At 40.1% G+C, this 72,089-nt stretch overlaps 1 protein-coding gene across 1 annotated transcript; it reads left to right on the top strand.

Annotated features, from left to right (window-relative positions):
* Positions 1–39,660: 39,660 nt before the first annotated feature.
* On the top strand, positions 39,661–63,947 carry LOC134001954 (cadherin-20-like). The gene is made up of 11 exons (XM_062441160.1): positions 39,661–39,879; positions 43,612–43,906; positions 44,307–44,426; positions 48,102–48,269; positions 49,685–49,872; positions 50,253–50,506; positions 56,059–56,195; positions 58,618–58,739; positions 59,825–59,942; positions 61,509–61,760; positions 63,430–63,947. Exons 1-11 carry the CDS (start codon positions 39,661–39,663, stop codon positions 63,945–63,947), a joined length of 2,391 nt encoding a protein of 796 aa, XP_062297144.1.
* The last annotated feature ends 8,142 nt before the right edge of the window (positions 63,948–72,089 follow it).

Below are 72,089 nucleotides of genomic sequence, written 5' to 3'. Positions count from 1 at the left end.
CCAAGCTGAAATGAGCAAAAACATGTCACAACACTGATGTCGTGTGAGTAAGAAAGAGAACGCAAGACAGAGACAGACGCATGTAAACAAAGCAAGCAGCGAAAAAAGCGGAGTGGGAGCCTGCTGAGTGTTGGACTGTGGATTTGTCTCCTCTGCTGCTGGCTAAGTCTGTCATCTGTTCAGTGGTTGAATCAACATCTGGTGAAACCCACATAAACACAGCTCTCTGAGCCGCCAATAGAGTCAGTAAGGGAGAGGGAGAAGCTTATACACTCGACTGGGTGTCACAGTTGTAGTACACCTATGGAGAAAAACACACAGAGTGAAGCAGCAGCCAGTACACAATGATACAGCATTTTCAGCACAATGAGTCTATTATGTTGGAAGTAATGCATTATACAGCAGGCGCCCTATTGTAATCACATTACTGTTTCCTGTAAGAGAATAATGTTGGATATTACAGTTCTACTTTTAGTCGTCATATTACATTTACTGATCCTATCAACAGGTCATGACTCACATTACATATGCAGTTTTATAAATAATTCTGAAATATTACACTCATTTAAGATTTATGTGTTTAGTATTAAGCCCATTCTCTACACTTACAACAAACGAGGGAGCACAGACATAGAGGATGCATGCAAGATGCAACGAGAAGAGAAAGAGATTAGGCATGGCAGCGGAATGGAGGAAACTCCTGGTATAGAATATAGAATAATAGATTTCACTTTGCTCTTTGGCATCTTGCAGAGCAGGCACGTGCATCAACCTTTATCCTGCATTTTGACCCAAATTTTAGGCAATTTTCATATTGGGTTTGCTTTTTTGAGGCTGAAAATTAGTTTTATTTCCTAATCTCTCTCTAACATTGTTACAGTTACTGTTATTGTTTTGACAATGCCTTTGGTTTGTGTAATGCTTACCCTACTGGAGTGCAGTTTGTTACCACCATTACTAGGATTGCATTCTGTTACTCTGTACTGCAGGTGGACTGGAACTGCTGACAGACCACCTCGTTCAAGTGGACTTTCCCGAGAAAGCTTCACATTACCAAAGGTTTAAGTGAACTTGTTCCATATTTGGTCTAAACTGTCAGTGTGAGTGCATCTTTCAGTGGTCAGAATGCTTCAAACTAAGTTGTTGGATTTTTGAACAGCACCTGTAACTCTATCCTATATCCTCCTTTTTGTTGTCCAAATTGAGGGGACTGTGATCAATAAATGTCATAACTTTCCAAAATAGACAATCTCATAAAACCTTTTTTTTTCTCTTGTTTTCAATTATCAACTCAATTATTTTTGAACATCTACTTCTTGTTCCATTTACAGTGCTTCTCTAGATTGTTGTGTATGAAGTTCAACGACATGACAGCTCGCAAAGTGAAGCCAAAATATATCTAGCTACGATAGAGATGGCTGGTTGCAGTATAGGCCATAGGTCCACAAGCCTCCCTGATGTCACAAGCAAGATGGCACCCGGAAACGAGATATTCTGGCTTCATTTTTGCAACAAGCTAGCTAGGCTCTGTAAATGGAACGGCATTCCCATGCATCCACAGTGTGTCTGCTGAGCACATAACCACTGCAGATTAAAAGCATGATTGTCTTTTGAGCCATTTGTAGACAAACTAACATGACCAAACTCTTCATGATTGCCCAGTGCAGCGGTATGGCTCATGGACATGTTTTTAATAGTTTTTGGAGAGCAATAGAAGTCTATGGCACAGAGGAATAAGATAAATCAGGAATTGGATGCACACACAATACTTGTTAGTAGATCAATTCATTGTTGGTTTGACTGACAGGTTGGTCACAGGAGGTGATGAATTAGTATTTGACATTTATGACAGCATACAAGTGCATAGTGAGCAAGGACAGTGATATCCAGCAAAGATGATAAGGCAAAAAAGAGCACTATAAAAAATGTATTCAGAACTTTAGAGAATAAATATGGCAGAAGCACAACGATGATGGCAACATTTCGCCAAAGATGGCTCCAGAGTTAAATAAAACAATTCACAGATTACCTCTTTAGATGAGTATGCAGACATTGTTTAAGTCAGCCATCACGGGCCATCCTCAATGCATCAGGCTGTCGTTCTATTTCTGGGTAGTGGGAGAGAGACGTCCTATATCAGTGCCTGTTCAGGCTCCCTTTATGGGAGACCTCCTCCTCTTGCAGTTCAAGTCAATTGTCAACATGATTTATGGAGATGTGAGCTATCTCTAGACTGGCTCCTCAATCTTCCCCTGACGAATTGGTACCATCGGCCCTTGTAACCGTCGTTTGTTTTCCTCACCGGCCAGTTTTCATCCGAGCTGACAAATTAAATCTGCCATGTTTTGAGGAAGCTATTTTTTCCTCCTTCCTCTCCTATATATGAACTGCTTGATAATTACCAGAGATGCAGGATTGACACCAAGGAATGAACTTCACAGAACAGTTTGGCACCTGTCTTTTTTTCCCCCTTACAAGGCTCTGATATGAGTAATATCCAGACTTAATGGAGCTATAGTGTCATAACGTTTAATGGTTGGGAAGTTGGTTTGGATGACACGTTTTGAGCCTCGCATCTCTCAAAGACATGCACCACTTACTGTCCCAATCATATAGCTCACTAACACATATACAACTTGATTAATGTGACTGGCTTTTATGATCAGGATAAAAGGCTCTGCATATTACTGAGGCAATTATAATAACCCAGGAAACTCTTCTAAAAACTATGGAAAGCTCATGCAATCAACATCAACACCAACATCAAGTGGTGGTAACTTTTTAAAGTTTGGCTATTTAAGTTTATAATTGACTCCTCTCCACCACTACTAAAATGAAATGAGGGTCTAGTGAGCATCAGCCGTATCTTTATCCAGGAACTGTGTTGCTTTGCCCTGGCCTGTCTGCAGATTAAGGGAAATTAACTGCTGGTGGCAAGGTTGCTGAAAGGTTGGTGAAAACTAAAAAGGCTTTAGCTCTAACCCCTCTATCTGTAACCGGTGAGGTACTGTGCCTGAGTGTCATCAGCCTCTCCTATCACCAATAGTTAAAATCACTAAGCCACTATGCAGTATTTATTTTGAGGCCTCCTGTCCAGAAGTTTAAATTATGGTGGAGGAAATGGAAATTCATACAAATAGCCAATACAGTTGATTTACAACGGCAGATGAAAACCTCAATCTCAAAGCTCATCTCAAATTTAATGTTGGAGAAAAGTAGGTGTGAAATCTGCAGCAATGTTTTATCATAGAGAGTATCGTGAGGTTGAAATAGTGTGAAAGAAAGAGAAACTTTAAAGGTGCAATATAAAGAAAACTTTTGCAACAAATAGTCATATTTATCTTTTCACTTTAACTTTCTGTTTCCCTCAGTGGAATCCTGCAGTGGTTGAAATGCAAAATCACATCAACAACTTGTCAGTCTTTCTATATTCAGTACGTTAAAGTAGGTGGTTGCGGATACATACAAAATGATTAAACATTAAAATGACCTTAATATTTTGATGTTAAGAACATATTAGAAGTGAAATTAATAATAAACATGCATGAATATGTTTGAAATGGGATCTTAAAAAGATAAAATATAGATACAACTTACTTTATCAAAAATACTGTTAAACTTTAACCTCCTACTACTATTTGTTAAATTACATTATGAACTTGAAGTAATGGAGTGTTACCTGAGCTTAACTGTTGCAAAGAGTATATATAATGTGATTTCATGAAAGGGTCTTATGAAAGGGTTTTATGTTTTAGTGAGTAAAAAAATCCTTAACAATGAACAAATATATAGAAGTTTGAGTTTTCAGGTTATCAAATAACATCATATAAACTGTCCAAATGCTCATTTTCATGCAAAACACAAACTATCAGATTGACATCCTTTGATGTGTTTGAACAAAACCAGTGGCAGATTCTACAAACAGATGTATTGATGAAAATGTGACTGATAGTAATGAAAAGTAATAACACTGTTTATGATTCTGAAGTTACTATGAGTTTAACTTCTCCCAGATCCTGCTGATCCACCAATAAACATCATCAAACCAAAAACAAGAGGTTAGTTTTCAAATTTCACGGATATTAATGATGCACCTGTGTACTGTTGCTCAGTCACGCCTACAGAAGGTTCAAGTAGAGATTAAATAAGCCGTGGAGCAGTGAGAGAAAAGTAATTGGGCTAAAAACAGCAGCGATGGTGATTCATGGGAGCTGTTGATTTCAGGAGACAGGAAGCAAAGCTTAAGGCTTTTAAGACTCTTTATCACCCCTCCTTTTTCTTTCCACTTCCACACAACACAAAACAACACAAATGCACACAAATGTGCGCACATCTGCGCACAATCACACTCCGAAGTATCACCACCTATAGTGCCAGCTGAGAAAGATGGATGGGGCGGCAGTGGTTTCTGATTTAGTCTGCACAATGTAGCTGAGTGATTTTCTCTGTGGAGCATGTCTTGCCTCTCTGTGAGGGGGGAACTCGTCCTCCCCTACCAACCCCTTGCTCTCCCCCCTACCGTCCTTGTTGCTCAGAAGATTGCCTCCCTTTTTCTTGGTGTGATTGGGGTGATAACCACTAATGGATTCGGAGCCCTGGGTGCATTTAGGAGAAGAAATGTTGGTGAATCTTGCTTTAATTCCATAATAAGCAGGAAATGCTGAAAAAAACCATGTTAACTCAGTGCTGTATGGTCTGCATCAGGAGAACAAATGCATGTTTCCCCTTCCATTCATATTTAAAGTGTAAATGTCATTATTTTAGTGACTTTCTGTTACTTTTTTTACTGTTATAATGTTGGATGTCGCTATTCATCACGGTCAAAAGTCCAAAATTTGAGGTAAATGATTGTAACAATGTTCCCTGCATTTCAAAAACCAGGGCTTCAAGCTACTCTGAACACTTCATTTCTAAAGTTACCTCTACTTCCTCACCATGACAACATCACATATGTCCACAAATGGCCGTCGGTTCTGTAGTGTTAGTTATTAAGGTTGTTCCATGTGCTGTATGTGTTGTCCACTCACATATTTTGAATTGGACTTGGGCTCAAACATGTATTGATGTATCTGAGAAGTTGACATTTCAAGTAAAGAACAAGAAAAAGAAGTGAACCTACTTGCTTAATTGTTTATGCAGCCTCCGGAGCTGGTAGATGCTTCCTGACACTTGCCAATCAAGGACTCTACAAAGGGCCACTATAAGATAAATAAGGAAGAGATATTCCATTAGAGGGTCAGAATATAATTATATAGACCTAAACATGTTTCTATAGCAATCACTTGAGTGAGCAGGATAAACAATAGCTAAGCAAAGGAAAAAACATAAAGATATATAATTTTGAATTCATATACACAAACACTGTGTGCACAAACACTGGTGCGCTGCACAGCGTGATCTCTGTACAAGCGACTTTTAGCTTGCCTGGGGGTGGGGAACTCTCATTGTCATGTTGAGCAAATGTGCCGTCAAAGCTGCACTTTAAAGATGGGACGTGTCACAGGGGCCATGTGAGAAGCCCACTCGCCTGGAGGCAACACGGCCGAACAGGAGGAAGGGGGGAGGAAGTAAACACAACAGGCGGCAGTGACAATCCTTGACATTTTGCTACAAGCACTCGTCTTAACTGCTGCTGAATACATCATCCGAGCAAAGGAATGATAAATAACCTGAGTGGTGGGGAGGGAGAGTTGTGGGCAGACCTCCAGAGGGAAGAGTTATTGGGTTTCAGGTGAAGAGGCTGAAACACACAGGGAGTCCTTCTGACTTTTGTCCAAACAGAGCCAAGTCAGATAATTTCTTTGTGCTCTGGGGCACTGGTCATCAACACTGAGTGAAACTTCTTTAAAGATACATTCAGTTGTTATAGATGTATTTTTCCAAACAAAATCTGGGAATCCCTCTGTGTTAGAACGATATGTGAACATTTTGAATTACTTCTTGAAGTCTCACCTTGAAGTCCCTCAAACTGAATCTCAAAGTATTATTTTTTATTTTTTTGATTGCCTTTAAACCGACTTATAAGAGCCTATTCTCATCTGGTAGAAAGATCTTGGTTTAGGTTAAAAAAGACTTAAGGATCAGTTGTGGTAGTTGTTAAAAGAAAACAACTTTGACTGGTGAGAGGAAGAGTATCGTTAAAGTCCATCCATCCACAGAAACCTCTTTCCTGAAGGTGTTTTCAGACTGAACACAAAGCTAAATTTGTCCTTTCATTATTTGACATCTGGACTTTTTGTGCAGTCTTTGTTTATTTGTACTAAACGGTGAATGTACTGATTTCAGGAATCATCATGGACTCCTCCGACGTCTCCTTTTACCTGTAGGCTTGATTCATGAAGCCCCAGGATAAACAAGAACATTTTTACTGTGACATTGTCCACTCACTTGTATTAAATCTTGCATCTTTCCATTGAGTTTGCATGAAAACGTACCACTGTTGAAATTGCCATTATATTCTGTCAGAACACACCTTGAAGGGAACATACCATGCTTTTTGTTATTTTTGTTATTTTTATATTGTTATAAAATGTGAACATCTGTAAAATCCTCCATTTGCAAAGTAACCTCTACTTACTACTCCTGATGACATCAGATCATTTGCAAATGCCCTTTTAGGTGTTTTTAAAAATATGTTTTCAGTGGTTGTCCACTCATATAATTCAGATCATATTCGGGCTCAAACTTGTACATATACATTTTAAAAGATGAAGTGAAATTATACTACTATAGTTTGTTTACATAAGCTCCAGAGCCAGTTGAAGTCTGACACAAAACAGCTTTAGAGAGCTAACCAATCAGAACAGAGTGGGATTAAAGCGACAGGAGCTAAAACAGCCAGTTTCAGAAAGAGTCTGAACTGAGGGACTGCATAAAAGACCACTATAAGATAAATAAGGAACTTTTTGAATTATAAATCATGCAAAGATATTCCAGTAAAGCCCAAGAATATGAATATAGATGTGGAAATGTGCATGTTATTTTTGTATTTAAGTATTTTTTGAAAATGTTGCCTTTGGTCATTTGTTTTACTTTTCAAGCTTCCCACAGACACTTTGAGGGTCAATTTGTGAAAACAGACAGCAAAGACTGTATCACTTCAAAATGAGTAAAACAATCTGTCAGCGGTTTGAGAATGTTTTAAAATGTAGTTGTAGTTGTTTATTTGAAACAAGAGACATTATCTCTCTGTGGCAGATCCTTCCGCTGGCATCTAGACTGCATCATCTGATTCTCCTCAAACAAGAAAATTGTGATTTTATCTCATCCTACTGTACCAGCTGAATATTTCACTTGTTTTAAGAAAGGCGGGAAGATTCAGCTGCCGGATTGAACTGTTTGTTGAGAAGTTTATTTATTTTTTCCCCCTGGTTTGCTTCTGTTCGATTCCTCCTGTTATCCTATTTGTATGCCCCTTTCGCACCTCGCTTTATTCTGTCTGTCTAACATGATGCCTCAGAGGGCTTTCATGCTTCAGTAGGTGTACATGCACCTAGATAGAGCTTCGTAAATGGGCAGATAGGTCAAACACTAACAGAAGCAGGAGTGTAGTCAATGCAGGGTTTAGAACTGGACGTACAGGCAGTGTGGCCAATTATTTTTCCCTATGCTCCATGTCTGTCTCTTTTTCCTTTTTTCTGTACATGTACAAACACAGATGAGTCTTCCGTCAAAGTGAAAACTATCCTTCTCTTGTTAAAGCTTTTAAACATGTTGGACGGAGCAGGAATGTGTGTTAGCAAGCTGGAAAGGTGTGGGTGGACAGCTTTTTGTGTCTTCTTATCAGTTTTATCCATTCTGACAAGTTTCCTGGCGATTATGTCAAATGCTTTGGCATCGGAGGAGGAAACCACCCTGTACTGGCCCCAGTAAAAACATGTGAAAATCAATGATGTTCAGATAAGCTTGCTGTCAATGCTGACATCTGCTCTGCCTCCCCTTCATCTCTTTCCTCTACGGAGAACAACAACAAGAAAAACAAGCCTTCGAAACATTGTGCTTTGTGTGCGCGCGTGCACACATCGGATCTGAGTGTGTTGGGGCGAGAGGAGGGTAGTCTGTGTACAAAGGGAAGCTAAATATTGGAGAAGTTTGTGGGTAAGGTTGCAGGCAGGGGAACACTCACTGTACATTATGTTAATTTCTCTTAAATCCGCCGCCTCACACCAGCAGTGGTGGTGAGAAGCGGTCGAGATCTGAGACACTCAAAGTTCAGCCCTGAAAGTTTGCAGATCCTGCTGTGAAAGCATGGAAATATTCACACACATATAAACACACACACACACACACACACACACACACACACACACACACACACACACTCACACACACACACACACACACACACACACACACACACACACACACACACACACACACACACACACACACACACACACACACACACACACACACATAGATATATATACCATATATTCAAAGTCCATGTAAAAGACAGAGATTTCTTTGTAAACACATCATACATGTTAGAAAAATAATTGCAGAAAGAACTAGAGAGTACATACTACCATTTTTACAGCGGGTAGTTTTACAAACTGCCAGACTACTATGATTGACTTCAGATTATCTACTGTTACTGGTTAATGGGGCAAACTCAGAGTACATATTTATTATTGCTTTACATGGACTTTAATGTATTTTAAGATTTTATTTTTTATTTAATTAGTAATGTTAATTACAGTATGATACAAGTGGCATCAGTTGAACCATGTACTCTGCCTCTTTCTGACTGACACCACAGACAAGTCACGTCTACTAGTTGTAAAACTCGGTGAACCATGATCAGAGATGTGATCGCTGCATTTTGGTCCTGGCTGTCCTTTATTCATTTGCTTTCTCTCCAGCATTACTCTATTTCAGACGTGCTGAGAGGGGATTGACACCCAATATTCTCTCACCCAACCTTCCCACCCCTCTTTCCTCTTCTTACACAGGCTAACATGAGACATGACAGGAGGTAGAAGATGGAAGATTCAGCTCCTCTGTAGCAGAGTAGGCCTCAAATTACCAGATAGATTAGAACCAACATTGGAGGGGCACAACAGGTCTCTCAGGGATCACAAAGACCTGGTGTGAAGAAGTGCAGTTTAACATTAGAGGATATCCCAGAGCCATAGCTCTATATGGACCCTGTCACCAGTAGCAGATGGCATGTGGAATTACACATAATGAGAAATGAGAAATGTTTGGTGTTTGGTGCAGTCTGGATGATAGGATGAGGGTTCAGGTGAAGGAGCGCAACCAGAGTGCAACACAGTGTACTCATGTCTAATTCAGAGCTCAGTGAAACACAGCGAAGTCTCTGGACGGGAGATGGTGTCCTGTTGCTTTCAACAAAGTGAATGCAGTTATTACATGGGTGAGTGGAACGGGAGGGCAGACAGAGGACTAAATGAGGAGTGAAATAATCATGGTTGGGCAGCAGTGGAGGATCTGAAGAGGCACATTGAACTATTACAGTAATTTAGTTTCATTTTTTGAGGTGTTTAGTTACAGATTGTTAGTTTAACAGCCTTTTTTAGAGGCAGAGCTGCTTATGGGAACAGTAAGAACTTTTTGTCTTTCACTCGGTCAAGTTAATAGGCAGTAGCTGCATGATGAGCAGGAACACCAGAGGTTGTCAGGAAGTTGCTGTATGTCCAGAAGCGTCTCGAAGATGAGCTTAGCTACTGCCTGATTGGTTGCAGCAGCCTCACATTATATGAACAAGCTTCTCAAGTGTTTTTGTAGCTCTAAAGGAAGAGCAGTGCTGCATTTAATACATTGCCCCAATCATGTTCTTACAACCTCTGTTGTTCTGCTGGTCCATTTTTGACACAAAATTTGAGAAAATCAAATATAATCTATCGACAAAAGGATCCAATGGCCTTAAGAGGGCACTCTGTGATTCACTGGATCTGAATGAATGAAGAACTTTAAGCCTCTCTCAATCCGAAAAAGCAAAAAATGTGCACAAAAAAAGGGGACAAAGCCTGATAAATAGTGCAGCTTATATAAAAATCAACTGCAGTTTAGCCACTGCATTCATGTCACATGGGATGGATGGTAGAAATGGGAAAGATTCCTATGTTTACATTTTGCAAGCCTTAATGTCACTGTCAGAGATTGGAAAGTGGAGCAGGTGGACCCAAATGCAGAGAACACATAATTAGGGCTGAGTGAATAGTCTTTAATGCTCAGGTACCAGCAAAGTAAACCGAACAAAAACAGGCTTGACCAAAAACAGGCAGAGGTCAAACAGAAGCAAATTGAACGGGTGAGAATCAAAACAGGCACAAACCAACACAGAGAATCCAACAGAGACAGAACAGAAAACCAAGGCTTTAATACACAGGGGGGAATTACAAACAGGACACAGGTGAATCAAACAAGACACAGGTGAAACACATGAGGAATCGACTAAGGCGGGAAAATGCAGCAAGTAAAAATAACAAACCACACACAAGGAGAAAATCTTTCAAAATAAGACTGGAACTAAAACACAACGGAAACTACAAACAGGATGTGACAGTCGCAGGAAAACTCAAGATGGCTTTATAATTATAAAGTTGGTTGAATGGGGGTTGAAAACATTGTGCATTGACAAATCAGTAAAGTATCCAGTAGATGTGAGTTAAATCTTTGACTGACATGAGGTATCACTATTTGGTTGATATTCAAAGATTTCAATATTGTTAAGTGGTACATTTTTAGTGGATTTTCTAGAAATTTGGTAAAAATATATGCTACATTTGGATGTAAACCTTCCCACAGTCCTGAGAAGAGATCTAATCAGCCAAAATAAGTGAAATCGCCTGTGCAGATGTTTTATGGTTGTGTAAAGTTTTTCAGGTAGCTCCTTGGATTGTATATAAAGTGTGACTTTGCATTAACTAAATTGTGCTAACAGGCAAGTATTGTAATCAAACTTAATGAAATTTTTGCCAGTCATCTGTCAATCAACACTCACATAGCAGACATCAAAGCTAGTATAAATATTCAAAATCTCATTAACACAGCAATTTCCAATATGACCACCAGCACAAGTATTAATGGACCTACATTTAGAGATTGAGACCATAATGACTCTGAGAAAACTGATGAAAAAATGTAAAACATTTCAAGAGAGAAGTTGATGTTTTTTGAAGTAGAGTCAATTGGTGGCATTGCACTTAAAGCACTTTCCTACTTCCACTTTGACTTCAAACTTAATCTGTGGAAGTTGCTGCTTGAGTAGCTCTCAAAGAATGTTGTTCTCGCTGTTTCTACACTGATATGAATGCCAAGAATGAGATTTCTACCACCAGAGCAGCTTTGTGTCCAATAAAACAGCTTTTTGTTTAGTTCAAGTTTAGTTGAATACAAAAAACGTAGGTTGCATGGTAGCTCTCAAATATTTTTAAATTACTGAACTTGTGACCCTCCAGATTTCAACTGAATTTTATGAGGAGATTTGCTGCAATGAAATAAGAGTAGACATGAGAGAACTAGTATTAGTCTCAAGGGTAGCAGAAATAGGAAAAGGAATATATGCAGCACACTTTGGGCTCCGGTTGTGTCTTTTTTTTCTTCAAATCCTGCCCCTTGCCAGTCCTCATTCCCTTTGGGCTCTATTATAGCCGATACCAACTCGCCCTGCCCGGCCAGATACAAACGTAATCCCTCTTGGTATATTGAAGCCAGGAGCTTGGGGCAGGGAGCATGTTTAACATCTCGATTCTTCTTATTCCACTGTGGGGGAAGCGGTCTTGGCAAAGATCGTACTCCAAGATCAACACGGGGTTGACGGCCATCTGGTCTACAGCGCTGAAAATCCTCAAATGGCAAATACCACCCACAGCCTGGGCTCTGTCTCCCTGCAAACACAGCAGCAGCAGGCTCCAACAATCAGTCAGCCCAACAGCAGAACAACGGCCCCAGACCAAACTTGAGAGATTAGATCAAACAAACGATGCCGTGTGTGGGGTGGTGGCATGTCTCTTTAAACAGTGAGGTGATTGGCTTTGTACTCTTTTATTTATGGCAGCGTTTATCTGAGGGAGAAATAGACTTTGTGAAGGCCAGGAAGCTCAGTCATCCGCAGGAAGCAGAGTTTGTGAGCCAGTCAAGGCTGTGTTGCACCACGCTCAACCGTGGATGGCAAGGAGCTGTGCACAGGGGTACGATTACCCTCCCTGGCTAACATGCCCTCACTGGATCATCATTCCTATGAGAGCAGCTATAAATCATTTTTACTACTATGGAAACATCTATTGTGATTGCCTGCCCTTCTATTGGAAAAAGTCATTGTCATAATAATACCTGGGAGGGTTCACATTACTGTGATTATGAGTGCCACGCTTATGCGGCTAGGTGGGCAGCACCAAATAATGTGAGTAAAAAATATCCTCAGGGGGATGATGACTTTTCCACAGCAGTTAACAGCTTGTGTTTTCTATATGAAAAGTTCAGTGTGAAAAAAAAAATATTGCTTTGTGGCTTCGTCTGTAAAACATTTTACGATCGGTATTCTCCTTATGCTGGAAATGTTTTGGTTATTTCACATGGGAGATTAATTTTTGGGATGTTCAGTTTGTGCTCTTCTCATGGCTTGAAATGGGTGAGGTCAGTTGGGGAAAAATACAGATGTTATGTACTATCTTTCACCTATCAATATTCAACCTTATATAAATCAAAATGTGATGACAGTTGTTGGGCCTGTTGCAGGTGATTGTTTAACAAATCGCACATTACTGATGAAGCACTCAGCATTATTATACATTACTAAAACAAAAAACACCAGATTAACTCTTGTGTGTAGATTTTTGCTTATTCAGTCATAAATATTTAATATTATACAAAGATAAGTTTGGAATCCAGTTTTCAGGCAATGAAGTCCTATTACTCCAGATCATCTTTGTGTCCTATTCATATACATTATATATTATGTTTACTCATTTTTATAGTATGCAATGTTAGCATCCATGAATTAATGTACTTTTACGTTTTACATATGTAAGAAGTGATACAAGTCATGTGTGGCCAGACATCAATCTGTGACATTTGAACTGAAAGAAAGCTAAATTGTTGTGTAATATGTTTTACTTTGTTTTTAGATGTCTTTTTTATTGAAGTTCAATCTGTTTCACCAACAGACATTTGCTGCTCTCCTGTCTCCCATGTATCTCACTGTCTAAAAGTTACATTTATAAACTACTAATTGTTTTAGCCTAAAAGGTTTTGAATAAAATGTAATTGCTGCATGGATTAGGCTTGTGTCATGTGTCCAATGTGTGATTACAATTGGGCTGGTAAAAAATATATTTTTGGTATAATGTCGAAAAAGTAAACAAAGTCCTGTCTCCTTCTGGCATGAACGTACATTTTGTAATTTTGCTAATATGTAAATTTAAATAATCTCTATATTATGTTGATTAAAAAAACTGGATACAGGCACATGCTGTTTGCAAACGAGCAGTATGACTTTCAGTGTTGTGTAGGATAAAGTGTCTATCCAGAGCAAAAAATTATTTAGTCTGTATAGAGTCTGTATCTTTTCAGTTTTTCCAATTTGAATGCACTACATACTCAAAACCACCTTACAATCAACATTTAGCAGAGTTGGGACAGCACTATACACATTTATGTGCCAGTATCAAAGCTATTATTTGATTAAGTACAATGTGACACGTGGAACAGGCAAATCATATGAGCTGTATGCAAAGAGAGAAATGTACTGAGTTTGAATTCTGCAGCATGCAGACACCAGCTCCCAGGAACCTTTTGTAAACAATATCTTCCAGGAACCTATATGTCAAACATTAGCATGCTGTGCAACTGACTTGCACATAGAGGGGTTCTGTTGTTTGGGACCTGGGATGTGTCATCCTGAGTTAAGAATATGTCAGCTACGAGGGTGGCTTCCTGCTCCCCCTATCACCCTCCACTGCACCCAATAGATCTAGGTATCACCTTTTTTTTCTTTCTTTTTTTACTAGCTTTCTTCTATCTTCCACACTCGATCTTTACTTTACTTCACTCTCCTAGCACAGAGGATCCTCCCTGTCTCTCTGGTTAGCTGTTCATAGATCAATCCTCCTGTCTGTTTAGCTAATTGTCTGCAATTGTGAGCGGTGTGTAATTCATCCCCGGGCGTGATCCATCAGCTGATCGATTGTATTGACGCACAGAAGTCTCCACGTCTCGACATGTGTTTATCACAGTGCCGCAGACAACACATGCAGAGAGAGGCTGATGGATGTTTGTCATGTTGATGAATATGGAATAATGAAGTGAGGCGAGAGTCAACACGGTTCTGAGTTACTCTCAGTGCAATATCATATCTGTCGTCTTACTAGTTTTTAAAAAATCTTTATTGATGAGTCTTCTTTTTGTTTGTGACTGAAGTGAGCGGAAATAACACAATTTCCAAGTGCAACTGATAAATTACTAGTGAGTAGTTTCACAAAACCATCTCAATTCAAAGTCTATTAACTTGCTTTTTAGCGTGAGTATTTTAGCTCAAAAAGTCTACTAATTGGCTAAGTGGACTGTTTGTCATCTATTTATCTATTCCATCTATCTATCAGTCCTTTTTTGAAGTTTGTTTAATTTGCTTTGTAGGAATATTAAGCATTAGTGCTTTTTGTTCCCCTATAAGTCAAAGGTATGATACTCGTTATATGACAGAAGCCTATTTTTGTTAGGTCACTTTTCCAGGCAGACACATGGGGCTTTAGAAAGCCTTAAATTGTTCCTGAAGTCTCACAAATCATTGTATGAGTAATGAACAGCAGGCCTCTTTTTGATGGAAATGAATTACTGAGAAAGAGAGAAAAGACGACAAAAAAACCACAAAAGGAGCAGAGACATTAACTGACAACACATCCTCAACGCTCAGATCTAAAAAGTCCAAGTGACAACAGCGATGGCGGTGCCTGCATTGGTTGACAGGCTCGATCCATTTGGCGCAGGCGAAGACACAAACACAAGCTGTCTAAAGGGAGTAAGGTAGACTTCAATCAGCTAAAAGGTGATAAAACATAATTAATTCAATCACCCACTCACTCTCTCTCACTCCCTTTCCTCCGCTCCTATCCCTCTCCTCTGAGAGTAAAGCGGAAAAAAAAAGCTCTAAGGTTTTCCTTATGCAGGGATGCATTCACACAAGCAAGTGAATGGGAAACTGCATTCACAGTTTCTTTCAAAGAAGCCTGCCCTTTCCATCTATTTTTCCAGTCCTCAATAACACAATAACAAGCTTGCGTCTGAGTCATTGCTGTTTCACAAGGTGGCGCTTACAATACAACCCATGCCATTAAACACACACTGACTTACCTGTGCGGGCAGATATTTATTTATGCAGCACATGTTGAGACCCTCTTTACACTTCTACCTTTATACATTAACTGTAAGACCTGGAAAAATGAGAAATGACTGGTGCATGACAGATAAAAGATTGTTGAGTGTATATATAAGTCTGTGTGTGCACTTGTGCGTCTGTGAGCACAATGCAAAGTAATGCCATTAACGCTGCTCATTGCCCTCACACCGTCTGAGAGGCCATTAACACTCCAACCAGCACAGCCTTCATCTGCCAGGGTCAAGTAGGCTGCGATTACTCCACCGCACCATGCTCCACATCTCGAAAAAGAGAGACTGAGGCACAGACTGTGAGGAAAGGGGAGGTGGAGGCTTCTGAAAATGAGTTTGTATCAGATTTCTTGTCAGGCTGGGGAGCGTGTGATTTGTGCGTCTGTGTGTGTGTGTATGTGTGTGTGTGCAAGTGAACACTTTTTTTGCCAGCCAAATGAGTAAGTGAGCAGGTAACAGTGTATGAGTGAATCTGATTGGAAGAGTGGATGTTCATTGCACGCTGTACAGGCAGTATATCCCTGAGAACTGGTGCACCGATGAAAGTACAATCCACTCCCCCGAGGCGCTCATCCCCCACTAGAGCAAGGTGTGAGGAATGAGAACAATAGCTGTTGAGGGCAGAGTAATGTTTCAGCACAATTGCTGCCCACTATAATACAAGGCCGCTACATCCTGTCTCCCATGACAACCAAGCCCTGTGCTCCAGGGATTGGTTGGTAACACAGGAGAGGGTTTGTCCTCTCCGGTATTACCTGACCACAGTGGGTATTTGCCACTGGAAATGTCGTGGTGAATAAAATCATGGAGGAAAACAACAAGCTGCTTTTTGTAAAAATAAAAATATAAAGCTATGGCAAGTAAAATAAGTATTATAGAAAAGGCACAAATGTAGGCTTTCCCCCTACATATTTACAATTAGATTTAAGCTCTGCCTATCAATATTAATGTAAGTTTTTATATTAACAATGAATCAAATGACTACATGTAATGAGAAAGAGATTGTTTGCAGCTGACATGCCCACAGCGTTATCAACAACTCTACAGATATATGCAGCTTTTTACCCTCTTTTAGCGCATTGTTTTGATTTAGTAGCACATTAACAGTATTGTTATCAGTCCCATACATTTTATGATATACCTTCTGCATAATGCCTTCACATTACTGAATTGCACAGAGTTATTGGAATCTGACAAAGACCTAACATGACAAGGTTGTTATGTGTCTGCTGGATGCATTCAAAGGCTAACATAATAGCCACAGCAACATTATGAGGCAATAGATAATAGATAAGTAGATAACAGGACTGTTAGCCTGTCAACTTCTGCTGGAGTTTTTCTGTCAATTAGAAAAAATCCAATAATAAAATATCATAGTTTTAAAGTGGTTGTTTTCAGTGCAGAAGCCACAGATACTGTAATTATCACCCAATAAGCGCTCCAGTTTTTGGTTAAAGCTGATATCTTTACTGTTGTGGTTAGGTCTCACCACTAATAAAGTTTCCGTTTCTCTCTATTTACAGTGGGCTCTAATGAACTCACTGTACCTGCCCAGTAACAAATGCCAGACAGACAAAATTACTGACCAGTGAGCATTTAGTAGCTAAAGAATCGAAAATCTCTTGTACAAAAGTGGTGATGAAAACAGAGCTAAAAGGAAGATGAAAATGAGACTTACATCCATCAGGTGAACAAAAAACATGACTCCAAATTACCGCTTTGTAGCTCCTTGTGTGCTATGTGTAATCTTGAAACTTTTTGCTAGCATGTTAGTTAAATGCGATAATAAATCCGGGCTGTGAATCAGGCAGGTTTAGGATTTTTTTTCTCATTTCATAGATTGAAAAATGCAGCTTCAAAGAAAAAATAATCACATGTATTTTCTCAAGACAGAAAAACTTCTAAAGTAACATCCAGACCATCAAGAGACATGTTTGGAATAAGACATGTCTCAGAGATGTTTCGGTAACATATTTGTAGTTTGAAGCTGATGACTTATTCTGACTCTTCTTCAATAGCAGCAAAACTTTGAAATATATTGCTTTGAAATGAGAATTTATTAGCAAACAAAACACCACTCAGTAATTAGATGAAACATAAAATGTGTAAAAAATGTAATTGCAGCCCGTACAGATTGATTTTGTGTCACAAATGATTAAATCTTAATATCAGCAAACTCATATATCATTCTAAACTTGCTTGACGTAGATTCTTGTGGACCAGAAGAGTTGACTAACATCTTTTTGTGCAGCTAAAATGATATATGACCTGATTTTCAACAGCTTTGCACTGCACAAGATAACAGATTACTACATTCACAGTGCAGCATAGCAAACATGCCAGACAACATATTATTCTACCAATTTTAGTCATTTGGTTTAAATTAAGGGTTATAATCTTGTCTTCCTTAAACCAGGTCAAAATGTCTGCTGCTTGAAGTGATATCATAATTAATACAATCATAGTTGCATTCATTTCCAAAGCTGTTTTGCTTTGTTTTGAGAATTTCTAAGCCGCAATAATGCGGTAAGTGTGGACCTTCACTTGCAGACTGTCCCGTGGTCTAGTTTGATGCCCACTGCTACTGTTATTATCATTGGTTATATTTCTATTAATATTGTTGTTGCTGTGCTTCTCTGTGTCTCTCTCCTCCCTCCCTTCCCTCTTTCTCTCTCAATTCAACTGGTTAAGGCAGATGGTTTCCCACCCAGTTTTTCCTTGCTGCTATCACTAAGTGCTTGCTCACGCGGGAATGTCAGGTCTCTGCAAATTAAAGAGTATGGTCTAGATCGGCTCTATATGGTGTCACCTCATTCTCCCCTGTTGCAATATCCCCCTCCAGCAGCTGTGGCCCAAAAACAAGCTCCACACCAGTGTCCTTTTGGCCCAACCTGCCTGGTTAGCCACCTTACAAACAAACACTGGTGTCAGTGGGAATAATGGGATGCATGCCTTTTGGGCTGTGGTAAATGAGCACAATAAACGCTCCACAGACATGCACACTATCAGAGCACTGCTATTCATGAGCACATGGATGTCAAGTCTAATCACAAGGAGGTACATGCTTCAGTTCGCCAGTCTTCCACTCCCATTTACCGGTGTGGCGAAAACGGTCATGTCATCTCAGACGATGGTAATGACCCTGACATTAGAGCTGAAAGAGCTTCTGCAATAGGAAACCAACTCCTTGGTCCCTCCAGGCATGGAAAATTGAAGGGTTTTATTCCCGCTATTTTCTTCTACCAAAGAAGACAGGTGGAATGAGGCCAACTTTGGACCTGTCACTATTCAAAAGATGCATAATCAAATGGATATTTCACATGACCATCAGACATGTGCTGGAGTGCGTGCGTCCCACCGATTGGTTCACATGTCAATCATTCTCAGTCACAGAAAATGCCTGCACTTCTCCTTCCAAGGAGTACAGTACCAGTACAACCAGTTACTTTCTGGTTGTTCTCTAGCTCTGCGCACTGTCTCCAAGTGTGTGGATGACATGATCATTATGGCCTCCATCCAGCTGCACTCCACACAGTCACACTCGTGCAACACCTGTCAATACTGGGCTTTGCCATAAATTGTCAGAAAAGCTCTCACCCAGTTGATAATTTTCTTGGGTGTGCACATAGACTCCACCACCATAACAGAAAACTTGTCCCTAGTCAAATTGGAAGCTGTCACACATCGGACCCCGGAGATTGGAGGCAGCCCTATGTATGATGCATATACTGGGAATGATGTGTGCAAGTCAAGCAGTTGCTAACTTTTCCTCCCTCACTGCAGTCAGACCTGGCGTACTAGAAAACCCCCCACATATCAGTGTACATGGACGCATCTCTCTCTGGCTGGGTAGGGATGTGCCAATCTGAAGTTGCTTGAGGGAGGTGGCTCAACATAAACTGTCTGGAGCTGTCCATGCGTGAGCATTAAAACTCTTTGTTCTGCTGCTTACAAACAGTTATATTTTAGTGAGAACAGACATCATAACAGCAGCAGCGTACATCAATTGCCTCAGCGGTGGACACTGAACGTGGCTGCTGGAAATAGTCAGCAGCCTCCTGCTGTGGTCTCACACAGTCTCCATCATCCTGGGAGTTCAGAACCATGCAGTGGACTTGATGTCTCATGGAGTCCACAACGAGTGGGAATCGCACACTTGGGGATAATATGCAATGCATGCTGTGGTTCTCCATGAAGTACAAGACAAACCTCCAATGTGAGGGAATACCTTCTCCGACCAGCCGTGACCCACAGCTTCCCTTTACATGTTTATCCAGTTAGCTGAAGGAAATACTGACTTTTGGGAGCAGAGTTCAGGTCTTGATGGTGTTATATATCTTGATGACTCTACATGCAACCCAACAGTGACAACTCTGAGGGGGCTACACCTATGCTAACAGATTCTGGAGTTACAATACATTACTTACTTTCTTGCTCTTTTTTTATGCACCAGTTCTTGATGTTGCCCATCAAGAAAGAATTCAAGACCAATAAAGAAAAGGAGCATAATAGTTAGACAGACGCACACAATGAGACAGAGAGCGAGAAGAAACACAGAGATGTGGATAATTACATTTCTACCTTTCTCTGGCAGTTGCATAGCCTTAATGCTCGTAATTAATTTTATTATTTTCAGGCCTGGCTGTTGAGTGCAGATTAGTTCTCTCTGAGTTGTGGGGATAAACACGCGGTAATTGCTTATTACTCTCAGAGCCCACATTAGATTATACTAAAGCCAACAAATTAGAAAATATCCAATCACCTTTAGCTGAAATTCAAAACCTGATGTTGTTACTGTCTTTGCATGTCTTTGCATGTATTTCATTTGATGAATATGTGTTTCATTGTGTGCTGGACACCGTGGGTCAGCTTATAACAATGCTCCTGCCTAGCACTATGTACACACTCTGCAGCATGTATTAGCATCCTTGTTTTAATGTTATTTGTAATTGTCTCAATTTAAGACAGGACTTTTTTCAAAATTGCACATCCCTACAATTTTAAAGTAACATTAATAGAATAGACATTTTTATACTGTGCCCATGTAGTTGAATTCTTTGTCTGTTCATAAAATCCCAACTATACTAATTTATTTAGTACATTTTATCCAAATCACACAAATCACAGTCTTTTTTTAATCTATTTCTAAGAAGGATATTTTGAGTGTGCATGGCCTTTATTCAGTCTACAGCCCTTTTCACCATTACATGGTTACATTTATATCTGGGAAAAGTCCACTGTGCACACAGTTTGTTACTGCTGTCTACTGACCAGCTCAGACAACCTCAGTGGTTGTTGTTGAAGGTGGTAGATTCTTATCAGCAGCTTCAAAGACATATAGAGTGGCAGACCACAACACCCTGGGGTATTAATCGTTACAGTTTTTCATCAAACACTTGTCAACTTCTTGCACATTATAGAGAAAGCATTCAGCAAGTTGAAACAAACATTTTGTATAATTTAAATGTAATAGTCCACCCACACAACTGTTTTCACTGATTAGACCTATTCTCAAGGCCTGCACGGACTGTGTTTGATTGACAGGTGCTTCAGGTGTAGGTTTTTTCACACCAGTAAGGGAGGGACAATTTTACACCTTTTGTCACTGCTATTATTTCATAGAGTTTGGTGACATCAGTGATGAGATGTCTAATTAGTTAAAGCAATTTAAAACACCTGTGTGGGTGTGCCTGACCTTTAAGAATACTTAGATTAATCATTGGCGGAATTGAACTGGATAGCTGAGGTTTATGATACTACCTGAGGTAAAAGAATAAGGTGCATGTCAATGTTCTAAAGACAACCAAAGGTAATGTAGTTTGGCTGCTTATCAATGCAGTCAGCGTTTGGAGATGCAGCAGTCACACAGTTCATGGAGGCAATTAAAGCCCTTAAAACCATTGACACCCGATTGCTTTAATTTGTGTCAAAATTCATCCTCATCAAAGTAAATAATTCAGTCAAATCTGAATATACACAAAATAAACTTATTTTTAGATTTAGTGTGCACTTTCTGAGAATATTATTATCATCATGAATAAACGCCCATAAATCCAAGTGGAAATCATGAAAAAAATTGTTCCTAACCCTGACCCTCCAGAACCTGAAACTGCTAATAGTTAATTTGGCATACTTTTAATGGTGCTAATTTGCTGAAAATGTTAACAAATGTAGAAAGAATTGAGTTCAAATTGTAGCCCACAGATAACTAACTGAAGTGGAGGGTGTTGGAGTTGGTTGTTGGGTTGTTTCACTTGAATCAAATTATGATGATTAATATTCATGGTCCTACAAATTTGTGATTTAAAAAGTGAGAACGTTAAAACTGAAACCTTTGTTTTTATGTGTATAAGGTTTGCTTTCATGTGACACATAAGACTAGAAGCATAATATTTATTTCTATATGGCCCCACATGTATTTGACATATTGTATTACACTGTATATTAATACTGGAAAACATCATTTTTATCATAGTGATATTGATTTCAACCATATCATTGCTTACAAAGCAATATGTATAGTATTAAGTCTACACCAGCCACATCCGTTTCACTCAGAAGCCTTTTGACATCACTGCCAAAACTCAGTCATGTAGTTACACATAAAAGTAAAAAAGATGACTTGAAGAATAAAAAAGATGCCTTAGGTTACAGTTACACATATGATGCATGGATGAAGCGTGAGCCGTTAGGGAGATATATGCAGACGTCTGTCAGATGACTGAAAAACACAACTGAAATGGGTTTGATGACTGTAAGCTCACTGTTGTAGAGCAACTGAAGACATTTTTGTTTGAATTCACCTGAAACATGGAAGAACCAACAATCAAGTCCAAGTAAATAAACAACCTATACCCAAGAGCAATTAGTAATCTTCTCTTTAAAGAAGTATCCAAATACAGTATCTATTTCAGTTGTATGGCAACACCTGAGTATTTCTCTCGGGGCTCAATATGTGGTTACTTCTACTCAAATGCAGCAGCCCACTATTCTATCACCATGAGCAGAAATCTACCAGCACATCAGAGTGCAGCCTGTTATGAATAGATCATAACTCCCGTAACGAGATCTCGACACAGACACCTTATGTTCCAGGATGAGAGCTTGTCAAGGACTAAGGGCAGAACTTCTGACAATGCTGCTTTGTATGGAGACAATTTACAATGTGGCTGGGTGAAAAGGCAGCATAACGAGATATAGCAGTCAGGAGAGGAGACAATGACCCAAAAAAAGGATAGTTAAAGAAAGAGAAGAATCACTGCTGCAACGGACAAATGGGTGCAGACATATTTTTACTAATAATATCAATTTGTATTCCACCTGTTGTGCATCCACCCCTTACTCTCTACAGTAGTTGGGATGTTTTATTTGAATCAATTAATAAATACAAAACCCACTCCACCCAATCTAAAAGGAACATTTTTTCTCACTTATCTCTGGTAATATTCAGCCATGTATGTCTTTATTTGCCATGGTTGTCATGCCCAGAAATAGTTAAATTCTATTTTCACAATGTATTTTTAAATAGTTTTTAATACCATATGTAGGCTAAATAAAAGTAAATAATTATTGGAAGCAACTTGGTTTGACTGCATGGAGCTGGTTTTAAGATACTACTTTTCACGTCAATTCAATGAAAATGAATATATATGTTATTTGCATTGCTATAATATGAAGAATTACTGTAGTTCTAATGAAACCTGTTGTTATATCTGGCAAGGGTGGAATAGCAACCATGTATTGTGAGTGTAGTTTCTGCCATTGCAGAAAAATCTCTAAAAACCCACTGTACGCTACTTTCCCAGCATTACACCGCAGTCAAATAGAATTAGGGACTGGACAGTGGACATAATGGAGCATTTAGCAGCTAAAACATCAGATATTTATCTCAGTAGTTGGTAGAGACCAAAACAAAGGGGCCCCGCATTATTGCCTGATCTTGAGGATAGGATCTAACTTGAAGATATTCCTTCTGTAAGTTTTAAGACCTTAATTATTTCTGTTTTGCAATTTTACAGTATGTAACATATTACTATTATTCATATTATATTACATTACTCTTAAATTAAGGTTTTTAATCAAATGACCACACAGCAAACTGGGTGTCCCGTTTAGTTGATTTTTTTTTATTTTTTAAATCCATTCATATCCATTGTGGATATCTGGTAAATCAGTGGTAAATCTGAGATTTATAGAGGTTATTTAGTTGAATCTAACTCTTTAAAATATGTGTGGTGAAGTGTTATTCTAAATGACTTCAGCTTTATTTGCATTCCATCTGCTCTGCATTCACCCTTTCCTTCTCAACACTAAATAGTAAGGACATTTTGCTCTAATCATTTGCAAGCTAACGAAGCTAAAGAAGCTAAGGAATGTAGCGGACGGCCCCTTTGACAACTAAAGAAGCCTCGTTCTCTTATGGAGGTTGACGGGCCGAGGGGCTACACACACATCAGCTTATTAACGCAGCCTGGCTCGACTCACAGATCAAATCCATACTCTCAATTTCTCCCTGTCAAGTCCACATGTACGTACAAACACATGCGGAGTGAAGCATGTATCTGCAGAGATGCAGAGTGGTCTTAAAGCCTGACTAAATTTCTTCTGAAGGACTGGAGGAGCTCTCCCGGGATGCAGCAGCCTGGCCCTGCCACTAAAGGTAATAGGGTCAGACAGCTGCATATTAGCTGTGGATCATCTCCTTTGACACAGCCGTTGATCTCACTGGCGGCAGCAGTGCAGAGCCCATACCTGTACCTGCCAGGCATATCTTTGCTCACTTCAGAGAAGGGGGAGGTGTGTGGCTATGTTAAATCAGTGGGCAGTGAGCGTAGTGCCTTTTCCTTCCACACTTCCCAGGTAGACTTCACGCCCCGCAGACTCACCTTCAAAGACCTCCTCACTCTCTGCATGTGCAGGGTGTCAGGTTTGTGTCCTGCAAAATGCACCGAAGCAGGTGTACACATTCTTATCATAGGCTACAGAATTTGCTCTTCCTCCAATATTCAACAGCTACTCTCCATCTATGCATTTTGTTAGAAGAGAATAAATCCAGCGGCGATGGGGGGTCAGGCCATTCATTTTTCCGCAACAAGAGCAGATCAGACGGAGAGAGCTACTTTTCCCCAAGGCCCCTCATTTGAACAAGACAAACACAAGGCCTGTAATTAAAGATGTAACAAAAGCTCTGTCAATTGTTTCTCTCATCTCCGCCGGCGTGTCGCCTTGCATTATGGCACAAAGCTTAGTCTGGCATGCTCTGTACACAAGGCTGCTAGCTAAGGTTCATCTGTCCTCATCCCCACTCAACTAAAAACACCCTTGCCCCTCCGAGAGCGAGAACAGCTCTCCGGCTTCCGTGTTGTTCTTTTGTTTTAAGCTTCATAATATCAGTGATGGAGATAATGAAATCCTTCAGAGCTCGCAGTGATTTATATTGCATGACTGAGCAGGTTGGGATTTTGAGTCTCGCTCAAGGACACTTTGACAGCATACATGGCTGTTGATGGACGTATGCCGGCTGTAGAGGGAATTGAACCTGGGAGTAGATTTGAGTTTTCGCTACCAACATTTCTCGAAGAGAGAGCTGCTCCAGAGACGAAAATGATCTCATTGATTGAGTTAGAGCTGCAGTGTTTCAGAGTGTGTTGAGGTAACTCACAATAGACTGTGGTCAAAATATGATTTTTCAGGCATAAATTACAATTTTTCCAGTAAGAAGGACAACATTTCAACTACATTCACCAAGCTTTACATTAAGCCCTCCATGGATGAACATTTGTTTAGTGCCACAAATGATCATTTTCTTTCAAAATTGTGATGGACAGATAGCAATATTTACTGCAACTGCACTCATGTCAATCCGTTGTCCTTCACATAGCTTTTATTAAATGAATATGTTTTTTGACATATAACAAATGCCCAACACTCTTTATTGTATTCACTTTGTTCTGTCAATCAATAGTATTTTTTGACAGACTTACTATGATTATTTGAGCACCCAAACAAAAAAGAGTCAAAAATGAAGAAGGGGCTAGCCACACACATAAAAACAGTCAATACTGTTTAAGCTTGAAAATAATTGATATTTATTTAAGCATTGTGTTAATACCAGGCTGAAAAGCTGTGTGACCATCTCTAGTGAAATGACTAGACAACAAGGTTTAATCACTGTATTCAACAAGTTTACTTTAAATAAATCACCAGCTTCACTAAGATGAAGTCCAGCATGGCAAGAAACACAATCAGATCTGGTCTGAGAAAATAAAGATGATAGGTAAACGTATTAAACATATAAACAAAAACCTTTCATTTAAAGGTACTATATGTAAGAATAGTCTGGTTCTGTCTTATAATACCACTTTGTACCTAAAGAGGTGATAGTGAGTCATTATAGCATCCAGTCTGCCCTCAGTTGAACATGAGAGGATGAAGAAGCTGCCCCGAGCTGTTGTAATTTTCAATCTAGTACCAGTATTTTATTATGTTTTCGTATTCTTCAGGGGATAAAGTAGCTATTTAGATTCCCAATATGTGGTTTGTGTATTCAAACAACACTTGTTTGGAAATTTGCTTCAGTGTTTTTGGAGATGTGAGGAGCTGCTGGCCAGGAGAGACCTGACTCCTGGGATTAGATCACCTCCTGGGTTACCCTTACAAATCTCATCCACAAAAGGTTGAACTTTGCAGTAGTTGTGATATGCTGGTAACAACGATAACTGTGAAATTTAAAAAATGAAATATTGATATCATGTTAATAATATACACATGATAATACCATGTAAATAATCCAGCACTTTAAATTATTTGTGTCTTTCCGTTCTCACTTTGTCTTCCACCCAACCCCCAAAACTGTAGTTCTTTTTTTTAATCACAAAAAAAGTGTATAAATAACATTTCAGTCATAGTTGCTTTATTAGTTTTTCTGTAATAAAATATATGCAGACTTAAGTATGAATTGTATGCCTGTTTACAGCATGCACTATTAGGTACAGTAGGTCACCTTTTCCTTCTATGAACATTTAAATATTCTGACACAAACCGATATGTTGCTCCTAATATTTCATGTCATTCAGCATCTCTACTAGATTTGCAGATGTCAATTTGGTGAATGTGAAGGTGTCACATTATCTCATTTTGTGCACGGGGAATGAATTCTGGTTTAATTTTCCCTCAGATAACGCCCAGATCAGTCCTAGAAGTGTCACATCTTCAGAAACTCATCCATAGCAAAGGCAGCAGTGATGGCAATTAATTCCAACTTTAAGAGCGCTGGCCTGCTTTTTTCTACCTTCGTCAATACCAAATGTTTCCACATTCTGGTGATAGTTTTTGTCAGTTTCGTAAATGGGGTATTAACATTCTCCTTTGCTTTCTGTGACTGTCTTTCTGGCACAGAAATGACTCTCTTTTAGAAATAACTGATGGTGACATTTTTCAGACGCCTCCGGATTCAGCAACCCAGAAATCCTGCTTCACCGTAGGGCTGAGCGCAGCAGTTGAGTCATTAGAGCAGTCAGAGAGAGATGATTTCAGATCAGTCTGTCACCAACCCCTGGGTTGCAACCCCAGCATAGCATTAATGGGAACATTATTAAATCAACTAGAAAAACAGGTGCCAGATTTTGCTCTGAATCAAGAAGCCACTTAAACCATTATTTCATCCTGCTCTCCTGCTTTGTCTCCTTTTCTCATTATGTTTCTCTCCGCTGCCAGTGTAATAACACGGTCAATTCATAATTTCAATACACTTTGGATAATTTAAACAAGGCTAATTATTTGGCTTCTTCGAGGCATCAGAAACAAGTAGTGAACATGTCACTGACATATCATTGTCTTTTAAGTTTTTCGTTGAACTTGTTAACAAACAGTTCCCGACTCCAGCAGTTATGGAGCTACATTATAATTCATTTGAAGTCGTGTTTCTGTCCACACGTGAATTTTAGTCACTCTCTTTTAGCTCTTTTAGCTCTGTTTTTGCTCTCTACCAAGTCCTGAGGGAAATATCTGGCTCTTTACCTGCTAAATGATCCACTATTTTCACCAGCTAGTCTACAGCTGACTGTCTGTTTGCCATTTGGTGCTGAGCAGGTAGTGTACAGTGTTTTTCTTCTCTGAAAATAGCAGCCTGCTGCAGCAAAAATGATACCATAAGAGTGCTGAGAGTGAACCAAAACAGTAAATTTGCAGCTTAACAATGAGCTGAAACTCGCTATAAAGCTCTGTGAAGCTGTTTCATTAATATGAGCATACATTGTATTGCAATTGAAAAATAAAAATTTTAGGGGCCTCAAAACTTCATTGCAAAATGCACATTATCTCTTAAATGAAAAAAATAAGCTTTTCATCTAAACTGAAGAAAAATGTCTTTATCAGAGCGTGTTTGTAAGTGTAGTAGTAGTATTAGTGTGTTGTGCTCCATGATTTATTTTGTCATGATATATTGTGCCACAGTGTATTGTAACCTACTCTTTACCTTTCCCCCTGTCTTGGTACTCCTCTTTCATCGTCTTGTGTTTAAACAGATTGTTTCATGTTAATGCTCTCCTCTTTTCCTGCTGTACGCTCACATACAGGAACACAGAGGCTGTTCATGAAGGCATACACACATAAAATAAACACATGCACCTTTTATCCAGCAGCACCTTGTAAAGTCACCAACAAGGGAGTCTTCAACATAATCACTGTGAGTGCACAGAGGAGAAAGTCATGTGCTTTGGTAAAAGGGTTCACTGCTACAGTCCAAGATGCTTTGACCCCCAGCTTGCATGTTTATAAGAATAAAGCCAGTGGCAAAGCAAAGGTTTTGTGGATCTGAGACCTTCTTAGATGAACAGGTCCTTTGAAGCTTTTAGTTGCCAGGTGACAGAAAAAATTATTTTCCCCCACACAATTTGACAGAGCGTGCTGTTACAGACCCTGGGTGTACGACTCCAGGTGTAGTGCGGATTTCATAACTATCATAATTGTTTTTTTTCATGCACCAGCACTTAATGAAGGCCAAGATTGGGCAACGGCTTCATCTAGAGTTCGGAGCAGTTTCTCTGGGAACAAATAAAGTGTGTGCTCCTTCTGCAGTAAATCCTGTTCCTTTCCTCTGTTTAGATTTATCACGTTTATAATGTTGGAAAAGAAAACGGAAACTTTTCACACACGTAGCTTTGAAAGGAACCACTGCTTTTTCCACTGCGATAAGCCAGGTTTGTTTCGGGGTGGAAGGAGAGTGGCAGACGGTGTTGTTTAAACCCCTGCTGAACTATTTCTTCCTCTGATCACTGGATCAGTTTGGAACTACAAACACACAGAAACTAACAAAAGAGACATTTATCCTGTGTGTGTTTGTTTCTAGTTAGACGTGGCTGCCTGTGCATACACCCCCCGCATACCAAACGTGTAATGGAGCGCGCACACTGCCCTAATTGTTATTCTATTGACTCTGAGAAGTGGGGGTAGGGACTTGGATTCAGCTAAACCTGCTGATATGAGACGCGTGCACTTGCGACCAGGACATGAGCCATTTTGAACCGGAGATGTTGTGATCATAAGGTCAATTAAGTTCTGAAAAAAAAAAAGATTATGCTTTTCCGAAAGCCTTTCTGATTGCTGCCACTGTGTGAGTTAAAATACTCTGGAACAGGATGCTATTTTTCATTTAAAGAGACATGTTGTCTTTTCTTTTTTCTACATTCATTTTCTTTGGCTACATGTAAATAATTAAGCAGGAATGACATTGTAGACAGAATGCATTCATAATTCAGGCATTTCATGTTCTGCATGCATTTGTGTTTGTTTCTTGCATCAGTCACAACATATGTGCTCCCCCTTAATTTCTACTTCAAAAGTTACTTTAATCTTTCATTTCATATTCAGCAGCACAGACAGGGTCACAGGGACATAGCGGTGAGTAGAGGTTATGGGGAATGACAGAATAGGGAGGGGTAAATATCAGAGCGAGGCACGCTGTTCCCGAGGTTTGTGGTCCTGCTGCTCCGAGGCCCCACGTCTCCTCAGCTCCTGTCAGCTCATCAAGGCCAAGTCCCTGCCTATCCCCGCCGGAATACCGCATCAAACAGCCCGGGGAGCCTTTTATCCCAAACAGAATGCCGCCTCTTGTCACAGCGGAGGCTCAGCAACAAGCCCCACACGGATGGCAAAGTTTAACACGGCGGAGTGAAAGTCAATACCCTGCTGAGGTGGCGTAGCTCAGACACGAGAGGGGGAAATGGTGAAAAGGTCACTAGGAAAATAGGATCTTGAAAGAAACAGCTTGTCTGAGACAAGAGCATATGAAGCAGGAAGCCAGATGATGCCAGGCAGGCAGTTAATGTCATGGTTCACTCTTTCGACCCTGTGCCAATGGCTCACAATTAAGGCCAAACATCTTATATTTGTCTTTTCCACCAATTACTGTAAAGGTTACTGCTTCAGTTGTGAACTTGACTTCTGTATACAAATCTTCTTTCCACGTGTGTACCCCCCTCTACAAAGACACAATGACTTCCCCATCTAATTTCCCTTTGTTTCAACCTGTAGCCAAAATCAGACATGAAAAGGCTTGACTGCACACCCCAAAGACACAGAAGAGCTCTTTGTACTCGGGCTTGTTCTGCTCCATGCCATTTTTAATCCCGGGCAGGAGGGAAGAGAGCTGCTCCTCTTATCTTAGATGACATGGAGGCTTTGCTCCCTCTCTCCCTGGCGCTCTCTCATCTTGTTCTTCTGAAACCTAACCCACTTTCATGCTTTCCCCTAGTGGTGGTTGTGGTGGCAAAGTGATACACAGAATAAGACTGGCTGAATTTTGTTTAGGTTATTTCATCTGAGGGTTCTTACATGATAAGTGAGGGTAAAGAAGGCGAGACAGCGAGCTGGGTATTGCCTTCCTGGGCTAGATTTTTCATTAACCTAACTGCTGCCATTGTTTTAATTACCTATTGGAAGCACAGCACTATCAAGAGCTTATTTAACTTTCAATCTTGAGAGAGTGTGTCAGGAATGTTTATTCATTTGGGGATTCTTCACATCTTTGAACCACCACCCACAACACTGGCTGTATCTTCAGTCAAATAATCAGAAGCTTTGTTGCAGGATCAGACACATCAGGTCATTTGGAGCCTTGGACACAATCAAAACTATAATAGCTTCTTTCAATATGTCAAAACTTTAGTTAAACTTCAGTTCCTTGAAGAAAGTACATGACATACAGTATATATATATATATGATATCTGACACAAGGCTGAAGAGAGACTGACTAGGACATGAGCGGCTTATAAGCACTGTGACCTGTGTTTGGACGACTCTGTCCACACGTCTGTCAGCAGCAGCTCATGGGAAGCTGAGAGGACAGTGACTGACTTCATTGCATTGACTTTATTTCCGTAGAGGGGAAGGGGAATCTGCCTGTAGTGAACCTGGCAAGCTCATAGTCACACTGGTGCTCCAGAACAATCAATATAATTACCGTTACTAAATTCAGAATTGGAGATTTGTGTGATTTAAACAGCTGTCTGTGGAGATTACCCTTCAGTAAATAAGCTGGAGGAGAAAAAAATAGACTGAATAAAAAAAATGTGTGGGATCTCAGGATGACTCGGTCAGAGTATACTTAAATATAAGCATATCTGTTCTGAGACGCGTAAATGTCAAAAAAGCTTCTAGGAACACTTTCTGTGTAGAATGGCATTAACAATAACACAACCATTTACTGATTAATGTGATTAGTGAGACAAAAAAATACATACTGCCTCTAGAAAAAGGCCAGGGTAGAAAAAAATGTGTATGAACTCCTGGTGCCTGTTCTGTGCATTCCCATTTAAGCATAAGTGGTTACCTTGATGTAACTTCTCTCAGTACGTGCGTAGCCTTGTAGCCGACCGTTACAGAGAGAAGGAGATGGAGGAGACACAATATTGTTTAAATACAGGGATAATGGCACATACTTAATAATACTTAATGACATAAGCCAGCTGGAGAGCAAGTCAACATTATTTCAACACTATCTCTCCCTACTCCTACTTCCCCCTGGCATTTTCATTACTATTGCACACCATTATGTCTAATAAAATGTTTTTAAAAGGGAAAGTGAAACTCTCTGAGCTAATAAATTTGGTAAAAGTAAGTTAGAAAACACTTACCTCATTAGCTTAGCTCGGGACAATAACATCACACAGTTTATCCAAAAACAGATTTGTACTGTCAACCCATTTCAAAACTGCTCTTTTGTAGAACAGTTTTCACAACCAGATGGTGCAACACAGCTAAGAAGCTATGATAGCTTCCTCCATTTTGGACAGCTAGTTAAAGTTGTCATGTAATCACGGTTGAAGTTGACCGAAGTAAAATTTTGATTCTATTGGAATATATAATTATTTTATATATTGGCCACAAAATTTTCAAGTTGAAATAATGTTGGTGTGATCAGGCCTTAATGGAGGGATGGTAACAAAACAGCAACCGAGAGGCTATTTGTTCAAAGAGGATATGTAACTCTAACAACCATAAAATCCGCTTTCCTAATGAAAGACAGTTACAACAGTTGTAAGCTTTCGTAGAGGTACTTTGAGGTGACAGAACAGGACGTTGCCTTTATAAACCTACAGCCCTCAATCTTAAGAGTAGGCGTACTTAATCCAATGCGTGAACGCACCGTGTCCCTATAACATCCGGCATTTTACCACAAAACCGAAGTCCAGCATCATGCAGAACATAACTGTATCAAATCTATTTCTATGGTGGATCTGGGCCTTTGTGAGGGGACCCAAAGGGACTTGTTTTCCAGGCGTCTACCACCATAACAGACTTTAAAAACAGGCTGGGGCCCTTCCATAAGCCCTATAGGTTCAATTTGTTCTGCCAATTATTATCCTCTGCTCTGCCACATTGATGGAAGGTGTTGTTTAATGGGCCTGAATGCCACCCTGTCTGCAGCCCACCCCAACAAAGAGGGAGCCCCTGACTTTTTTTCTGGAGGTCCAGTCAAGCATTTGCTGACAGATTGGCTGGGGCGCTAACCAGTCAGGTCCTTAAAGAGACAAAGACGGTGGGGAGGGCTGTGAGCAAAGGAGGGGGGCTAGTGGTGAAGAAGAATGACCTGCCAAATCAGAAAGAAGACATATTGAAAGGGACAGAGTGGGAGAAAGAAAAAACATATTGAACCGATGGAGAAGTACAACCTTTTGACCATCTGGCTCGGTGGGTGATAACAGCCTTCATCTGTATTTTTAGAGCTGTACAACACACCAAATTACTCTGTCAGGAAGATTAAGGAGAGTCAAAGGGCTGTCGAGTGGAGAAAAAAAAAGGGCAAAGTCGTCCCAATGGGACATGGAGAGAAGTGGAGATACTCTCAACTTTGCAAGCCTATGTCTGAAGCTCTATCACTTTATTTTGACTATAAATATAATATGGAAACAGTTCAGACTATATAATGGGAAAAAATACAAAATGAGAGCCCGAGCAGCAGCCTAGAACACTTCTTCTTTCTGTGTAATATATTCTCATTTCTGTTTAAACATGGTTGAGTACATCTCCAATATGATTTCACTTTCCCAGTTCTTCTCCTCCTGAGAAGAAATATGCAAGAGACTCAACTCTGAAAACCTCTTTTTGCTGCATTAATTCCATGATTGCTTAAATGAAACACTGCTATTTTCTCGCTCAGTACTAAACAGGGATCAGATCTCTGTGACCGTGACTAATCTTCCGCTGCGCTTTTTGTGTGTATTGGCGTGCACCTAATTTTTCAGGATCTTTTTGCCAATTTGAAAAACTAATTGCTTTGACTCTGACTGGGCAAGCAGTGGAATATAATGCAGTTTAAAGCTTCATCTTTTATGCCCATAAATCCTTCTACAGATCCAGCCGTGTACAACACCGGCTCATTAAAATGCATTAGGGCAGGTTCTCTAGCGCAGGAGGGAAGGTGATTTTTTTCCTCTCTCTTCCTCATCTTTTGCGTTTTCTACTTCGCTGGTCAGTGATCCAAGGACCCTGCACCCTCGGCAATCTCCACACACCCTCTCTGCCGTCACACACTCGCGAGTTTTTCCCCACCACGCTGGTCACTTTATTCACTTGCAAATACCCTAAGATGAAATGAGTTGCTTTTGTGGTGCATGCAGGAGCATTTCCCTCCACTGCTCACAACCTACCACCTCATGTCTCTCTCTTCTCTTTCCTCCATCTCTTGCTTGCCTGATTTCACCCAACCTCTTTGATTTTTTTTTAACCCCACTCGCTCAAATTTCACCCCCATCCTGCTGTCAATCTAACCCCTACAGCTCTTTCTCTCTCTTCTCCTCCTCTTATTTCACTTTCTCCAGCTCTTCCCCGTACTGCTCCTTCCCATATCCGAGGTTGTAGATTGCTGGATTACGCTGTAGCCGGGGGAGGCCGTCCCACTGATTGTAAAGAGAAGGACAATTGGTCCTTTAGTCTGATTGGGTCCCCAGATAGGCAACACCAGGGATGAGAGTTTGCAGACAGTTATGAGAAGCAGAAAGCATCAGTGACAGAGTGGAGGCAGCAAGAGAAGATATACATTTATATATAGACAGGAAAGAGGAAACTTTACAAAGAAGACAGTGAGCGAGCGTATGGATTCAAGGTGACTTTAGGGAAACTGATGCACTGCAGGCAGTAGCTTTCACAACTTTTACAAGGGAAATTTAGTGAGCGTGCAGAGAAAAGAAGAACAAAGATAAGAGTGGACAAACGGAGCATTTTTCACAAAAGAAGGACTGAAAAAGAGGAAATTTAAAAGGATAAGGTAAGACATGGAATTTTTGCTAAAAGAAAAGTAAAATCCTTGACTTTCACTGTAGTAGTGGCAATGAGAATTGCCAATAATACTTTCAAGCTGTAAAAAGGCAATGTTGAGGATGATTTAAGGGCGACTGGGGATTTGAAAGCTGTAACTGAACATTAAAACGCTGTGAGTGGAGATGGAGGGTGCTTGGATGAATAAGACACGAGGTGGGAGCACTGTATCATTACCGCACCAGATCGATAGTGCTTTTTTGCATTAATTGATAAACAGTGTTTACAGAAGGAAAAAAAAGAAAAAGCATGTCTGGCTGTCAAAAGTAGGTGAATATCAGCGAGCCTTGCCTCAGTGTGGGAGGCGGTTTGATGGCACATTAAAAAACTTTTGTGAACACAAGCTCAAAGCATTGCTCCAATTCTAAGCACGTCTGCACTGTCACTGCTTCAAACAAGTCATGCTGAAGGAGAGGAATGCCTATCTGCTTTTTACGGACCTCTGTTTGGCATTCAGACCTCATTCCTCAGCCTGAGCCAAGGTTCTAGTTTCTAAAGATGAGGACAGATTCATTTTTTCCCCTTTCAAACACATTAAGCTATTGCCTGTCTTGTAAGCCCAGGTCGACAAATAAGACACTAGATTGGCATGTGTGCTCTTGCAGGGGCAGAGAGACTTTTCTTTCTATCAGTGTCAGCAAGAGGTGGTGAAGGACCATCTGAAAGATGAGCATTGTGCACAGGCGTCCGTAGGAACACCTTTCAGGTTTCTTTGATGGTGCTTGTGGTTGAGACATCTCAAACAACATTCCAGCACAGGAAGTGGTCTTGTGGAGAGTAAGATTTTCCCAACAGCAGCCACGAGGTGGATGGCTACTGTATAATCAAAACTTCCCCATAAATTCAAAAGAGAGTTTGATGAGTTCGATATTAATTTGAACAGATCTGTCCCCATAACGCTGCTGTTTAATTTGCAATGGAGTGACAGTGATTGCAAACTTTTCCAGATGACGCTTATGCATGGTGACATCATTTCCATGCACCAGTGGCTTGGATGAATGCCAGTTTGTGTGATTTAATTTCCCCATAAATGACAAGGCTCCTTTTATGGCCTTCACCAAGCGATGAATGAACTAAATGTGCATTGGGCAGAGGAGGGAGTGAAGGAGAAGTTAGGAATAAGGAATAGGAGAGTAAAGCGTTCAAATGATATATTAATACAGACATAATACAGATGTTGAAAAAGATGGAGCAGAAGAGGGAAGAGGAACAGAGGGACACAATTAGAGAGAATGAGTTACTTTTTTTGCCATTTTATTGCAGACTACAAAAACAGGAGTAGCAGAGGGCTGAACAAACTTCTGACGGCACACAAAGGCAGATAGAGAGTGGAGGGAGGGACGAGTAATTAAAAACACCTTACAGTAAACCAGCCGCAGGGAGGGAGACGCTTGTCACGGCACAGCGGTGGCGCCGCACACAGCTGCACAGGCTGAGGCCCGGGAGCTCCCTGCAATTAGAGAGCATGGCAGAGGCAGGTTCAAAGCCTGCCCCATGCCAGCGTCTCTGTCCTGAGGGGGGGTAGGGTTAGAGGAATGAGGACGAATAGAGGGTAGCACTGACACACATACACACACACACAGGCATGCTGTGCATCCACAGAGAACTTATATTCATACCCACACACAAACAACTGTGTGATCTTAAGAGAGTTTGGCCAGTATACACACCTCCCTTAGCCTGAGTCTGCCTTTGAAGGCTGCCATCGCTCTCTGTGAGCTAGCTGAGGAAACTGGGTCCTTGCTGCAGGCGGTGACGGTATAGACCCTTTGCTTTAGAAAGCAGAAGACCTGGTCATTTTATTCTGTCTTTACACAAAAAATATACTGGAAGCCATACTGCAGGAGCGGCCTATTAAAAGGTTGCAGTCTGAATGTAATTATGTGTAAATAAGTAAATAAACATTAGCATTCTGAAATTAGAAAAACTACGCTTCATTGAGGAATGTGGCTTGTCACGCTCAGCACTCAGGCCGGGAAGTGAAATTAGATTCAGCGGCTGTATTTAAGAAAACCCTTATACATTTTGCAACAGTGCTCACTCGGCTCATTGTGCTCGGCTTATTGAAAGACACTTTCTCATGCCGGGGCTTGTGCATCTAAAAAAAGTAAACGTGCATTGATGCAATCCTCGTGTGGGCCAGAGATATGCAGGGCTTTCGTGGTGGCGTCATTTTCTACCATGCCAAATCAATTGTGGTTAACAAATTGGCCGTGACGTCTTGCTCTGCCGGGGTGGGAGGAACCCTTCTTCATGGGTCCACCCAGTTTTAAAGGACCTTTTCCACAGTCTGGGAGGCCTCTTTTTAGAGCTGAGGTGAGTGGAACACATACATGGCCACTGTGAAATTAACACGTTATAATGGTCCACATAGCACTTAAACAGGGCGAACCCGTACTAATGTGCCACACACTAAGTTGACCCTTGTATACCTCACTGAGTGAATCCAGAGTTTGATGGACCAAAAGATCTGGATGAGATTTTTGCTACAACTACTAAATGTTTTCACTATTGACTCATCTTCTGGTCATCTTCTCAGTTAATCAATGAATCACTTGGTCTACAAAATATCAGACAATAATAATGAGAAATGTCCATCGCAATGTCCTAAAGGCCAAGGTGATGTCTTCAAATTGTTTGTTTTGTCCAGCCAACACTCAAAAGCTGATATTCAGTTTGCTATCATGCAGCAAATCCTTATGTTTCAGATGCTCAAACTAAGTAGTGGGTTGCTTATCAATAGATACAGTAACATTTAACGTTTGAACTTCCTGTGACAGATTTTTCGGCACCTGTGCCAAATTTCAGTGCTGAAACAAACCAATATGTTATTTCACTCCTTACTTTTTATCATTTAATAAAATATACTCAATTACTGGCAACTTGTTTCATGGGTTAATATGCTGAAGTGGAATTGCTTTTGGAGCTTTTGGGGGAGAGGGGGCATTAGCAACTCATTAATCCTAACAGGTGTAGTTTGTCAGATTATGTGTTCTGCTTTAGCCCAGTTGTGGTCAGTCAGTTGTACTGTAGCAGTTGTTTTCTGTTTGTTTTCCTTTCTCTGTTTAGAAGAAAACATTCACTCCCCTCTCGCCTATGTAAGAGCAGTTTGATGAAGTCTGTTGTTGTCAGATGGCAGTTTATGGAGCAGCAGGTGGACTTGGAGTAAGATGATACAACAATATGGCCCATCATTTTGTCACACCAGGTGCTCCCCCTGACAATCACTGTCTCTTCCGCTGGCATTCAGTTTCTTCCTCCTGCACAACAAACCCTTTTTCTTTGTAGGTGTTTTCAAAACAAATAGAAAAATCTCATGCCACTATACCTATTTTGCCATTTTGACTTCATTTCTTCTCATCGAGTTTTCTAGATAACAACTCTAAATTGTGTTATTTTCTTTTGAATACAATGGCAGATTTTCAGCTGGGAAAAATGCTTCAGCACGGTGGGAAAATACCTCTTTGCCTTAAGTCTGGCAAAGCTTTTTCATATGATTGCTCCTCCACCCTCCACCTCACTCCTCATCCCTTCATCCTTCATCTTCCTGTCCCTTCTATAGCCTTTTCACAGCCTGTGTGGCAAACACCAGCTGCCTTTTCTTTAAACAAGTGAAATGCCATAAGATTAGCAGGAGAGACATGTGTGAAATGTTTTGCCTGCACAATTATGTCGCAAGTCACCTCATTAGGCATGACAAAATGGAGCAAAATGCTCGGGTGCAAGCTGTGACCTTTGAGGGGCGGAGCTGAGGGGGGAGGCCAAGGGTTTGTGAGCGGGTGAACAGGGAGCTAATTTTACTTCATAATGGCAACCAGGCGGCTTGAATAGACAGAAAAGAGGGGAGCAGTGAGGTCAAGTGTCAGCCATGCTGCCAAGCAGCCCTCGCAGGGTCTGTCTCTGTAGAGGAGGCCCAGAAACAGACACACATGCGTGCACACACACACACTCGGCCCTGCCTCCTGCTGACAATGCAGCCACGCCCCCCACCCTTCTCTGCCTTTTGTGCCTCCTCAACAATGATTAACTGAGTTTGGCGATTCAGAGAGAGTCTACAGCAGCACAATGCACTCTCTCTTACAAAGCATAATGGAGTCAACCCATGAGTCAAACAGTCTCTCTTTCTTCCGCTGTTTTTTTTTTATCCACCCCAAACTTTCCATCCCTCCCCCTGCTAATAGCCTCTTTGCCCCCCCCCTACCTCCCCACTTCTGCTTTCTCTCTGCCTTTTGACCATAAATCCGCCTTTTTTCCCCTAGCTCGTTAATGCAGGAAGAGCAGGCAGATGCAGCCGTCTTCCTAATACATAAAAAACAAGATGCAGATTGAAAGAGGCAGCATAGGTGCCATGTGCTGCATGTGAAAAGGTATTGATTAGCTAAAATCGATGTGTAACCTTAAAAAGCATATCCTGCAAGGAATTCAAGGAATTGACCTTGCTGATCTTAAAGATTCCTCTGATGTTGATATCAAAAAGAGCAATGCAAAGTGAGACAGTATTTAGAGGCATGAAACATCCAGACAATACCATCGGGGCATTGAAAACCTGAGATATGGGTGAAAAAAGAAACACAGAACTCTTGTAATGAGCGGTGTGCAGTGCTGAAGGGAAACTTGTAGAACATGGTGTGAGAGAAGCTCAGCAGGGATGTTAGCAGAAACACTACAATCTCAGAACATCACACCCCTAGGCTTTTTACAAGAGGTGTGAAGGAGCTCAACTCTCCTCATGACAGAAAGAGGAAGGAAGAAGGGAAAGGGTACTTTTTCTTTTTCTTTTTCTTTTGCTGACTCGAAATGTCTGAATGTCCGAAGCAGGAAGCTGCAGTGAAGTATCTAAAGCATGTACTGCAAATCGAGGTGTGTTACCAACCAGTTGACCAGAAATTAGGGAGGAGAGATAGGGCGGAATGAAATGCAAACAACAAAGGTCCAGCAGGGAATCGAATCTGGGATGTTGTACACACTTGTATACATCTTTAGTCTTGTTTATTTGTAGCAAGTTCAGTACACAGTTCAATATCAGCACAATGTACACAATCTAATGTTCAACAATGATATTGTTGTTTGTCATATTGCTGAGAGAGTAAATTCTCTCTTTTGCAGTATGCTCCAGTGGAAATTGGAAATTTTCATAAAAACAGGTGAATTGTCCCCTTCTTCTTCTCCTCTCATGTTAGCGCCACTCTTCTTCCATGTGACCTCAGTACAAGAGGAACCCCCTCTTTCAGCCGTGATAAGGCACACACAGCTCATTAAAACTCAGTAGTAGAGGGCTAATCTGGAGGAGGGAGAAAAGATTGTGGATATGTGTCATCCTCGGGTTTCTAACAGTGTAATAGATAAATCAAAGACATAAATCTGAGACTCATCTGTCCTCTTCTCTTTTCTCTTCCAGGACACCAACAGTAACTAGAAAGAAGGAAGCCAGGAAACAACTGCACTTTAGTAGCTAGAAGAAACAGAGGAAGTAAATACTACTCTGTTTCACAATGGGAGCCCAATTGCACCTTCCAGCAGTTGCTAGCACCTTACTCGCTGTGGCCCTTGGCATTTTGACCCTCCTGCCTCATATCGCTCTGGGTAAGCCCACGGAGGAAGAAAGCGCAGGCAGTTCACCACTGCTCCAGAGGGCGAAGCGAAGCTGGGTGTGGAACCAGTTCTTTGTTCTAGAGGAGTACACTGGACTGGAACCACTTTATATTGGAAAGGTCAGTGCACCACATGCCATACTGTATTCATATACACATACAGTTTGCACACACACATAAAGGTAAGCCCTGAAGAAATGTAAAGCCTGGAGGGTTCTGGACTTGTAGGGAGGCATCTTGACCTTTGACTTTGAGCTTTCCACTTGCTGCACCTGATGTAAATGGTGGCTCTGTGTAGGTGTTGCAAAGAGATTTCAACTTTCAAACTGTGCAAACTAAAAGATCTATAGGGGATCTCAGCTGCTTGGAGGTAATCTACAGCTTGGTTAGAGTTAAGTGCATGAATGCAAAAGAGGAGATCATGAGTTGGCTTCAACAACTGCAAAAAAAAAAAAAAAAAAAAATCCCAATTTAATCCCTGGATGCACTGCATCCATACTAAGACAGCCCTTCTTCTCTCCACTTTGAACCAAAGCCAGACAGCAGTGATTGAGGTAATTGACTCGAACCAAGACTTCACTCAATCGGCCCTGTTTCACAGAAGTGGCCAACACGTCTGCAACACAACTGACATGCTCTGAAAAGAGCAGCCAGGGGATGCTCACAAAGGAGCACTTTGATCGCTCAGTTGCTCAAGTGAATTGAACATTTGATCAATAGTTGTAAGGCCAGTCATCATCAGTGGAAAGACACAACAGTCTTGCAAACTACATTGAAAATTGCCATTACATCACTAAAAGACAGTTTTTGGCAAAGCTTTAAGTGGAGGAGTTGTCATGTATGCAGGGTTTGAGCCGCAGCATGCCATTGCGACAATGTGCCCTAAAATAATCTTTCACTTCGATCTCTAATTTTCTCATTGTTCCCATCAAATCAATGCTGTTAGCAAGCTTTTCATGTTTAGATGTTATGTGTCGATTAAAATCATTTTGTAATTTAGCCAGACTACAAAATGAAGCTGTCTGGTTAAATGTATTGCATTTGTTCACTCAGACTAACATACACATAGAGCCTATTCTATGGGAGTGGTACATTGGTCTGGTTACGGAAGGAAATGGCACATAACGTTGGGAGTGTGTCTGTACATAAACAATCTTGCAGGAACCTGTGCATGTTTTTTTTTCTAGCCTTGTAATATAATGTAACATTAGCTCAGCAGCTGCAAGACAGACTCAGAGTTGTTAACCGGATCATTTAGGTGATATCTCATATCTGCTGATTTAATTGTCAGACATGTCTTACCAGCAGTCATTAAGTTTAATGCCACATTTGTGCGTACTGATTTTTTTCAAAGATATATTTTTGGGCATTTTCTGCCTTTATTGTATAGCTGATAGTAGATAAGCAGACAGGAAACACAGGAGGAGAGACGGGCATGACATGCAATGAGGGTCCCTAGCCAGAGTCAAACAAGGGATGTTGTGGTTGTGTTGCATGCGCAATAACCAGTTGGCTGCCAGGGCACTCTGTATTGATTATTTTTGAGAGGGATAAACTGATTTAGTAGGTGCATCAGAAGAAGGTAACTTAAACACACCTGATGAAGGTCAGATGGATTGAAACATTGTGAACTTATAATATTCCAGCAATAAGTGAAACAGTGTGCACAAGTTCTCTGATTGTTGTCAAATAGATTTAATGTAAAGTACAGATAAAATATTTATTAATGGCTCAGTGACACTTTGCTGGAACAAATGCATGTATTGATCACCATACTGTGGGGATGTGATTTGATCATTACCAATATATAAGAGTATATTTGAATAATGGACTGTACTTATAATGGAACCAACATTCGTTTTATATGGTATGTCAAACATCTATTCTCATATAATTTTATTATATATTTAGTATAGTTATCACAGTTTTGCTTTTCGACCTCCTTGAATGGAAAAGTAATGGGCCCGTTTGATCCCACTCTCAAATAATCCTGACTTAAACACTGTTTGTACAAAATGTACTGCATGTAAATTGTGAATTCATCATTGTCCACTATTGTTTTCATAACCCAATAATAAGTTGAAATGACACTAAACTGAAAATCCCACAGTGTTCAGTCAGAACTTGGATATAAGTTTTTTTACTCCAAATTCCTGAACATATGCTGTCCCGATATTAAAACTCTGATTCTACACCTTTGATTGAATTGCCTTTGCCTCAGCATTCCTTGTCGACTTTATAAGCACTACAGTATTAACCACTCATCCTCTGAAATTTCCCATTGGGAATGATGCAAACCTGCCTAATTAGTGTTCTGAAACAATCTTACTGCAATCGCTCGGGAATACCGAGGAAAAAGCTGTATTCCAAAAAGTCACATGCTCCAATTGAATAGAAGAGTAACAAGTCCTGAGAGATTGCTGCTTGTGCTGTAGAAAAAGTACTGCATAGCGTGCATGTGGTATGATTACTGTACATTCTCTTCCATCTTATTCTCTTCCATCTTAGTATTCTCTTCCATTTAGCATTTATTTACTGATTCTTTTCAAGCCGCCCATTATAATTTTTCCAAGATGAATGAAATAAGTGATTGTGAGAGGAAAAGCTACTGTACAGAGAGCCACTCAAGGTAGAAAAGCATTGTAGGATGTGATAAAGCTGGAGAAAGATGAACTGTAGCTCCCTCCTTTGTTTTTTTTTCCTCCTTAGTACAGCCTACCTTGCCTCTCCTCTGCTTAGGCATGGAGCAGACTTATTCGTATTCAAAGCCATCGGGATGTTGGAGGCTTGGGCTTTGGGCCGGGGGCCGAGACCAAGCAGGTAATTGATAGCCTGAGTGTCAAACTCCTTCCTTTCATAGGCTTTAGTGGAAAGGAAGGATCAGTGAAGAAGGCAGTGGATGAGGTGGAGAGAAGGCACCGGCCTGAGATATATCACTGCGAGACACAGGGCTGAAGCCCACAATGGGGTGTTGATTAAAAAATCTATTCTGGGCTGTGCTGGGCTGCGCAACGCTTTGCAGGAGAAAGTGCAGGTGGGCACTTTGTCCGAAGAGATAGGGAAAGCTATATTGTCTGCAACTCGGGAATGATAGGTATTGTGAAGATTGCTGCTGAACTACCCGCTGGAATAACAACAACAAGTGCTGTAAATGCAAACTTTCAGCAGTTCGACAACCTCAGCGTGGTCCTTTTACTTAGTGGTCCCAGATGATGAAAAGGCCAAAGAGAGTATCTTGAAAGAAGTGTGTCTTGAGTTAGCGGGGGCATTTTTGTCAGTGTTGTACTGTGTTGTGTGCTCGCTGTGCATTCCCCTTGATTATATATGAGACAGATGTCAATGGGGGCATTTAATTCGGCTTTGCCAGGGTGATGGAAGTAAGTGCTCATCATACACAGAAATCCTCTAAGTACAAAGTAAGGAGTGATTGCACATCAACAAGCTATTATTTGCACTTACAGGTCACAAAGGGCTTCTGATTGCACTGCAGGGCCCTTATAACAAAACGGGCTGTAAACTGTGATTAGACATCTACTTACAGCTACAGTATTATGGTATGCATATAACCACATACCATCCATAGAGGTCTAGAGTTAATTTACCCCCCTGGTCCAATTAGGAAGGGATTTGTTGACAATATGCTTTTATGTAATTTAGCTTATACAATGAATAGAAAAAATATTATAAACATACAGTAAAAAGAAATTGAAAATGCTTTGGACTTGGAGAGTACCTCTGTGATAGTAAAAGCTATTTAAAATCTCCCACATATTAAAAGTGGATATTTTCTTTTGAAAATCAGAATTCAGAATTTTTTTTTTTTTTTGGACTGACATGTAAACTTCTCTGCAGCTCCACTCAGACATGGATAAAGGTGATGGCTCCATTAAATACATCCTGATGGGTGAGGGTGCGGGCACCACCTTCACCATCGACGACAGCACTGGGGACATCCACGCCATTCAGAGGCTGGACCGGGAGGTGAGAGCCCAGTATGTCCTCCGTGCTCAGGCCCGCAACCGCCTGACAGACAGGCCTCTGGAGCCCGAGTCCCAGTTCATTGTCAAGATCCAGGACATTAATGACAATGAGCCAAGGTTTCTGGATGGACCCTACCAGGCCAGTGTTCCTGAAATGTCTAACATAGGTAAGGAAATAGACATAAATAAAGGTTGACAGATGGATGGAGAGTTAAACTAAACCGTTGCCTGTGGATGTCTTTTGTGTTGTTTTCAATGGAGCGGCTGCTGGGAGTTTGCAGCCAGATATAATATAATAGCCATGCAGAGTTTGTTGTAACTTGTTCTTACTGGCTCATTGCCATCTGCTTCATGCACTATTCATAACCCCACTTTTTAAAGTAACTAAGCATAGATAATGACTTGTAATGCTCTAGCCACAGATAGAAAACACTCAAAATTTTGGATTCAAATGATGATATTTGTGTAGTTGTTCAGCATCTTCCTCATCTCCTCATCTGCCTCTAACTTCTTCCTCTCATCCTCTTGTCGTCACTCCTCCTCACTATCTCTACTTTCTTTCCCAAGGAACATCTGTGATCCAGCTAACCGCTACAGATGCCGATGACCCCACATATGGCAACAGTGCCCGTGTGGTCTACAGCATCCTGGAGGGCCAACCATACTTCTCAGTGGATGCCAAGACCGGTACGGCTGCACACCTGCTGCAAAATCCCTCTGAAACACCCAATCTGTAACCAGGGCCATGTGTGCTGGTTAATGTTTTTAAATGGGGGAGCAAACTTGGAAAGATACATAACTGGCATGGGGAGTCTGGGGGTCCTTTAAAACAAATTTCCTGCATTTTTGCACCACCTAAACTCTTGGATTAAGTCATGAAACAGCCACCTGCACTTGTCTAAATTAGTAAAATTGAGTTAGATTTTTACAAAAACTGCTTCAAAGAATGCTTCAAGAACAGTATATTGAGTGGAACTGGACAGGAAATGAAGAATGATTATTTCATATTGAAGGAGTGAGAAGAAAGGGACAACCACTGATTGAGATTACTCTGAGCAGCATGCATGGAAATAAACAGTTGTGTATATTTCTAACTTTGCCCCTGATTGTCTGTATAACTAGCTGCTGCACAGTTTCTTCTAAGCAGTTTCTTTCAACATATAGTACCCTATCTATTCCTATGTTCTATTTCCAGTCAGTGATTACAGTTAAGCTAAATGGCATGTTTCTCACCTTCGTAAACAGTAAGACTCCTATGTGGAATTTTTTATTAATTGCTTTTGCCAACTGCTGAAAAATAGTCAAATGATCATTAATTTAGGCTGCTTAAATATAATCCCATGATGATGGGGACTGTATGATGACAAGTTTGTTATTAAAAAGACAAAAAGTGGGGTAGCAAAACCATAACTGTGCTCCCACTAAATGAATAATGAGGATGCATTTGTCCATTGCTCAGGCACCTATGACCATGGCAACCACTGTTTTTATCCATTGCATGTAGAGTCTGATGGATTTCAAACTTCACTAAACACTTTCACTATTTTATGAGCCACATATGAATTTATAATGAGTAGGAATGCTGTTTGATGACCTGATAAAGTCGACAAACTTGGCAGACAGTTGGTGTTAATTCCCCACCTTGTTTTATAACACTGAATCACACTGTCATTGCAGCACAGTCTGATTTTAGCAGTCCACACTCTAAGCTCCTGTGTATACCAACCAGATCTGAATGTGGGAAGCTCAGCATGGCTCCTGTTGTTAGTATGAAACTACTGAACACTTGACTGAAACACGGCGCTCTTTTGTTGCAACTTGCAGAATAAGACAGGCAGCCCCCTTGTAGTGTAGTTTCAGAAAACTGTCTCAGAAGAAAAAGCCCACAGGTTCAGTCTCTTAAACACATATATCCATAAGTCACCATTTGTAATTACAGCACCATAGCAGTGATTTTGCATGTTTTAGCCTGTTTACCACAAATTAAATGTACTATTTTTGTAACTTTTTATGTGCACAGAGAACATACATTTTTACATGTATTTATGTCAAACTTAGCTGAAATGTAGGTGTGGAGCCTACCAGGCTTAAGCCAGGAGGCTGTTAGTAAGCTTGGCACAAAGACCGGAAGAAGGGAAACAGCTAGCATGGCTAAAGTTTAAAAAATACCTTTAAGTAGATTTAAAGCTTGCTAATTAACACATTGCATTTTGTTCGTTTAATCGTTTTTCAAATCTAGAGAAAAGCAGGCTAGCTGTTTTCCTATTTCTAATCACAAAAAAGCAACACAATTTGTATGCCCACAAAGCCATGTTTTTGAACTATTTGACTTTATAGGTTTTATGTATATATTAAATCTGACAAGACAATGAATAATAAAAATAAAATCAAATAGGATACATAAATGGTGCACCAGCAAAACATTTATTTTCAAGTATGAAGAGGAAAATGTGGAGGGGTGAGCTGAATGGAGTCGGATTAGCGTACAGACAGCCATGAGAGGTTACAACAGTGAGTAAAGTAAGATAAATTCTTATTTTGACATGCGTTGCAACCATAGCGGAAGCAACCTACCCAGCAAAAGTCAAACAGTAAACTTTATTCAGGTTTATATTTTGGGCTGCTGAATTTTGTATTCTTGTTTCTGCATCTTTAGAAAAAGGAAAAATACTGCTAATCCTGCTGTCCGCAGAAAACTATTTCATCCCAGCTAAAGACATAAATATGAAATAATCCAGTTATATCTTGGTTTTGTAAGTATAAATGAAAAAGGGAGAAGTTCAGTAGTTTTCCTGTTTCTTTGTTCTGTTGGTTGTTTTTTAAAATTTCTCTTGCTGTCGTTCCCAGGCTTTTATCCATGGCAACACACTATAAAATATGAACATGTATAGCCCAACTGCTCAGCTCTGTAACAAGTATTTATTTTCTTACTTTTGAGAACAAAACATTCCTTGACCTTGGTTGGTTTCTGATGCTTCATGTATGGATCTGCTTGCTAATAATACACGCTTGATAATAGAGTACAAATGGGATTCAAACAGCAGGGAGAGCTATCTGCAAACAATGAAGTCAGGCATGCTTGAAGGTTGGGTGGCAGGGTAAGGCTGGTTACATGTTGCAATAACCTCGTTGAAACTGCTGCTTTTACATGAAAGAGGTCAGTAATCAGATTTATCCTCTAATCACAGACATATTTTAAACCAAGTCTGGTTCATTTAATGTCTATTTGTGATGCAAGTTGCTGTTCCTCAAGTTTGTTTTATTTTTTATCATTGATTATCTTGGGGGTGATTGATAGATGTGTTAATATCAACACAAGTTGTGTCAATTCCAAACAAACTGTGCCACTATAAGGACCACACATTGTGTGTCACTTTTCTTCTACCATTCTTTATTTTAGTGTCAGTTTCAATTTTAGTTTGGTCACTTCAACAACAAAAAAACTGTTTAAGTGTACACATGGCCAAGAAATCAAGTTTCTGTTAGCTGTCTTTCTTTGTAACACCACTAAAGGAAACCCAGGTGCAGCGTTAGCTCGGGTGGTAGAGAGGGTTGGATGGTAATTGAAGGATTGTTGGTTTAATTCTCAGCTCCCCCTGTTCACATGTTGAAGAGTCCTTGAGCTACATAGTTTAACACAAAGAAAGCTAACACAAGGGGACCCATCATGCACATCTCCAGGTCTGTGTTTATATTCAGGGGCTCCACTAGAATACCTCTGTATGATTTACAGTTTAAAAAAAACTCCTCTTATGTAGTGCTTCAGTTCAGCCTCAGTATGAAACAGGCTGTTTTAGCACCTGTCTCTGTCTGGCCCTCCTCTTGATAAGCCAACTCTGTTTTAATTGGATAGCTTCAGAGAGCTAAAGGAGGCTATGTAAATAAATAACACTAGACAGATTTTGCTTCTTTTTCTCATTCTTTGTTCTTTGTTCTTTGTTCTTTGAATCCAAATTCAAAATATTCATACATTAAAACACACATCTGACCGTTTAATACAGCAAAAGTGCCAAATTTTGTTTACAGAAGTAAACAAAAAAACATTTAAATCTGTTAATTCTCAGGTAGAGTTAATGGAAGGTTCTTCTTTACTGCAGCAAAAATAATACACTAGTTGTGTTTCTATCTCATTGTGTGGTGCAACTTCAAATGAGAAACCCTGTGATTAGACTAAATCACTGCCTACAGAGTAGAATAGGATGACTAGTTTCATTATAAAACACTCATGCAGCCTCATGTCTGGTGCATTGAGAGTGCTGACATTCCCCAACACCACCATCACTCAGGAAGCCAATGTGAGTCACCAGTTTGCTGTTGCTGACCTTTAATTCACTTCCTGTGTGTCTTGTTGTCTCTCCTCAGGCATGGTCCGCGTCTCACTGGCAGACATGGACCGGGAGACCAGAGAAAACTACACTGTGGTCATCCAGGCCAAGGACATGGGTGGCCAGCTGGGGGGGCTCGCCGGCACCACCACCATCAACATCACCCTCAGTGATGTCAATGACAACCCGCCCATGTTTGACCAGAGTAAGAGAAAGCTTGCACTTCATACTTCTTGTTCTCAGTCTTATTTTACTCCCTTTTTAAAATGTTTCCTTTCTCATTTTACCATCTGGACCCTCAAAACCATCCTTTAATCCCTTCTGATACTCCAGAAAAAGGAGCAAAATCGACATGTTCTACACCCTTTCTCTCAGCAGTAGAGAAAGGGTGTGCATGAAAATGTAATAACGCTCATTGCAAAGCTGAGAAATGAATTCCAAATTTAATCTGATCGGTTATAATGTTTGCATACATTACTAATAATTATCATACATTAACAGCAGCCTGATAATGCTGACACGCTTATAGTCTTTGAAAAATGCCCCACTGCAGAAATCTGAATCTCAGGTTTGAGATGCTACAGACTTTTTTCACCACATCTTGTATTTGTCTATTTAGTTTTATATAAGTAATAATATGTTTGTAAGGTGAATATTATATTTTTCATTATATTTCAGTAAAAATGCTGAAACTTGAAACCTTTTCTCCTTTTCACACTTGAAGACAGAATAAGTGAGGATATTTAAAGTCTCAAGTTAAAGCTTTCAAAGTTAAAGCTTTCAAACAACCCTGAAGTTTCAGTTTAAAAAATTCACAAATAATAAAGCTGTTTTGTTTCAGTATTGACGCTTTTACTTTTAATGACTTGTGGTTGTGCTTGTCATTGAGTGTGCATGCAATTAAACTACATCTAAATTCCATCATTTATATCCAAAGTGACACACGCTGCCGCACAGCCACTCTGCATTTTATCCATCTCATTTCTTACAAGCATTCAGCCATTAGCCCCTCTGCTCTTCTTCCCGTGTCCACTACTGGCCACCAGTCCCTAGCCATTTACCCCCTGGCCTCTTCCCCTCCTCCCCTCAGCCACCAGTCGCCCCATGCTGTCTCTTTGATTATCCCAATTTTTGGTCTTCTCATTACCGTCTTCCTAAGGTCAGGGGTTGTGTAGCTGTCCGCAGTCATCTCAGCCTGGCCGACGGGTGTTTTCACTCCTAGACAAAGAAAACACCCGCCCACTTCCACTTCCATCACTGGTCCCCTACCAATTAGCGCCATCACTTCGAAGGAACTTTGATAGGTAGTGATGAGTGTCAGGGATTCCCCTTTGTCAAGCACAATGTGCAGGCATTTCACTTAGGACTGTGGGGAGAGCCACAAATTGGGCAGCTGTCACCTCTTCTTTGAGGTTAAACGGTAGATGAAATTCAAGCTGACCCACGAGACAGTATATAACCCAATTGTGAGGCATTTATGGAGCCATTCATTTTAAGCTGCCTGAAATGTGATTTTGAGAGGAGAGCAGCTGCGAAGGTGATGCTAGAGGTTTGGCTCCCTCTAGAGGATAAAAGGGTAAAACAGCTGGCGGGGGTATAACTGTTCCTTTATTTTCCCAGGGCTGTATCAGATGAGCATCCCGGAGTCAGCATCTGTGGGTTCAGTGGTGGGTCGTATATGGGCGAAGGACAGGGACATCGGGGTCAACGCTGAGATGAAGTACAGCATTATTGATGGAGATGGAAGGGACACCTTTGACATCAGCACTGACCCTACCAACCTTTTTGGCATCATCACAGTGAAAAAGGTACACAAGGCCAAAGAATTTTTTTTAAATTATTTATTCACAAATGTTAAATGTTACACATAAAACAGATCATTGTAACTTAAAATGAAATAATATTAATGAGAAATGTATTCTTAGTATACCATAAGCTTTTACATTTACACTGTCACAAAACTCCAATCAAAAATCTGGTAATTTAATTTTAATTTTTAATCATTCTTCTAAATTTTTTCTGTAACATTACTCTGACACAGAGGCTGTATATCAAAAAAGTCCCTCATTAATGATTTTTTAGCAACTGTCTCTTAAGAGTTTCATCAACTGCAGCCAATGTGCATCAGAAGTTCACTATGGCTGCTTTATCAGACTCCTTCACCTGGGTCTCTATGTTCACCCACCAGCCACTGGACTTTGAGGGCAAGCCCAGTTACACTCTGAAGGTGGAGGGCGCCAACACCAACCTGGACCCTGCCTTTCGCCACCGCGGGCCCTTCAAGGACGTCACCATCGTGCATGTGAGTGTGGAGGACGTGGACGAGCCCCCACTGTTCGACTCGCCGGCCTACTACATTGAGCTGCCAGAGGACGCTGAGATTGGGACAGTGGTGAAGATGGTGTCAGCGAGGGATCCTGATGCTGCCAACAATACTGTGAGGTGAGGAAAATGACCACAAGCAAGAAACCTGCACCGTTCTGTGTTCATGTGGCTTATCAGGCTGTTCACCAGCTTTCAGCTTACTACTCCTACCTACCACCTAATACCTACTATCATGTTGTTTTCTGTTACAGTACTCAATTCAGATTCTGAGTGCAATTTCTGTCTTTCTAAAGCACTTTGGCTTTCTCTCCAACACCTTTTCTTCCTATTTTTAAGCAAACTAAGACAATAAACCACAAATTGTCCCAGATGCCTATGTGTGTCCAATATAGGTTGCTTTCGACAAATGTATCTTACTTTATCTCAATTAAACCATCACAGTATTCTATCTTATTTGCCTAATGCTGTAGAAAGAGATCAATGTTATTTACTGACCAATGATGCTTTTATGTGCTGCTGAGAATCTCTGAAATCACAGATATGAGTGCTTGCTGCTAAAAAAGCTTTTTCATTTAGAGCTGCAATGATCAAGGGATTGACATAAACATTGCCAACTATTTTAATAATTAATTGTTTTAGAAACCAAATGACTTATCAAGTAACTCAGAAAATATCAATAGAATAATCAATAATAATTGTTTGTTACAGCCATACTTTCATTAATTACCATTGCACATGTATGTTGTCAGTAAATCAAACCAGGAAGACAAACAATAAATTATATGGGTGTCATAAAAATAATCATATGGATTTGACACTTCCTTCCAATAAAAACAACAATATAATATTTGGCAGCTGTTCAGCTGCGGTCATAACATTTCATTATCATAATGGTGTATTTCATAGCATGAATTTAATGCATCAAAACATCAATGAAATAAATTTCACTGCCATAATCCAAACATATAGAATTCAGCCTTTTAAACACCAAACTTCATGAAAATGAATCACTAGTCCTGAGTGTTTCTCCCAATGCATGCTGGGACAGATAGCTACCCCCTGAAATAAAACATATGTGACTAAAATTGTTACAAGAACACAACATTAAGCTGAATTTATTAACCTACAGCACCATGAGTTTGACAGGGTTTTCTTGCTCCAAGTGGGGATCAAACCTCAGTTCTGTGGCTCTGCAGATGTGATGTGATGTTACCTGAAAGCCAGCAGGGGGCAGCATCACAGCATGACTTCTCAAGGCAGGCTACAACTTCAACACACATGAGCCACCATTTATCAACATATGTATAAAGAGCTCAACGGTGGGACAGCTGATTCTGAGGAAGACAAGGATGAGGGGGGGAACATATTAACAGCAATAACTACCCTGACACGTTTCAACATCCAAGAGTTCGTAAACACAAGAAGTAAAGGACTTTCACCTCTCTCAGTTATTGGAGAGTATGTTTTATGCTCCAACAGAACAGATGTTGTGTGGTGGGTTGACTGTCCAGACTGCACCTCTCATAAACTAATTAGATATAAAGCCTTTAATTAGGCTATTAATCATCTGAAGGAATCAGTGATTGCAGCAGTAAATGAGTGTTTCACATGACACAAGCTGTACACCGTCCCAGCTGTCCGTTTTACAACCTTGATTAGGGCTAAAAGTAGTGCGTAGGAAATGAATGTCGATGATATGGTGGCTGCTTGTTTGTGTGTTTGCTGCTAAGCTCGTCTGTCTGTACGGCCACTCAGCAGTTTATCTCAAGCGCTACGTCTGAAATCTCTCCCCAATTCACGTGTTCACCATTACCCGAAAGCTCAGTAGCTTTCCTTATCATCAGCAAGAAGTGTGGGGAATTTTTCACAGAACAAAAAGTATTTACATTTTGGATATTTAAATTAAATGGCAGAGTGCATCTATCCATCCATCCATCCATTTCATGCTTATCGTGGTCTAGGTTGCAGTGGAAGCAGGCTAAGCGCAGTTAGGTATCCCAGAAGTCCCTCTCCGCCATGTCTCTAGGGAATCCTGTAGTGTTCCCATGGCAGATGGGATATATAATCCCTCCGGTGTGTTTCAGGGTCAGCCCCAGGGTCTCCCTCCAGTTGGAAAGACCTGAAATACCTCCTTTCATGGCTCCTTTAAACACAAAGAAGCAGAGGTTCAATCGCACAACTCCTCACCCTGTCCCTGAGGATAGCAGCATATGAAGGAAACCCCATTTCAGTTTCCTGTGTCCATTAGAGTAACAATGATTTTATTTATCCTTAGTCAGAGCAAAGTTTATCTACAATTATTTTGATAATCAATTAATTGTTTTAGTCATTTCACAAACAAAACGGACACAAATTCTCTGGTTTCAGTTTCTCAAATGTGAGAATGTGCTGTTTTTGTTGTATTTAACATTGAATTGAACACCTTTAGATTTGGGGCTGCTCAGACAAAACAACCTAACTGAAAGCATCACTGTGGGCTGTGGAAACATTGAATGTTGTTTCTCACTGTTTATAACATGTCATAGACTAAAAGATTGTTCAGTTAATTGAAAAATGAATCTGAAGATTCTTTCAGACCCTTTCAGCAAACAGCAAATGCACAAATAACCATCTCCTCCTCGATCATTTTTTTGGTAATACCTAACAAAGTAATGCCTGTGTGCGATCCCTTATCACCAGTTGCATGTCTATGAGATTGTTAAAGATTGTTTAATTTGGTATTATTTAGTGTCCCACGTGTGGAACTGTGACTACAATATATGAAATTGCAACTATTTTGAAATTACAATCTAAAATTACATATACAGTAATATGACAGTGGATTTGATCCTGTTACCTACCATACTTAATATCTCTCAAACCCTTAGTTTCTTATATAGGAACCACTGAACCAATTAGCCAACAACGTTCTCTGTTCTAATGACAGTGAAAATCTGAGCAGTCAGCCACCGATGCAGCTAAAGCTCCAATCTGAATATCATGCTTTACTGATTCCCCAGAGCTGGCGCCGCATCCTGGCAGTGCATCAGTAAGAGATTTTTTTTTAAAAGCCGGTTTTGTAGTGTGAGCAGAGTTACGGCACAAGTAGCTGAGAGCTGAGGAATCAGTTCAGGGTGACAGTGGAGCGCTGAGGCCAGATACTGCATCAGCAACAACAACATCAGATGACAGATAACGACAACAAGCAGCAGGTGACCTTCAGTCTCTCTGTCTGTCTGATTTCCATTTTACATCTTTCTGTCCTTTCACAGACTGCAGCATGACTGGCAGATATATCTGAACCCACACAAGCACATGACCCTCCCCAGCCCCCAATCACACACACACATACACATACACACAGCAGCCCCTCCTCATGACTGAGGAGGAGTGATATTAATAGAGATCCTTCAGGGAGATCCTTGCTAGCCGTAGATGTGCCAGTCACGACTGTTCCCTGTCGGAGTCCAAAACACACACACACACCAAACAACCCTACAGGCATGAAGACACACACACACACACACACACACAGAGGATAAGGCAGACGTTAATGCTATGGTGCCTCTGATATGAGTTTGCTAATATTGGTCTATTATCAAAATTAGATAGAAATGAATGATTTAATCAATCATTTTGTAGGTTAATTGTTTGTTAGAATAATATATTGCGGTTTCCGCTTTATTAAAATATTTGACTTACTAAAATGTGCAGTGTGTAGATTGTAGTGGCATTTAACAGAATGGACTTGGCAGAAATGGAATATAATATTCATATGTATGTTTTAATTAGTGTTTAATCACTAGGGGTATTCATTTGATTGATATCTACAACCTCATCACTAGATGTCTCTAAATTCTATACACTGATCCTTTTAAGACCAAAAAAATACATTAAATTGTCACAGTGTTTTAAAGGAGACATACTATGCCCATTTTCACGTCTAGGTTTACGTATATTCTGAAAATACATATTCTATTACAGTTCAAAAACTGGCTCTTTATGCTGCCCCTCAGTTCAGCCTCTGTCTGAAACAGGGAGTTTTAGCTCCTGTCTCTTTAGGGCCTCCCTAATGAGCCCACTGTGTTCTGATTGGTCAACTTCAGGAAGTTTCCTTGTTTGTAGGTGTGTGCAATTTTGCAGACAAAGTGCTCAGAGGTTGAAGCCCTGGCTTTTGAATTGCAAGTGGCATTTTTACATACATTCATTTATTTTTTCTGAATTTTTACCATGTTTAACATAGACATCTGACATTACAACAATAAAATTGGCAGACAGAAGATCACAAAACATAATATGCCCCCTTTAAATGCTGCTTAAGACTTTCCCACCCTCACAAGACAAATGAAAAATCATCACATCAGCAAGGAAGAATGAATCAGCACAATTTCAGTCCAAAATATTAGTTGCAATACACGACCAAACTTATATGACACTCTCTAAACTGTGAAAAACAGTTACATGACCCCATACATACAGTTGAGCCCACAATCACCCATTAAAAACATCCCAACCAAAACACGTGTTGACACATAAAAAAAGAGAGAACCTGATCTTTTCAATAAGAACCTCTTGTGAACTCCTGTACAGTACAGTAGTGTCCTAAAAATCCTCTGTGCTGATTAGATGAACGTTGATGAATTTGGTGACCTTTAAAAAAGTATTATTTTTACATTTGGAATGAAATGTAGCATTTAGTCTTAATCCTTAAAATGGATGTGCTCTGCTCTGCCCTCTTCCTTTAAAATTAATCTATTCTTTTTTTCTCTCTCAACTAATCACACATTAATTCAAAACTTTCAAGAATAAGGAAAAGTGAGCCGTGCAAGTCCCAGAAGACACATGTGATATTTTAGGTTATTTTTATCTGAATAACCATTTAAAACTTGAAAAAAAGTGACCTACATGATTAAATTTACACAATATATGCAATGAAAAGAAAAAAAAATGTTGGAGGCTGGGATGTGCTCATGATTGGCATTTTTGCTGAATAAATGTCTTGAACAACATATCTGTTCCACAGTAAGTCAGTTAATCGATTACATAACTCGCTCCCCTGTTGGAACTGGTTTGGTCTGATTCAGTCAGACACTTCTTCCAGGTGAGAGCAGAGTGGAGCAGCTACAGGTGAGCTCAGTTCATGTGTCAACACAGGACAACTCATTGTTACATAAACAGGTTTCTGCTCCACAGCCTGGAAGAGGATGTGCTGTACATTTCCCTGTTTCTCCTCCTCTCCTGTGTGTGTGTGTGTGTGTGTGTGTGTGTGTGTGTGTGTGTGTGTGTGTGTGTGTGTGTGTGTGTGTGTGTGTGTGTGTGTGTGTGTGTGTGTGTGTGTGTGTGTGTGTGTCTGTTGTTGCATGTCAGAGGAGTGTTTTGGAAAGTGGCCTGTGGTGGCAGGAGATGAGGCAAGGTGCCACACTGCAGGTCTGTGTATTCCCAGCGTCAGTTTGGCAGAGGCGGCAGATACTCTGATTAATCTTTATCTGGAGCTCCTTCTTTTTATTGTGCATTCAGAACCTGCCAGCCTAACGCCTTATCTCACAGATACACACACGGTGCACATGCTGGATTGTGTATGTGTGTGTGCATCCTCCCTCAAACAGGATTACAGGCTCCCGAAACAAACAAAGCTGCACTTTATCCAATCGCAGATACTTCACAGTGCACGTGTCATTTTGTGTCATCAGGTATTCCATCGAAAGGTCTAGTGACCCTGAGAAGTACTTCTACATTGAAATCACTTCCGGGTCACTGATGACGGTGCGTTCACTGGACCGAGAGAAGATTGGATGGCACAATATCACTGTCCTCGCCATGGAGATGAGTACGTTACATGCACACACACACACATTTCATGAAGATTACAGTTTGTTGTCTGAGGTTTACAATTGTAAAATCATATCAATTAAATTTAGGTATGATTACATTGAACAATAGTCTTTTGCGTATTTGTTTGGTTTAATATCAGATGTCTCAGACAAATTCCTAGTTGAATTGATGATCTAGATTTGTACATGTGTTATTTTCAGAGTTGGAAACCCATAATTACTATAACTCTGATGTGACATGAACGCAGCAAAAGCAACAGCTAATGGTGACCAGTGTTGTTAAGGCAGAAACATGAATACGAGTTTGTTTTCTTCATGTTGGTTATTACAGTTGTGACCAGAATAGCACAAAGGTCAACACACACACACACACAGAATATGATTACTGATTTCTTAGCAACAAATATTTTTAGCTTTACTTTGACTTTGAGGACTTGAATTACAGACAAAAATGACTTCACAGGAAGACGACTTGTGCAGTGGGTTTACCCAGAAAAAGAACAGATGGCTGAATATACTTGTACAAATGCAAAACCAGTGATTTTGGAAAACAACTCCTGCAGAGTTATGTAATGTAGAGATGCCCCGCAGATCTGCACGCAGCTGGTAGCACCAAAAGTCACCTTCATCCACCTCCCTTTGCTTTGTTTGTCTGTTTGTCTCTTTGTTTGGTAGACACACCTAAAAAGGAGATGGTAATTGAATTAATGACTAATTAAATAACTTCCCGCATGGTGGCTAATTAAAGATGTGATGGAGAGAGAGGACACAGGTAGGAAGAGAGAATGAGAGAGTGACAGCTGCAGAAAAAAAGTGACAGAGTGGAAAAGGAAAATTAGCTGGAACAAAGTTAAGCTGATTGATTCGCTATAGTAAATGAAGCAAAAGACCAGAGTCCTTTTTACACTTGCTTAACTCATTATAAGAAAGTTATTCTACGTAAGTTAGGTCTTTGTTTTTAAAGTCTTCACTTTTACGACTCATAATTGAGCAGGTTTTATTTTGTACTTTCATTAGTTATTTTCCGAAATTAAGAATTTTCCTTATTCACTCCTTAATTGACTCGTAGAGCACTTTGAACTGCACATAGATGAAACAATGCTATTCAGCACCACTAAGGCACAGAAAGACGAAAGAAATCAGATTTTGAGAACAAAGACATTCTTAGAAAAAAATTCTTATTATAAGAATAGGAATAAGAATTACAAAATAAAGTCTTAATGTTACAAGAAAGGTCACGAGTATTGTTGTCACAAGGAAAGCAGAGCAGGTGAACTCAAATGCAGCCAGGATCAAAAGCAGAATTATTTATTGAAAATCAAAAGAAACGGCAGCACAGAACAAACTGAGCAGATGACTCAACAAAGACTGATTTGAAAACTGGACTTAAATACTAATTGATCTGACGAGGAGATGAGGTGCAGGTGGGGAGACAGAGCAAGGCAGGACTAACGAGGTTAGATGCAGGGCAGGTGTGTTGGAGGGCAGAGGGAACAGCAGGCTGAGGAGGATCACAAGAGGAAAAACAAAGGAACAGAAAACCAAAAACCCAGCAACCCAATCCTTTTCATAATAAACTGACATGCATACAAAAGAATACACGTGAATACAACTCAAATACACAAGCAACAATTCAACCCCTTTTATCTGTAATAAACAAGTATAATGAAGATTAATTTATAATTTAATGACACTAAAGTCTTGCTTTTAAAAGACAAGTCATATATAATTGATATCCTGTTGTAATTGTAACAAGAACAAGTACATAATGAGATATTTATTATGATGTGTTACAGTATATTATGGCCTCTCATCCTTTTCACATTCTTTGTGGAAGTTCATTAGAAACAAAACGCTCATTTGTTAAAGCAACTCAATCAGTATTACTGTTTTAATTGGACAGCATTGTTCTGTTCTTTAACTCACATATTTTTCACACCACTGATTTTACTTCACTAAGGTAAAACGTCAACAAAGTTATGGCACTTTCACTCGAGGCAGATATTAAATTACTTCTCTCCAACCCTTAAACCCACCAACTCCCATATATAACACGCAGTAACACAAGGCGTCATGGAGCTTCGACCTCCAGAGCCAAAGTCACGCCATTGATTGATCGATCATGTGATGAAACCTGAGAAAGTAGTTACTGCTCACTAATTGCGTTTCTATTGCCTATTACACAGCTGGTTAAGGTATGTAAATGGATGATTGGTAATGGAGAATAATAGAAATGTAATCTGAGCATGAGAAGCCCTAATGTGCCGCAGGCTCGCTGTAAATGAGGGGAAGATTAAGAGAGGCACAAACTGAGCTCAGCAGGATCCTGAGAAGGGTCATTTATCCATCAGTCCATCAGTGCATTTTACTGTACAGCCTCTGACCAATTTGTGTGTTTGTGTTTGTGTGTTTCTGCAGATAACCCCACACAGATCGCCAGTTCGTCGGTGGTTGTGAAGATCCTGGATGTGAATGATAATCCTCCCTCGCTGACGCATTACCTGGAAGCTTATGTCTGTGAAAATGCCAAAGCAGGACAGGTAAAGTGACAGAACATCTGCCACGACGATATATGTACTTGCTGGCTACTTTAAAGATTAAGATTGTGCATACAAAATATATCATCAATTTAAGAAATATGAGACTTTGTTATAGAATAAATGATCCAACAGTATATAAAGTAGTCAAACATAGCTCTGTGTAGACCAGCTGCAACATTAAAAGACTGCTCACACATTAATGACGTAGTAAAACAGGTGATAATCTACTCCGAAACACTCTGAACATGGCCATTTAGTACTTTTATTGTCATTTTTAAGTACATTCTCATAGTACATTTGCACTATCAGACTTTTATACACTCAAATACAATTTCATTTAATAGTGGCAGTATAATGGCCCATTCTTCCAAACCTAGCCTCTGTTTTCTATCACATTTATTTTCTGATGAGTAGGGCTGCAACTCATGATTATTCTCATTATTGGTTTATCTGTTTATTATTGTCTTGATGAATTGTTGAACAGTGAAAAATGCAGTGAAAAGTCACAGATTCCTTAAGCCCAAGTGGACATCTTCTAATTGCTTGTTTTGAATAAAACCCAGAAATATTCAGTTTACTATCATGACACCACAGAGCAGCTATACCTCACATTTAGGCTGGAAAATTAATTGATAAATAAGTTATTTGTTTCAGCTTGAACAACAATACTACTGCATGACTGTTGTCATTTTAACTAACCTGTCGTTAAGTCTAATGAGAGCAGCTGTAAATGCTACAAAAAAAAGTGTTTTTGCCTTTGTTTATATAAGTGGCTGAAGATACTAACCAGAACATGTTTTAGGCTCTGAGATACTAATAATAGAAACTCATTGGGTTAAAGATGCTGCAGCAGTTGTTGATTATTGTTGTCAGCATAGCTTTAAAGTTACCTTATTCTTGCCACTTTGTATTTTGTGGTATGAAAAGCTTTAGGTCATGTGAAAAATCATATAGCTTAAGTAAAAAAGACGGATGTAAATATATTATAAATTGATGAAAAAGATTCTGCTGCATATTCCATACACCAACAAAACCAAAGAGAAATCATTGCCTTTCTTCTAATGTGGTTTACTTCTGTTACCCAGCTGATCCAGACAGTGACAGCTCTTGATTCAGATGAGCCGCTGGGCGGACAACACTTCTACTACAGCTTGACTCCAGAAGCTGCCAACAACCCCAACTTCACCCTGAGAGACAACCAAGGTAGACATCTGAACAGTCTGTCAGGAGTGTTGTTTTATCTTGGTTAGAGGAGTGAGGTGTTTTAGCAGCTCAGTCATTAGTTGGCACCCGTGAAAGTCCATTTTGTATGATCATAGCGTTGCTTTGAAGTTACATGCAGCATCAGGAGATTATCAGTTTTCATAGTTTTCTACTTATGGAAGAGGATACCTGAGGTGAGATGTGTAGTCCTTCCACCATCTTCAGTAACTTGTACTCACTGTAATCACTGTACCGTGTCATAAGACAAGAATTTCAATATCAAATAGTTCCCAGATGGTCTAACAGTTGGTTTTCACCCTACTGGCCCAGGTTCAACTCCCAGTATGGGAATAGTATAGTTTACTTGTGTAATGTTAGGACTAATAGTGTTTTCTGTAGGACAATGGACAGTAAAATTATTAACAGCTTTCTACACAGCAATCGTCTGTGTTGGGATGTTTCTCTAGAAATGCATACTCAGTATGTTATGCACACATGATTGCATGTTTAATTGTTCATTCAAAGAACCAGATAGCTTTTCTTTAGTGGATCAGTATAGTAGAAAAAAAGAGCTGACAGGAAATGAAAGATGATGTATGATGATGCAACAAAGGTACCTGCATGGACTTTACATGGTCACCATCACCTTCCTCCAAATGTGACTCACAGGTTCAAGGTGTAAAGTCAGATCTGTGAGTGCAGAGATCCCATATGGTCTAGTGGTTAGGATTCCCGGTTTTCACCCAGGCAGCCCAGGTTCAATTTGCGGTATGGGACCTTCTTAACATCTAGTAACAGTTTGATTTATATAGTAACTACTGGACTATAAATGATTTCAAAAATCACATACCGACTAATCTCGCTTAATCTCATGATTCTGTGCTAGTGTGGCTAAATGCTTTAGCTCATTTGGAAAGTACTGTAATTCAACTGTAGAGTTTCCATAGGGGTTTGACTCCATATAGACTATAGCTATTAACAAAGCTGTTAAGTTGATTCTTTTTCTGACGTCAGCAGAGACTGACTATCTTCCCAGTGATGGTCTTATTGGATGACACTAATCATCCTGATGCTGCCTCAAAATATCAAGCAATAACTGACTGGTGTTAATTTGCTGCTTATAGCCCCTTCAATTATCACTTCATCTTCACAGCTGTATCTTCAGTTCTCACCATCACTCCAACTCCCATCAGGTCCGGCTCTCACAGTGTTGAAGCCCTAGGCAAGATTTTAGATTGCCCCCCACCCATCTCCCATGTGCCCAACCCTAAACACTAAACACTGCTTAATTTTTTAACATAACATTCTGGCAGCTAGACTATTAAAATAGTTCACTTTGACCTTTTTACGCCTTAGGCAACTGTCTATGCCATCTATGCTATTGGTCGCCCTTGACTCCCATGATTCTGCTGTTTCGCAGTTACCCTCTCTGAACTCAACCCTATTATCTGTAAAAGTCAGCTGTAAGTATTGGGAGCAGTTGGAGCTCAAATGAATCCTAAAGTGTTGTCTCTGTGTCTCTGTACAAAAAGTCAGCCTCTCCCTGACCTCTTTGTTTCTTTCCAGACAACACAGCGTGGATCCTGACTCGGCGCGGAGGCTGGTCGCAGCAGGACCAGACCGTCTTCTATTTGCCCATCTCCATCTCTGACGGCGAGCAGCCGGTCCAGACCAGCACCAGCACACTGACCATCCGTGTGTGCAGCTGTGACCACGAGGGCAATGTCATGTCATGCAATGCTGAAGCCTACAGTCTGCCTGCCAGCCTCAGCAGAGGAGCCCTCATCGCCATCTTGGCCTGCATCTTTGTCCTGCTGGGTGAGTTATGATCAGCTGCTGGGAGGATGTACAGAGAGGAAGCAGTGGCTTACTGGCATATCTGTGTTATAATATTCAATCTGATACCATGTGAGCTAAAACCTCAGCTGGAGTTATGATGCCAAGTCTGGTTAGCTACTGTTCCACTAGTTTCTGTAACCCAGTGTAATCTCTCACTTAGCATTTCTTTCATCGATTTTAAACCTATATTTTTGGCAAAGTTAAGCAATGTTTCTGTGGAATGCAAAAGGAAAACTGCAGTCCCCATTAAAAGAGCTACAAGCACTGCAGTGTCGGTGCTTGTGTCACTGTCTTTTGGAGAGTAAAGCAAACTCGGCCAACGTTGGCTGCCAGTGCTGGAGGATAAACTTCCCCAAAACCAATAAAGATCAGGACAGAGTCAGTAACATTAATACTGTGGGTAGTAAGTTAGTTAGCCGGGGGTACCAACATTTGCAGCTCATGTTGGAGCAGATAAAAAAAAGATTAATTAATTCCTTAAATTTTTGTCCTTGAGTTTTTGGAAAAGCTAAAATAAAAGGATTAGGGGGGGGGGGGGGGGGGCTGTTTGTTTGGTGTAGGTGGCCAAATCTCATATACTGCATCTTTAATGCTCCTGTGGTGTCGCCATATTTAAACTGAAAATGTCTACTCTTAATTGTTGAGTGTGATGCATCTTTTTCTATTTTGTTCTCATGTGGTGAGCAGGTGGAGTGTGTACAGCTTAAGTAATTCACTTCAGAGCTGATAAATATAAAAAATTATATATTTTGATTCAGCTGTGAAAACTTAATTTCCTGTCAAATTACCAGATGACTTATTCACACAAATACTTAAAAGTAACACAGTCGGTAAGCGAAAGGTCAGAATGTAAAACAAAGTGCTGCAGAGATTTTAATCAAGGCCTACTGCTGCCCCGAGTTCACCCTCGATCAGTATTTTTACATTCTTCTGAATGAGTAGAAAATGCAGTCAGACTAGGAAAACATTTTCTGTCCAGAAATTCAGGTTGAAGGCAAATACTGCGTGACCTTTTCCTGCATTCATGTACTACCTTTGGCCTGTTAACATTAGTCCCAAGTAGGAGAAGTTACAAACATGTTGACTCCAATTACAGTTTGTGTGGGGCCTGATGAAAAAAACAACAGCTTCCATCCTTAAAATCAGATCATTTTATTTATTTTCAGAGCTGTGATTTTAATTACACTTCAAATCACAAGTTGTTTGTGTCTACAGTATATCTTTTTTTATTGTTGTTGCTCAGACTTGAGCTCCAATCAATTAACCTTTAATTTTCAGATTAATTGGTCAAAAGGTACATTTTTAGTTGTCAAAAAAGGTACAATAATGCCAGTCACATGTTCCCAGAACCCAAAAATGACATATATACACATAAACTGTCCGACCAGTAGTCCAAAAGGCTCAAGTCACATTGATATAAAAGAGACAAATAGCAAATTCTCACATTTAAAAACTATCTGAAAGAAACGAATGCCTGAAATTTTAACCTGAAAGATGACGTATAAATATGAATTGTTAATCAAAAAGTTTCGGTATCAGTTCAGAAAAATTATCTACGTGTATCAGAACTAGGGAAAAAATCCTTCATCTTTTGAAATGAGCCTGTCTGTCTCTATATTGATTATTTCTTTCTTCTTCCTTTCACCAGTGATGATTCTGCTCATGCTTTCCCTGCGGACCCATCGTAAGAAGCCCTACCTGTGTGACGAGGAAGAGAATGTGCACGAGAACATTGTTCGGTACGATGATGAAGGTGGCGGCGAGGAGGACACCGAGGCCTTTGACATTGCCGCCATGTGGAACCCGCGAGAGGCACACCACCACCTGGGCAAGATGAGGCAAGACATGCTGCCAGAGATCGAAAGTCTCTCCCGCTACGTCCCTCAGGCCTGTGTTATGGGTGGTGGCGGGGATAGTAACGTTCACGGATACGTCCTGGCGAAGCTTCTGGAGGCTGACGTGGACCCGTGCGCCCCACCTTACGACTCTCTGCAGACCTACGCCTACGAGGGGGAAGGTTCAATTGCAGAGTCGCTCAGTTCACTCCAGTCAGGGACATCTAACACTGACCACGAGTACGATTATCTCAACGATTGGGGACCTCGTTTCAAAAAACTTGCAGAGATGTACGGCGTGCTGGAGACAAACAATCCTCCAATGTGGTAGGACGACAGGACCTTTGCCTTTTTAATTTCCAGAAAAATTACACCAACAAAAAGAGAAAAAGAGAGACTTTAAACACCACACAGAAAATGACACAAACAGACAAAAAGTATGCGAAGAAGACACAATGAAATCAGGATGTGCTCACGTCCACATCCATGACTGTTACCACTCGAATTCCTGTTGAAGCCTCAATTATCTATACCCTTGAAAGCCTGAGGTACCTGGAGCAGCAGTGTGAGCTGGTTTTAAACCTCCCCAAGAGACGGGCTTCAGAGTCAGACTGGATTGGCAGCCTCGTGAGGCCCGCAAAGGAATGGCTTCAAAGCACATGTTAACTCCCCTGCCTGACCCAGCCACAGGCAGAGCCCCTTTGGTTCAAAGTGTTGAGCGATTTATGCCAGAGATGAAAACGAGAGAAGGACTACCTTACTCACAGCAACACAGGAGACAAACTCTGAAACACTGGTCCACTGTTCTGAGTTTGTGCTTTTGACGAGAGTGAAGAGTCATTGCTGATTGCTGCAATTGGAGACGTGTGTTTTTGTTTCATTTGTGGCAGGTCTTAATTTATTTCTTTGTTTCATGTGCTGTATTTATATTTTTGCTAACTTATTTGGGTACTCCAAACCAACACTGTACTTAAACTGCCGTTATGTGAGGAAAGGAAACCTTTCAAAGATCACATATATGTTGTAACATACATGATGTAACTGCCCTTGTTTCAGTCTGTGTGAAAAGGAGCTTTCCATGCATCTCAAAATGTCACATGACATGTGCAGGAGATGGTAATGCTGTAATCCCACGTGGGTTTTCCAGGTTGATATGTTTATTGTATTATTGTTTTTGTATCATTTTGAACTCTTTGTATTGTAACTCTGTTTTTTTCCAAAAAAACATAAAGCAGTTATATATTCATGAGGATAAGAGGGAAGCCATTTTTAAATAAATCTTCTGGGATACATCCCACATGGTCCCAGACGCCTCACTGTAGCTGGACGAGCACACGACCAAGTCGCCTTTCATTTCGGATCCACCGCCGTGCCAACCACAGTCCAATGGCATCGAGGCTTGATCTGTCCTGTTAGAGATACTGTGTTGCTTTTCTGCCACCACACAAATGTGGCTTAATCCCCCAATCCTGTGGACTACAGAGACATTGATAATCTGCATTAAGTGCCAAATGTAAAAAGGACAAAACAGACATTTTGGAAGAAAAAAAAGAAGCAAAACATTACCAAAAGACAAAAAAGGGTTTTACAAACTGGGAGAGAAGTGAACGTACATTTTGATAATATGATTGGATGGAGTTTACTTGAAATCTATGTGGTCAGTCATGCTACAGTAAGTGGTATGTGAATGTAGATATTTTTTGTATTCTTGGTAATAAAAAAGTGAAAAGTAATGTTGCTTCTCTTCTGTTCTTAAACCATGTGGTGTTATATTCACAACACTGAAGAAATGATCCTTCACGAACATGTTGGTGGCAACATTTTTCAGAGTACTTTGGAATAATAAACTGCTTCTTTTGGCAGTCAAGAGCATTATGTGATCCCCTGAAGCATGACAAAAACGTAAGTCCTTCAAAAGATAAAGTAGCTATTTAAATTTGCAATCATATGCTAAATTGTCCTCTAAAGTGTTATTGCAGATGATTCAGTTTTCATTACAGTCGCCCTCAAAGTGCTTAATTTGCTTGACTTATTTTGTTTTGCAGCGATAATGCTTAGCATTGATTAAAAGCTCATCTCCCACACTCTGCCTGCTGTACCTTAGTCTCGAGTCTTGGCAGCACCTCAGAATACCTCCATCTGATGGCTTCTACTGTAACATTTATATGGGTGAATAGAACAGGTGCAAATGAAAATCAATCAATTAGAAACAAGAGTCTCCACTTAATAGCTTTCGTCAATCAAACAAATACAAATGAAGGAAAGGAAAGACAAGGAAACAAGAAAGGCATGGAAAAAGAAGAGGAAAGGAAAGTCCAATCCCTTTAAAGGAAAAGGGGAAAGGAAAGAAGAAAGATGAAAGTAAACGCAACAAAACAAAGGAAAAAGGACAAGAACACAAAAGAGAGAGCAAGGAGGAAAAAGGGAGAAAGGGAATAAAATGAGGGATGTAAATTTGAAGGGGAAAGGGAAAGAAAGAAAAGGATAAACATCAATAAGAAAAGAAATGAGAAACATAGACAGCAATAGAAAAGAGAATCAGAGTAATAATCTACCACAAACTGTTTTTTAAATTCCTATTTCCACTGTGAAATCTTAAAAGGTAAAAACAAATAACAACAAAATAACTCTTAGAAATCAGTGGCTGTGGCATACCTGCTGGGTGGCATTCAACAGTGAAATTGCACAGAAGATGAGCCTATAATATTCTCAGGATTTAAATTTTCACCTAAATGCGTTCATATCCTCTGCATGCTGAGCAGAACACTTCAATTACACACCAGGGATTTCTCTCTAATTTGTCTGCCTTTGTCTTAACGTTTAAAAGTCCACAAAGGCTTTGTGTTTCTCCATCTTGCATTAAATCTCAGGTATCTTAGTCTTTTAAAGAAACACTCTCTAACATCCAACCTTATTCATCAGTTAACCCTATTATTGCTCTACAGGATTGGATATATCCTGCAATGCAAGTAGAGGGGTTTTGACCTCTGGAGGTCAAAAATAGCTTTGAACATCTTTTACATTTAATAATTTCAAATTTTTGGCAAGGTCAATAAAGGATTCGGGAGCATGAATGTGTTAGACTTGAATGGTACCATCAAAATACTTCACAAGTTTCCATGAAAACTGCCTGAGGAAAATATGACAGAAACTCAAAAAGTATGATGGGAATTTACCTCAGGAAATTTTTGCATGTGAAATGAAGGGGTGTTAATGTATTAGGTTCTATGCTAAGTAGTAATGGCTAGCAATGTTATAATATAAAGTCGAATTAGCTGTGATTGCTTTTAAGTGCAAATTCTCCCATTGGAGAACTTGCAAATGTTTGGTGATTTCAGTCGAAACATTACCGTATTGTTTAAGCACTACTCATAACTCAATGGGTCTGTGTGCTTCTATTTTTGCAACAGAATTTCAGGGTTTCATTATTCTATGAATGTTTCTGTCTAGTTTACCAAACTCTTCAAACTCTCCTCCAGTCTGCTTCTCCTCAAAGACAAAAAGGATCTGTGCTCACTGTGACCTTATTCCCACCACTTCTTGCTATAAATCTCTTGTCAAAAAGCATTTTTCAGCATATAGAGCTCATGTTCTCAAGTCCCTTTCTTCCTCAGTACCCTTCCTCACACTTTGCCCCATCCCACTGCATAAATTAAATCCTAACAAGCTTCCAAAGCCAAACATTCACACCCTCACACTCACACAGACACCCCATCGCATCCTCTTTCTCCCATTTCTCCCCATTTGCCCCATTGCCAGCCTCTCCCAGGGCCATTTCCAGGCCGGAGCAGTGCCATCCGAAAGGCACTGAGGGGGTAATTTGTCTTAAGCTCCACTGCTCTTTCTAACAGACGAAGGAGCTCAAACAGTAGAAGATAATAAGAAGCCTTCCAGCTCTAATCCTGCTGAGGTTAAACCGCAGCAGACCCAGTGAATCATCCCCTAATGCGAAGTGGAAAAACACACTCTGCTCGGCTGGAAATTGAGGGGCGGAAAGAAAAGCAAACTCCAGGCCCTGGGAGAGAAGAGCAGGTCCAACCCATTTGACATGTGGAGTTAGAGAGCGAAACATATATACAGACCCAAATCGCTGTTGGGCTTTCTCTTACTGATCCTCTTTTTATCTTCTTCCGTCTGTCTCTCTACCACTTTCTTTCTCCCCTCAGTTCAACTCTTATTCTGTGTTTTCTATATCCTTTCCTGTTCAATCCAAAACTTGCTTTTTTCGATGTCTTTCATTTGCTCTCCCTCCTTCACAAATAGTGTTTCCCCTCTCCTTCTTCTTTGTCTTTCCCTCCTCGTCCTCCTCTCAGCCCAGCTCATGAGTGCAGCAATGGGTTATTTCTGCTTTATCTCTTTAAGCTGCAGCAGAACATGAGCTTTTGCCGTCAGGGTCTTTGCTGCAAGAACACAGCGTCTCCTGAGCAGCGCATCATCAGTGTCTTTCAGAGGTTTACAGTACCTTAACTAGTTCACACTCTGCTGCAGACACTGCTACATAGCTTTAAGTTTGAACAATTTATTTTTTATTTTCTTCCTCTTCTTTGGCTGTTTTTTCCCCCCCTTCCATTAACTGTCAGTTGCTAAGTGGCCATAGCTGCACTTCACTCATTAACTTTACTTATCAGTCACATAAGTGACCAATGTGCCAAATGTCTTGTGCCTTGCCATATTTGTCTAGACATGGGTGGTAAAGTGTCTAAAAATGTAATTGTACCATTGTCTACCATTTATGTTAAAAACACCATTTCACACAATATCAAGATGGTCTTAGGATAAAATGTCACATTGTGGCAAGAGCAGCTTTATCTTATATAGTTTTGCTATGTTTGCTGATCTCCAGCTATGTAGTTGTAGTAGCAGTACCATCTGTTGTTTTGTCCCATTGGCTTCTCTGTCCCTCTGGAAGTTTTGGGTGGAGTGGGGGGCACAGGGAAAGGGCAAGGACCTGATTTGGAGCCAGCTTCATTGTTCATTGCACATTTACTATGTAAATAACATATTATGGAAAGGTCCCATAATTTATTTAATCACATAATTGATTGAATAAACAGTGGCCTGTCGTCAAAGCTCACTGACCTTAACAGATCTCCTGAAATCTTCTCAGACAACCATTAATACACAGACATTATTAATACTCAAAACTTCTTCTGAACTACTTTTTGTTTGGTATGGTTCTCTTCAAATTTATGGTACAAAAATGTTATATGTAATTTATCCTACTGTGTTCATGATAAGCAGGCACACCAATAAGCAGGATGGGACACACCTGGGCTTGTTGTGCCCCCTGTATAAAGCTGGAGAAACTACCAGTTCAATCACTGTTCTCTCCCTCACATAGTCCTGTGTGGTTTTTGGTTCTTTTTTCTTTTTTTCCCCACCATAAAACACCCACACAGCATACTCACTCATCCACTCCCTACATGACTGATTTTACAGACTAACTGGTTAGTTGTAAATAAATTCATGCTTGTATTGGCAAATTGTAAAATGACTGCATTTAACAGCTTTCTAGTCTTCCAAACACTAACAGGGCTTTACAGTGCATGCCAACATTAACCCAATAACACACTGATGGCACAGCCTTCAGTATCTTGCCCAAGGTCACTTCTACATGTGGACAGAAGGAGCCAGGAATGTAACCACTGATCTTCCAATTAGTGGACAAACTGCTATATCTATATAATGATAAATGATGCACCCTCAGTGTTTATCCTGAAGTACGATAATTCTGTAGTATTTGTATAATTATTTGGTTTTTGGCATCCAGAGACTGAAAATGTGAGTCTTTGGGGCTGTTTCTACACAAACTAATGTAACCAAACTTGTCATGATGAAGGATTATGTGAGAAAAGTGCAGAGGTGTGGTTCATTGACATGTTTTTTACTGTAATAGTTTTTGGAGAACAAGAGAGGTCTACAGCACAGAGGAATGCAATATATCAGGGTTTGGATACAAACACAATACTTGTTAGTAGATCAGTTTATTGTTGGTTTGGCTCTGCACACTGAATAGAGATGGCTGGTGGCGGCTGCGTAGTCCATGATGAGTGTGGCCATCATTAGTGGCTGCTGCTGTCTGTGAGGAATAGAGGTGTTATGCTGCAGCAAAGTCGCCTGCAATTGGTCCCTGGAGAGTGTTAATTACCTCCCTGACACTATATCAATACATATTTGGGGAGAAAAGAGGTTCCTGAGGGTAAACAAACAGAGCACGCTTTCCACTAAGTTCACTCAACCATGAAATATGGGACTTCGATAAAGAAAGCTACAGGGAATAAGCTTTTTTATCTTTCAGCCAGTCCATTTCTTTAAAAAAGGAAAGATTTAAGAGGAGGTTATCAGTGTTTTTCTTGGAATTTCAAGCAGTTAATGTCAAGAAGTTAAATCTCTTAAAAAGGACATTTGTGTTAAACCTAGAAAAGCTCATGAAAACAATGAAAAAAGCTCAATAAAACCTTTAATATACAAACGGCTGGAGTCCTAGCTGTTAATAGTTCACCAAAACAGCTGCTGCTTATGTTGTTAGCCATCGACATGACACAAACAGGAAACCACAACCTCACAACATTTTACATATATATATACATACATACATTTATATATAAAATGACTGGTCATTTCTTTCAGTATCCATCATCTCTCTGCTTCCCAAACAAATTAACATATGAACACATGGTTGAAGCATCCTCACACACAAGAAATAAATATACAACAACAACATACTGCTTGGATGGCAAGAATTCTCAACAAAAAGATGACAGAAACATGACTGAAGAACACAAGTACATATTCTGCTTTCCGTCTTCTATACATGTAAAATGTTTCAAGGCAGAAACCAAAGTTGTCTTTGATCCTGTAAGATTTCTGAGCAGCCTTGCCTGTTTTGCACATGTTATTATTAATGGCACTGACAGGCATTTTCCACTTGGCGCCTACATATGTGAATTAAACAGTGGGGGTGGTGGAGGGGAGTGCTGTGGTTTGACGGGATCCAGGAAGTGTTAACTACACTTGTCAAAAGCGATGGATTAATAGGAGAAGGTTAAATGGAGAAAAAAAAAATCCCCCCACTTGTTTTCCAATCCCTGCAACTTCCTCTTTCTCATCCTCCTCGCAATGACCAGTTTGTTCAGTTTCCTAAATCCCAAGAGGGTAACTCCAACGCTTCTTGCTGCTTTAGACAATAAAAAAAAAGGTTAAGCATGATAGCACAAACTGGATCTGACAAATTGGACTTGGCACACAGCATATTAGGTATCCAGGAACCCTACTATAATTGCCACTTTGTAGAAATAGAGAAACGGCAAGGAGACTCGAAGGAAGTGTCGAGAGCCGGCAGATATGGGTTGGATTGGGATATGGCTACAGCTCTGGTTTTTGTTCCTGTGTTGTTCTTATTGAACTGCCAATCCAGTAAATCCCCATGAGGACTGTTTGTTTACCAGCCTTCTTTCTTTTGTCAAACCACAGAGATTGAGTATAATATACTCAATGTGGATGTGACTCCTTCCAGATAGATAGCATGTATCTGTTGGGGTTAAACAAACCTGTGTCTATGAGTCTTTTGTTGACTCTCTGAGAGAGACTTCAATGTTTTTCTACCAAAAAATGTTCTCCAGCTCTCCTTACAGTTTTCTGATTCTTGATTAAATAACAGAATGTGTATTCTGTGGCTCAGATCCAAAGAATGTAAAGAATTTAGTGTTTTTCTTCCCAGGCATTATACGAACACCAAAAATAGTATTTTTTGTAAACTAGGGAATAAAAGAATTACTATTTATTTATCTTTTATTGCTGTTGAACTCATCTTACAGACAATTATCACTTGGAACAGATTGCAGCAACAGTTTACTACCTTTGTATACTATAATGTTTAAAATGATACTAAGCTCTCCTCCAGATATAACATTCATCAAGTGGTGCATTTTAAATATAATCGCAGTGCACATTCTGCTGCTCCTATTTTATATTCTCTTGTGTTAATGATATTTAACAATTTCTTACTATAACCACTTACCAAATATTATAACAAGCAAAGTTTGTTTTTATGGCATATGCTAATTGTGTGAAATAATGAGAATTTAGTATTTAGAATTTTGGAAAGCACATACAAATTAGGTTGCTCCTTCAATAGGTGCTGATACAGGCGCCACATCAGAAAGCGGTCCTATGTGTCTCTCTGGATTCACATGACCAAACAAAATATGTGGTCACTTAATTTTGGGGACTTCTTGATATGCAGACACATTAATATGTATTTTGAGTTGCATATTGTAGGTAGCAAATGGAGCTTTTTTCCAATAACTTCGGGATGTAATATATATTTATGTGTAGTCCATGTGTTCATGTCAGAGGTTGCTTGTTAATGACATCTTATGTCTGATGCTGATGTAGCTGAACTAAAAATGAACCAGTCAATTCAACTCAATAGAAAGCATGGATTGCAAGGACTGAGATGTGTCTGTGCTTT

The sequence above is a fragment of the Scomber scombrus genome, chromosome 20 (assembly GCF_963691925.1).
Source record: "Scomber scombrus chromosome 20, fScoSco1.1, whole genome shotgun sequence".
In the NCBI taxonomy this organism is placed as follows: Eukaryota; Metazoa; Chordata; class Actinopteri; order Scombriformes; family Scombridae; genus Scomber; species Scomber scombrus.
Note: the sequence above shows the minus strand (reverse complement) of the source record. Positions and strands in the feature narration are given on the sequence as shown.

Bases quoted from the DNA above. Each gene is read 5' to 3' on its own strand.
- LOC134001954 (XM_062441160.1), top strand. From the start codon at position 39,661: ATGGGAGCCCAATTGCACCTTCCAGCAGTTGCTAGCACCTTACTCGCT. The intron at 56,196-58,617 runs GTACGTTACATG...GTGTTTCTGCAG, and splicing joins TGTCCTCGCCATGGAGATGA to ATAACCCCACACAGATCGCC. The intron at 61,761-63,429 runs GTGAGTTATGAT...TCCTTTCACCAG, and splicing joins CTGCATCTTTGTCCTGCTGG to TGATGATTCTGCTCATGCTT.